This window comes from Cavia porcellus, unplaced genomic scaffold, assembly GCF_034190915.1.
Source record: "Cavia porcellus strain 051 isolate PalLab524CR breed Dunkin Hartley unplaced genomic scaffold, mCavPor4.1 scaffold_30, whole genome shotgun sequence".
Lineage (NCBI taxonomy): Eukaryota > Metazoa > Chordata > Mammalia > Rodentia > Caviidae > Cavia > Cavia porcellus.
The window spans coordinates 16373519-16445607 of NW_026947513.1; positions in this window are offsets into that span (position 1 = coordinate 16373519).

The window sequence follows — 72089 nt, forward strand, 5'->3', positions numbered from 1 at the left end:
TTTAGATAAGGTCTCAACTGTTTTGAAAGTGAGCATTTTGAGAGAGAAGGGAAATTTCTGTCCCCTTAAACATGTAATTGTCATAATGACCCATTCTTTAGTTTGTTGCATGAGATGAATAACAAGTCATCTCAGATTCAAACTGCAGAAGGATTTATTATATACAGGCAAAACTCTCACAAGTATGAGTGTCTTTCATTAGGTGTCTTTTTGAAAATGGTGTACTGCACTTATACCATATTTATCTCTCTGTATTTCTGTCTCTATCTGTCTGGCTGCATCTCTATCTCTCTGCCACTCTGCATGACAAATGAATCCAAGACCTCTGCATCGAGCTACATTCCCAGGCTTTTAAAAATAGTTTTATTTCAAGACAGGTTCTTGGTAAATATCCCTGGATGGGCTTCGACTTGAGACTTTCCTTCCTCCTTCTTCCAGAATGCAGGGATTACAGATGCAGCCTGTGCCATATCTTACTTCCGTTTTCCTTTCTATTTTCACTCGGTACATTTTAAACCATATTTGCATCTTCAATCACTGCTAAAGAAATATTTCATCATTTATCCAACATTGTATGGCTTGTGTAATTGTTTTGTCGACTAATTTTACCCACTCAAGTTCCTGCCTCCAGAAGCCAAATCAGGTTATTTTCCTTACATTAAAATAGTCTTTTAAAATAGTAACTGGTAGATATCATCAAAGCCCACTTCAATTCATCATCAGAATTCCCAATGAAAACTCCATAATTACACTCTTTATACAAGAATGTTCTTATATATCTAATTATTGAGAATCTACTTCCCAGATTATAAAACAAAACTGTTGACCAAATTCAAAAATTAGCTTAGAAATATTAGCAAGAATTTGTTTTCATTACCAGATATACTGTTACCTCTGCTCATTTACAGACATACAAAATTTATAAATTTCATTTTCTTTTGCTAAAGTTCTGCCTTCTGCCAAGTCAGTTGAGCAAAGTATCCATGGCATTACATCAAGCAGAAAGGCAGCTTGCTTTGCTTTACAATGGAAAATAATTAGGATTTACAGTGTTTACCAATGGTAACTGTATATTGTCCTGTTGTGTGTCTGAAGGGTGAATTGTGACCTTCTTGTGGTTACAGAAAATCAGTAGCATACAATCAAATTTTATACCAAAGTGACCTCTGCTGAACTACTCCATCTTATTGTGGTGTGTCTCAAATATATGATGGAATAGATATTTTAGTGAAGTTGTTTTGTGTCTCTCAGATATAATATTGCAACCAAGCTCATTAGAAAACTGTTATATGCCTCTCAAAGGAAATATATATATATATATATATATATATATATATATATATATTCACTTATATCAGGTTGCTCTTGAAGCTTTTAACTCCGGAGGAATATTAGATTTCCATAGTAAAATCCAATCTATACTTATGTGCACAACAGTTACTTTCAAAACTTTTATATTCTTATCAGTGTTGTTTGGTTTCAGGCTGCTGTGTGTCTGTATGTGCTCTGGACTATATTTTAAAATGTATCTTTATTAAGAAAAAAGTTATGAACGCATATATCTACAATGTTAAAGACACAATAAAACCATATGCATTCAAATGAAAACTAAAACATTATTGATTTTTCTTATCCCTTAGGCTGCAAATGGGAAAGATAAGTTTTGAAAGTTTGATACGTGAGTTAATCTTTCAATTTTCTTCATTATTTTAAAAAACTAGTACTGAAAGATGAAATATTATAATGCATATAAACTATTTTGTACTTCATTGAGAAAAAATAAAACTATAACTCAAAGTAGAATTATCATATAATTCCTTTAAGATAAAAAATTTAGTAGCACACTAGTTAATGACACCCACAGTTACACACAAACTTGAAAGAAAGAGGGGGGCAGGAATGAAAGGAAGTATTCATGATATAACCTTCTTATGTAGTTTGGAAAAGTCATGGATTGACTGAAACGAACCCTCCTCTCCCACAAATGCCCACTGACTGAATTGTAACCCAGCAGACTGTATAGAACCTGGGTTGTTTGTTTAATTGATTTTTAACTTTCAGGTTCCCCACATGTGAAAGTGGATCAGATGATAAGCATGTATTTCATGACATTATGTTGCATATAATTGAGAAAATGGATTAATTTTAAATAATCATCTGAAAAGTCATAAACATTTCTTCAACTTTCACCTTAAAATGTTAATCAATTTTCTCATTATTTTTACTCAGTTTTTGAAAACAGATCTCTCTGTAGTTCCTTGGCATATCTGTATCATTGCCCAAAAACTCAGAAAATTTCAATAAGAATACTTATACCTCTGGTCAAAATAGTTTATGAAAGTATTTCTGTTTCATTAATCTTTGCTTTTTTCCACGGAAAGGAAGCAAGGCCTTTTCTTGATATTCATGTACATACAAGAATTTATTAATCCAATTGGTAGAGATAAGCCAGGAAGCAACTGTATTAACTAAAAAATAATGTATAAGACAAGTTGGGAATTTGAAAACTAGAAACAATGAATAATTTTTCCTTGGTTTATGATTTTTTCAAGTATGCTCTGATTGAGGTAGACATACTTAAATAACAAAGAATTACTCTGAACAATTTCCACATATTATAAACTCCCAAAATGTCACTCCAAGCAGAAATATCATTTTAATTTCTGCTAAATAATTTTTTCCTGAGTTTTATGATGTGTTCTGTCACTCTAAGTGTTGGTTGTATCTTATTTTACAAATTATTTTATTTTGACGATGACTATTTTGTATTATTATTTATTTGTCCCATCCAAACTCACAATGTCTTAGCACATCCTATTTTTTAGAGAGATTAGCATCATCAGATGAAGGATACTACATCCTAGCACTAAAAATCAACCTTGTTCTGAGGGGGCATCATTTCTTTATTCCTCTGAAGAGAACAATATGTTATGTACAATGAAGTGTAAATCCCAGTTGAGTCATAGTTTCAGATATAAAGAGATGTGAAGAAAGAAAAAGTAAGACTAACAACAGGAAGTCCTTGTGTATCTTTTTATCTCCTAACCTGTCAAAACCATTGAAGGTTGTTCTGAACACAATGTCTATAATTACAGTTCAAGTTGCCAAGAAGAGTTACTGTGACTGTTAAAAAGATAATTACAGCTACTTTACAATTCAAATCTATGTTCAGTTACCTTGTGAAATCCAAATGAATGCTAATCTGACCTTATGTTTCCAAAAGGCACTCTACTCTGTAGCAGTTTTTTAAAGTTTCTATTACTAGGGTGACAGTTACTTTCACATCTTCAAAATAGTTACACATAAAACAAGCATTTCAACTACCATCTACAACATCCTGAAGCATGTTAACAACCATAAAATTCATCTCTCTGAAATACCTAACATTTCACCTACTTTAGATGATTATTTACAGAAAGTTGCATGGAAGTGTCAGTGAGGATCTAGATGGTATACCAAAACTGGGTAATTCAAGGTAATTTAACAAAGGTGGCATTTACTAGAATAAATCAGAGAAACTAATAACGATAGTGAAGTTCACTGGGCTGGTGAAATCTGGAAGCCTTTGCTACCTGTTAAGTTTTAGGAAGCAGCTTAACCATGCACTGGTTAAAAAATTATCTCAGTCTAGTGAGACACGGCACCTATGCACCCAAGACACATGAAGTGTACGCATTATTAACATCTATGCAACAAGGGAAAATAGAAACCTAGGACTCTTGAGGAGCTAATTGCCACAGGATCAAGAAAATTGTCCTGAGAATTTGGAGCCTCGTCTGCATGCATCCTGTTTGTACCTTAGCCAAGGGACTCTGGAAAGCAGCCTACATGTCATTCTAGGGCTGTGCAACCTACTGGGATAAAGCATTGTCAGACCCTGAAGCCCTAGAAGGGATTAGAACAGAGTCCAGGCTCTTCTAACCAGTAATTCCTCATCTCAGAATGTTGCATGCCCAGTATGGTCTGCGGCTGTTCCTCAGGTTTCACAGGTGTTCACTGTGAAAGAAGTAGCAACAGTGGGTCAGTCTGAGACAGAAGAAGCAGGTTTCAAGACCAAGACACTAAGGCCTGTTTGTAGAGGGCTATGCCCTTCAGTCCACAAATAACACACACAGGCTCTGTGGCCTGGCAGAGACTGACAGCAGTTAGACAATACACAGGATGAGTTCCTTCACCTTTGATTTTTTAAATGATGCTTGGGTTAGGAGCTAGGGCCATACACATACTAGGCAAACACTCTACTCAAGGTAACTCTCAGCTGACCCTTGAAAGACTTTCAGTGTTCAACAGATGTCAATTGTTTATGCCGAACTCAGCAGGAAGCTCAGGACAGGGGTACAGACTGATGTACTCTGTAGATACCAGCTTTCTCAGGCACACAGCAGAATCAGAAAAAGAATGAACTTGGAGGAGGAAAATTATATGCACAGGGCAATCTGTAGTCATTTTAAGACAACTTTTAAAATGGTTTCGCAATGTATGATTTCCCACAGCATCATAATCCCCCAGAGTTTTGAAAATCAACTTGAAAACTATTGATGATCATTATATAAGAAACACTTTTCTATATCATTTTGAAGCATAATTTAAAATATTTCCTTATTTAATACACAAACCAGCTGGACGGTAGTAGACATTTATTAGCGCTCAGAAAATTTAGCTCAGAAAATTTAAATACGTTGTTCTAGACTGCATACCTCAGAAATGAAGAAAAGTAGTAAATAAAGGATGAAGGAGATAACTAGAATATTTTTTATATTACTCTTGCTACAAGCTAGATAAGTTTCCATTGTTCTAAATATGTTAAAGGTGTGAACTCCTTCATACCAGGCCATACCATATGAACTGAGCATTATTGCTATTATCTCTTTACTTCATTGGTAAGTAAACTAGAAAGACAGTAAGCACTTTATTCAAGATCATACTATTGGATTCATCCTCCAAATATATGATGTCAAAGTTGGTGTATCTCAGTTTTCATCAGTCATATATATATATATATATATGCTGATTTTTGAATGAGGAAGTAAATAACATCTCAAAATAAATATTACATTGGATTCCAATGATGCCTATAAAACTAATACAACAATAGATGTACGTCAGTATGAAATAATGGAATGGAATTTTTCTAAATTGAGTGTATATTAAATTTTATATACCCCATCAAGGAAACATTTAGAGATAATGTCAATAAAAGAGTGTTGTCACAAGACAATCATCTCCTGCTGTTACATAACCGTGAATGTGAAGCCAAGTTGGTTATTTTCAAAGTAGGGAAAAAATCAACCCCAGTATTATGCTCCATAACAGTGATTTTAGTTTTGTTATACAAAATGATGCATGTTGATTTAATAATTTTGCTTGATGGATGTTTGAGACGAAAAATGATAGATATTCCTTACATCTTACAAGTAAGAAACACTCTGATGAACTTCAAAAATATATCTATAGTATATCTGGACTAGTCAGAAACAGTTACTGCTCTTGTAATATGCATTTTGTGAGTGGGATGACCTTTGGATTATTAGGGGTGTTATATTTTTATCTTTGATCAGGGAACAGGGATAAACCACATAACTATAAGGTCTAAAAGAACAGGATGTGAACTGACAACAAAATAACTTCAGAAAGGTCTATTGTACTTAGTAATGATGATCATGACTCAATTTCCGTTTTAACCCCATATGAAACTACATAACAATTATTTACTTGTACTTGAAATAAAAAAGCATTTTAATTTTGTATAGCCTAAGGAACACTCAAAATCCCCACCCCAAAATGCAGTAACACATATTCATGATTACACATTAAATAATATCCTGTATTTAGATGTTAATTGTTTTTAAAGTAGTTTCAGGCATTTCTTCATTTTTCATTCCATGTTTGTAACTCCCTAGAGAGTAAGTTCTGCACTCATAAGTTGAGTAAAATGGAAATGAAAAAAGACAAAAAAAGTAAAACAATAAGAATTTTAGGTATCTTGCTACTATTCACCTTTTTCAATTAAATTATGAAGCCTTTCATCTTTGAAATTGTATTTATTTCATAATAATATATGAATCATCATGGTTTGCTCTTTTAAGAAACATTTGGAAAGTTAGTGTGACTTCAAATACATTCCAAAGATAAGGTATAAAATTAATGTATACAAGCAGATATCTTTTCAAATATATGAACAACAGAGTTTTATAAAACAAATCTCTTTTTACAATAAGTAATGAATCAGAAAGTTAAATGCTTTTAAAACTAACTTTAAGACACTGTTTTCAGATCCTGAATTAGCAGGATTGTTTTTCAGTGGTGATCCCTCTGCAGCGTGCCTCTCTACTACTGAGAAAGTGAACAGGAGAAACTGACCACCCGAGGAACTGAACAAGAGAATTGATGTATGAAAACCAAGTATGAGGCTAATGGTAGAATATGATCTTTATATCTAATAAAGTTCTCTTCTTCATATCAAATCATGGACTTTGGCAGTTGTACCCACTCAACTGTAGCCGAATAAGTGCCGTAGAGGTCACACCAGGTGGAGATTGTCCACTGTACACGTAAGAGGTCAGTGGACACAGGAGAACATGTTCTTCCTCAGGTTCATTCCCAAGAGGAATGAAAATGAAAATTGCACTGCAAACATTGTTTCTCCTTTCCAGCTCACTCCAGATATAATTCAGTTTATCTCCCCTGAGGCGCAGTATTCTGTGCCTCAGGAAGACAAGTATTCGGGTGTTATTTGAATCTCTTTCACAGAAGAAAACATTCTTTTCAGGTAATCTTCATTATTCCAGCCATCTACACATCCTTAAATATTCTCTGTGTCAGAAAGGAGATCTTCATATGCCTCCAGTTCAGTATAAAACATCTGCAGTGGTACACAACAAATGTTTCTAAATATTAGTGACATAAAACAATAAAATATTAATATATTGTTTCTCATCATTGATGTATTGATTAGACATGGTACTATGTGAACTCAAGAAAGTTGGATCGGCTTGGCTAGAAGATCCGAGGAAGCCTCTTACATGTCTGGGGCCTTGGTATCAAAGTATGAAATGGTGCCTTTGTATTCTACTTGGTCTCTCTTTGATTCTGTAATGCCCTAGCCTTCAGATCCTTCCAACATTTCTTTTTACAATAAAAAAAAAATGTAGATTTATTTGCAATACACAATGAGGGTGTAAGATAACAAAGTAGAAAGTTTGAGACTTTCTTAAGAGCTAACCTCAGAATTGCTTGCATAAACTCACTTCTACCACATTCTACTGATCTAGACAAATCACAAATCCCAATATAGGGCAAAGAAATTTCACCTCTTAATTAGAAAATACACAGAAATGTCAGGAATGACCGGCAATCAAACTCGCAAACAAGTTATGGCAAACCCTGAAGGAATTTTTTTCCATAATTTCTTTCTGTGACCAATTCTCATCCCATCCCAGCAAAAAGAGTTCACCCTAACAAACAATACATTGCGTCTGATCCTTCTGCATCCAGGCTGTTCCGTTCCCTCCTTTGCACTATCTAATATTTTAAATTAATTCTACTTGACCTGTGGAACTAGAAAACAGATGAGAGTTTATAATGTGCATGGAATTTCTTTTCTGGAAAAATCCTTTTGCCCCATTCTTTCACCTAATGCATGTGGCATTCCATCCCCAATTTTAATGAGCTAATCATTTTCAGCTGATTATAACTTACTAGTCTCAACAGAATGAGACACAAATAGAAATTATGCTCTTGAATTTATTACATAATATTATTATAATAGAAGCAAATATGTTTATGTTTTTAGAAATACATTTACAGAGATACAGTTCAAAACCCTAAAATTTCAATATTTTGTATTGTTTAAATTATTACCTTTTTAAGACACACAGCTATTCTTCAGTATTTTGTAAATAGATTCAAATTGAAAGCCATTATGTAAACAGAACTCTGAGGCTTAGAACCCACATCAAAACCAACTTGAAAACTATGCCAGTGTGTGCTATACATATTGGCATGTTCTGTGGAATACCTGACATCCACATTTAGTCTTTATGGCAGGAATTGTTTTTCAGTCTCAATAGTTCTGAAGACAACAATTACTATTTCTCAGCAAAATTAAGAGATAACAACAAAATGAGTAGAGCCCCTAAAGGCAAAATAGTAAAAACTGTGATGTTAACAGATGAGTGTTCAGGACTCCAATAGTTAAGCTTTTCTTCAGTATGAAATTAATAATAGATTGCATGCTAAATCGGATACACAGCTTAACAGTAATACTCCTCTTACTCCTAGAAAAGTCAGAGAATTCTAAAGGAAAGAAAATGCTGAAGTGGACAGTTTCTAATTCCACAAGTTTCCTCCTATGATACCTTACCAGATACTTGGCGTTAAATAAGTTTTTTGTATTTAATGATTTCAATAGCTGTCCATAACCTCTATGTTAGCACTTGTCACCAATATCAGTGACCTATGCAAAAAAAAAAAAAAAAAAAAAAAAAAAAAAAAAAATCAGGAGATAGTAACCTCTGTTTTACGAGCCTTATTAATTTCCTAGGATTTCCATAACAAAGTCCTACCAGCTGAGTGGCTGAAAAAGCAAGATTTACTGCCTCACAACTCCGGGATCTAAAAGTCAAAATTCAAGATGTCAGCAGGGAGTGTTTCTTCTGAAATCTGGGAGGGAGACTCCATGTCATAACTATCTCTGGGCACCCTCAGGTATTCCTTGGCTTGGAGCTGGCTTTCTTTTTCCTTGTGTTTACATCATTTCACTGCAATGCTTACTTCTTTTTGTGTTTACATTTTCCTGTGTATAAATCTACCATTCCTATGAATTAGGGTCCACCCTAATGATGCCTTGTTATCTTAATCATAGGCAAAAGCCCTACTTTTAAATCAGATCATATCTAAACATTCTGGAAGTTGGGCCCTAATCACTTGGGCCCATAAAATTAATTCAGGGAACTGGGATGATAAAATTCAATCATAATCATAACTCTGAAGAGAGTCTGTACTTCTAGGTACAGTGGAGGTGAGGGTACTGCTATGATCAACTTAGGAATAATTTTCAGGTCAATCTATTAGTAATACAAAAATTTCTCTTGTTCCTCTTGTGATTTCGCTCTGTATGAAATATGTTTTGAACCTGACACAATATTGTGCCTTCTCAGAACAGCCACTTAATAGAAATTCTCCATCTTTCCCAGAAACACTTGTACGCTGACACCCTGTTTCACATGGTTGCTGTAGGTAAGGTCATTTTGTAGATGTTCCAATTTCTCCCGCTTCTAATCAGGTAGAATTTTTAATCAGGGATATTAGAGGTATTTTTGATCTAAGTTGTAATATACAAATCTCCTGAGCTGGCACCTGCTGTATTTTGTGTAAAATAGAATAGGAATTATTGAACTTTGGTCCACAGGCCAAATTAGGCCTACCATCTATCTTTATATAACCCATGCACTAGAATAGTTTGCGTATGTTTAAGTTGTTGCTAGCAATTAAAAGAAAAAAATACTTCATGTGAAGGAACAATTACACAAAATTAAATTTTCATAGTTTCATTATAGTACAGCAAAGAATATATTCAACTATGTATTTTCCATGATTGTTTTTATCCTAGTACAGTGAAGTCAAGTTGTTAAAACATTGATTCTATGACCCACAAAACTTCGCCATTTGTCCTTTTATAAAAATATTTTGCTGACCCCTTATATAGTGATAAGATAAACTGGGATGAGAGAAATTTGAGGGAAAAGGAAGAGCAAAACTAAGGGACAGAGCAAGAGAGACAGACAGACAAAGAGACAGACACAGTGAGACAGAGGGACAGAGAGACACAGAGACAGACATAGATACAGAGAGAGAGTCACCGTGGGCAGCAGAGAAAGCACAGATGCAGGAAAGAGTCTAGAAATACTGAGTAATAACAATATCTGATTCAAATTGCTCCTAAGGTACAACAATTTATCTTGAATTCCATGAGACATTTTGAATTAAGTATAGAGATTAAATGTGCTGATAACTTTTAATGGCCACTTTAGCAGTACACACATTAATATTCTTCTTTTTCCCCTACAGTTAGTGTAAGTTCCTTATACTTATTACCATGCTATTTCATTTTTTAATTACCTCCCGTATTGTATTAACTCACTAAATATCTGCTTATTAAATTAATAAATACACAAAGATTTTTCTTGTTTTTAAAATGTTATATTTCAATTTAAAGTTTCTCAAAAATAGTACACATTAATGCGGTGATGTGATATTTTGCAATTTGTATACATTATACTTTGTTTAAATGAAGTCAAATGTATCTATCTCAAAGATTTACCATTTCTTAAGGTGAAAAAATCTGATTACCTTTTTCTGCAGTGTAACCCATGTTACCATTCTGAGAAACTTGGTCTTACTGAATTGTAACCAATCACTACTCTTCAGCCCTTCCCACTAACGTCTCCTCTCTCTCTTCTCCTTGGCCGCTTGTGTCACATTCCACCATCAACTACTATGAGACAAGTATTGTAGTTTCCACCTACGACAGAGATTATGTGGTAATTATGCTTCTGAATCTCCCTTATTTCACTTAACTTGATCAACTTTAATTCCATGATTCATGTTGCAACAAATGACAGAATTTCATCTTTTTCAAGTTGAATGTATTTCAATTGTGTATATGTGCTACATTTTCTTTTTCCGTTCATCAGTCAATGAATACTTCAATTATTTCCATTTCTTGGCTATTATGAATTATGCTGAAATGAACATAGACGTGCAGATGGTATTTCTACATATTGACTTAATTTAATTTGGGTCATACCCAGTACTAGAACTGCTGTATTATGTGGGCTGTTCTTATTTTAAAACAGTTCAGGAACCTCCATAATATTTTCTGCTATGTTGCATTAGCTTACATTTCTACCAACAGTGCTGAAGTGTTTCCTTTTTCTTGCATACTTGCCAGCACTTGTTACCTTTATACTTTTTGATAATCCATCATTCTTTCTGGGACAAGGCAATATATGACTGTAATTTTGATTTGCATTTCATGGGCAATTATTGATAGTATTTACTCACATGCTGATGAGCCCTTTGTCCACCATTTTTAAGAAATACTTTTTTAATATTGTTGCTCACTCTTAAATCATTTTTTTGCTATTGTGTTTTGGCATTTTTATAAATTTTGAATAGTTGACACTATGCCAGCCATATCATTTTCAAAAATTGAAAAGGTGAATGGTCATTGTTTTTAGATGACATGATCTGATATACAGAAAAGACTAAAAAGCCTATAAAAAATATTAGAATAACTGCATTCAGCAACATTTTGGAATATAAAATCAAGATATAAATTCAATACTTTTATATATTGGAAGAAAATAAATAAAAAAGAAGAAAGAAATTTGATTTCTTATAGCCACAAAACAACTAGTTGTAAATATAATCAAACGTATACAAGATCTTTCCAATAAAAGTTGCAAAAATTAAAGGAAAAAAATGGAAGAGAACAAAAAATAATAGAAAGCCATTGTACATTTATGAAGTGGAATAATACATCTTGTTAGAATGTCTGTACTACACAAAGCAATCAACACATTCAGTGCAGTTTGTACCAAAATACCAATGATTCTCTGTATACCTTTCAAAAAATAATTCCCTAATTTATACTTAACCATAAAAAAGTCTCCAAAGAAATAAAATCATCTTGAGGAAAAATACCACCAGGCCTTTCAAAATACACTACAAAAATAGAGTAATCAGAACTATATGGTTTGTCCTAAATATGGACTCATAGACAGGGATGAGAAGAGACTACTCAGACACAGGCCTATGTATCAATAGCCAATTAATTTTCCACAAAGGCAGTAAGAACTTGGAGTAGAGAAAGAAAGTTCTTTCTAACAGATGTTGCCAGGAAAATCTTATATCCATATGCAGTAGGATGAAATTAAATCCCTCACCCATTACAAAAGTTATTTCAAAATAGATTAAGGTCTTCAATGTAAGATCTGAAAGAATAAAACTGACTGAAGGAAACGGGAAATCCTTCAGGACATTGTTCAGGGCAAGTTGTTCGTTTTTTAACAAGATAGAAAATCACAGTGATCATAAACAACAATACACGAATTAAATTACATTGTGTTAAAAAGCTTTGGAGGGGCCTGGGGATTTAGCTCAGCGGCATATGCACCTGCCTTGCAAGCTCGTGGTTGTGAGTTCGATCCCCGGTACCAAAAAGAGGAAAAAAAAAAAAAAAAAAAACTATCGTAAAGCAATAGAAACAACCATCAGAGTTAATAAAATATGTACAGGATAAAATACTCATAATCTATGGATTGTTGAAACTGGATTAAAATGAGGAGCAGAGGTAAAGGAACTAAACTGGTTGGGCTTCATTTTTTCTGAATCACTACTTTCTCTAAAATGTTCTGTGTAATGTTCCAGATGGTCCTTCACATGGATTTTTAAAACAGGTAAAGCCCCCAATAAAGCAAAATCAATACAGACAATTTTGATTATTGTTAAAAAAATTGCAATGAATTTCTGGCGCCATACTCTCATGGTGATGAGCCCTGATACAGCCTAATTCGTGTCCTAAATTTATGTACAGACTGTGTCTCATTTCGGCTGTATTCTGCATGAAATCTAAGTCACTCTTCCTCAGACTCTCCTACATCAGACCCTCTATTTTAAAGAGTGTGTCATAAATACTCTGAATAAGACAGAGGTCATGGACTATTGACACCATCACTTCAAGTTTGTGGTTGTTAACAAAAGACTGCAAGTGTTAGTAGGTCTGTGTTTGAGAAAAAACTATAAACTAAGAGTCAAATTATCCCCATAGGCAATGAGAGCTGTAAGTGCTTAAAAAGAGCCTTTTAAACTCATTTACCAAACTACGGAATTCTATGGGGTTCTAACACATAACTTCAACTCAACTGCAAAGCGTAATGTTACTAACATAAAACTTGGCGTACTAATAGCAAGTTATATGAGGTAGTACAAACAAATCAGGCATTGTCTAAAACATACAGATGATTACAGACTCAGCCCCTGCACCAATGAAGTAAAGAACAGTACCTACTGAGAGCAGTGACTGAACTTTACATGATTTAACCAGTCTCCTGTTGCTTTGTACAAACATTACTGGCATGGAGAAAAGAAAATTGGTGTTTGAAATTTGGTTTGTGCGTTAGCCACACAAATGTGAAAAAGCTAGTCAACTTTACTTAGCCTTTATTTTCTCATCTTCAAAATAGAGATGACAATACCAAACATATAGAATTGATTGTAAATATAGATAAGACATTCAACACATTCATTTGTATATAATTAAATCTGACACACAAACAAGAACAGAATTGAGTACTTCAAATTGCTTATTTCAAATGTCCCTATGTATCTTATTACCATATCACATTTTTTAACTCAAAATGTGGTTACAGAAACCATGATGAAATTAATATGCTTTTATGGCTTTATTATCCTGCAAAGCTCGTATTAAAAATTATAATTCAATAGACGGATAAACGTGTGATGGTTTAAAGAAAGAAATGGAGATACCACCATGTATGACAAGAATAGTTTGGAAAATTTGAGTAATATAGAGCTTGATGAAAAGAAATGGTTCCTAGAAGATCATTTCAATAACCTCAAATAACAACTCTGAATGATTTTGGGTTATAGGACAAATAAGTTGATAGTTAAAGGACACACGTGAGAACCAGTATACTATTCCATGTCATCAGTGAATTGGGTATATTTTCTCAGTAAGCAAGTGAGATCCCTGGCAATGTAGGTGAAAGCAATCTCTTGATTAAGCCATTATAAAAGGGGTTTAATCAAACATCAGAGTGCTGATTGGACTATTTGTCCTTCCAATTATATTTCAGTCCTGAAATTTGATTTTTGTGTCATAAGATGTGTTACTAGAGAGCTATTCTAATTTATGTCTCTCTCTTCTGTTACTCAGTCTCTGTCTCTGTGTGTCTCTCTCTTACACACACACACACGCACACACACACACAGTTACAGTTTACTATAGAAAATTCAAGAGAAAGAAAGAAATTCAACTTATTCCCAAATGGATCCTTTGCTAAACATAACTAGGCAAAAACTTCATCTCCAAAAACTTTTGTACAAACTTTTATGCAAAAACTTTTGTCATAGGGATTTCTGATTTAAATTCAGTCTTACTAACTTCTTATAGAATGAAATCAGTTGAATATAAGGCTGTGGCTCCAGAATTTGGAGAATTCTTTGTCACCTCACATGAGTCTCTGCTCAGTGATTGCTCTCTTCTTATATGATTTTATTACAAAAAATGTACTGTGTCTCTGTAGGTTGCACAAGGTAATAGTAATAATGGTCAACTCATTTCCTAAATCTGGCTTATTCATATATTGAGTTCTCTTCCAATGAACTTTGGCACTACAGTCACAGTTTCTCTTTGAGCCTCTACATCACCACTGAGAGAATAATCTGGCCCCTCAGCTCTACAGCCTGGTCCTGCCCTCAGCTTCTATAGACAAACAAACACAAGTGGACTAGACAACATAAGCATTCTTTAGAGTAGTAACTAATAATACAAGAACAGAAGACACTTGTAATAGTTGAAATCAGTCAGTGCACTCATTGAAACTTCTTAATATTTCTCAAAAAATATGTGGAATATTAGCCTTGCCTAAGGATTTCTAAAAGAAAATCATCTACCAACTTTTTTTTTCTTTTAGATACAGAAATATTTTTGCAATATTAAGGGACTATTTTCCAATCACCAAAAAACCTACCAGATCCAAATATGAAATGTTTTTATTCCTTCCTGGATTTAATTGTGTCCTCAATTATCAGTAAAAAAAAAAAAAAAAAAAAAAGCATGTGAATAAAGAGAAACTCAAAATGTGGTTGTTAATGTATAAGAAACATTTGGAAACACTTAAAAACACACTGTTGATAGGTTTAAAGCCAATGCATACCAGTGTCTGTGCCTTCTTCCTTACAATTGAGAATTAAGTTCATGTGGCACTGCATACATTTTTTTCAGAGCCATTTACTGTCTTGCAATAGCTCTACTCCTGTGCTCTTTTCTCCTCGTGTACCATCTGTCTCTTCAGTTTTGTCTCACTTTCTTTCAACATTTTAAGCTACTATGACAAGAGTTAAAGATCATAGAAGCCATAAAATCTGGCTTGCAACCTTAGCTGACATATAGGCTTTGAGGTCCCCATAAGGAAAGAGTCTTGCAGGACCTCAGTGAAGAAGGAATTGAAAAACAGCATTCCTGGAACTTTTACAACCAAGAAAAGTAAAGACAAACTTTTCTTTTGTGAAATAGCTGAAAAGTAAAGTTTTAGTCGAGAAAATATATTATTAGAGATTAACACAGTATGCTGAACATATTTGGAAGCAAGTGTTATAAGTAAAAAAATATTTAAATGTTAATAATTATTATGTATACTTCATTATTATACAACATTTTGAACAACAAAAACTGGTTAAACATAAGGAAAGCTGGCTTTGTCCTGAAATGTCTTTTATTTTCATAGATTTACTAGTATATATATAATATTACAGATTTTAATTTTATATTTAAAAAGTAATCTAAATTAAATGACAGAATTCAAGTCTAATTTAAAAGACAGAACACATAGCAGATATGCTATTGCTGGCATGTTGTTTTGGCAATGTAAAAAAAAAGTAAAAATTCAATAAAATTAAAAACAACTGATAGAGACAGAAAGACAGAGAGAGATTAAATGATTAATGATTAACATTAAATGATTAAACATTAAATATGTTTGACTCAAGATGTCACTGTGTACTGAATTTGAACATAATATAGGTCTAGAGCAGTGGTTACAAACCAATAGCATGGGTGTTAGCTGCTTTTATTTTAAGAAAAAGATTTAAAGTATGAGACTGTTTTTTCTAAACTAAAATCTCAGTACTCAGGTTTCCCTGCAGTTGGCATTAGTAAGACTTGGGTTGCAGTTTGGGCACGTGTCTCTAAAGATTCACCATCGCTGCTTTGGAGTATTGAAAGTATATCTTTCAATGTATAATTTTTATTATATACATTCAACAGATTAAAAATATATATGTGCCTAATATTAGTTTACTAAAAGTAATACTTTATAGTATCTATCAATATTTTTTGTTTTCTTCCATAACTCACTTAATGGAGCATTGTAAAATACTTAAACTCAGTATCAGAATTATTTCTTAGTATTATCAAATGCTAGGCTCTATGTTTAAAGACTTGGGACAGAGAAGGATGCAGTATACTGTTGCCAAATGTCAGCTCAGAGTTTGTATCCTCAGTCATTGAGGATTTTCCTTACAGCTTACCTAATAATTGTTATGAAAATCCTCTGCAACTTTGGGGAAAGTGTAAATATCCTCTGTAATTGACTCTTTATAGGAGTTTCAAGTAGCCAATCTGAGAGAGCTACTCAGTTTTCCTTTGTGCTGATTGGCTGCTGCTCTGTAACCCAGATAGAGCAGAAGACCTGCATCTCTGCATCCCTGGCAATAAGTTGCCATAATGCATGTAGTTATCTTCACTGTTGTTGACTTTCTTCTTCTTAAAGCCCTAAGTTTCTCAAAATGCCCTGCAACTTCTAAGGAGTTTTTTTTTTAATATACTGTATTTTTAAATTAAATTATATACCTGTGAGAGACATAACATACATAAGGTTTAAATTATAAAAATAGACATTTTTATGACCATATCTGAAATTTGCGGTTTTTCACAATTCAGAATTTTCACAAAATTCCTACAAATTTTATGGGTTTAGAATTCTCCTGTTATTGATATTATGTCTAGCATGGCAAAATACTCTGTCTAAATAATATAAACATGATAAAGTTTTAAAAATTGTATATCTGTAAAAGCAGCTTATGTAAACTGGATTTTCCAAAGGATATATAATTTAAGCTGAGACATAAAGGATGGGAATAAGTGGACCATATAAGAATTCAGAGAACACAATTCCTATCAGAAGAAAAGCCAGTATCAAAGCATTAAAGATAGAATGATTAACTCAAAAGAAAACATGACTGTGGCTAGACTTAGCCAGAAAGGCAAGTTAGAAATATGGGAACTAAAGAGAAGTAGAAATATGAGTTTCAAGGCTTTATGAGTCGATGTCCCAGTCCACAGGCATTATAAGGCTGTGTTGCCTTCTTCCTTGCAAATAGAACACTGATTTTGTTGAAATAAATACTCCCTTATGAATTCAAGCAAGTTATTCCCCTCTCCTATCCAAGGAGCAAATGTTGTTTGAAATAAGGTAATTGTAGACCCATCATTTCTCTTGCCAATGATTAAGATTAGGCAAATTATTAAATTATAGTTAATTGGACACAAAAGAATTTCTACTAGATGGATTGTATGGGCTAAATTATCTTCCCTTAATATTCATATGCTGAAATCCTACTCCCAAAGTAACTGTACTGGAAAATGCAGCCTCTAAAATAAAACTAAATTAGGACATAAAAGTGTGATTCTATCCATCAGGAAAAGCAGCTTCATCAGAAAAAGTACACTGGGGTGTCAAGTGCACACAGAAATGTCCATATGGTCACATGATGAGCTAGCAACTATCTATAAGCCAGGAAGGGAGCCTTTGGGCTAGAAGGGGAAATCAGCTGATGCTTTGATCTTTGATTTCCGTCCTCGAAAACTATGAGACTACTTTCTGTTGTCTAAACTTTCCAGTCTGCAATATTTTTTATGGCAGCTTGAGCAGATGACCTCAGGAGTCCTGGAAGTAGATTACCTCACTAAGGAAGAAAGAGACACAAATGTGGGTGTTCCTTTTTCTTTTCATTTGCTTCCCTTCTTGTAGTCTCTGTCTCTGTGTCTGTCTCTGTCTCTCTCTCTCTCTCTCTCTCTCTCTCCTCTCTCTCTCTCTCTCCTCTCTCTCTCTCTCTCTGTATCTCTGTCTCTCTCTGTGTCTTTCTGTCTCTCTCTCCCTTTCTGTTTCTCTGTGCTTTGTCAGACTATACTGTACCTACATAGTCATTCCCATGAATGCAGATATTACCTTCTATATGCATCTCTTACATCTGCTGTTACACAGTACCACAAACAATGTCACTTACCAGAACAGAAATTTATTGTCTCAATTGCAGTGCATAAATGTTAGAAGTACCATGCAGTTAGTATAATCTTTTCTTTTTAAAATGCTTTTATGATCCAGCTCTGAGGCTTTTCTTAAGGATGTATCAGTTCTCCTTTTTAAGCATTAAGACTGTAACCCAATTATTTCAATATTGAACTGCTCCACTTGGCAAATGCACAACTATCCTAATCACCATAGGTGCCAGGAACCAGAAAATAGGAGAGTCTGTATGCTCCAAAGCCTGGAAAATAATTCAAATGCAACAACACATAGGAATCTTAGAAAACCCAGCTATATATGGAAGGTGTAAACCTAGATACCCATTTCTATAGAACACATTTCCCTGTAGCTCCATCTGATACTCTCTGCTATATGTAACCACATGTATCTCATATCTCATACAGAGTTATAACAGAATTCTCTCTTCCTTTTATCTATCCAATTGTCATTGTGCTGTGTTGTGATATCAAAGGCATCTTCAAATCTTACAGAATGTATTTTCTGTCTGAAAACTCACAGAGAGTATGTGTCCATTTCTCTTCCTATTTACTGGAGGTTACTAGCAACCTTTGTCATTGTTTGATTTTCAGCTGTGTAATTCCAACCTTCCCTCTATGGTTGCCACAGGATATTCTCCCCTTTTTTGTGCATTTGCACATTTATTAGTCAGCTTCTTATTACTGGAACCAAATATGCAACCCTTGCAATATACAAAGGAGATGTATATTTCAGCTCCGTTCCCAAGAGGTCTGTCCCTGATTGGCCAACTTCAAGGTAAAAGCAGCATAGTAGAAAAGCCTGGTGAAGGAGAACTGCTTACATGGTGTTACCAGAAAGGAAAAAGAGAGGAGAGGAATGAGGGAGGGGATCAACTCTCCAAAGTCATGGTCCCAGTCACACACTTTTTGCTACAAGGCTCCACTTCCTAAGATCACTTTTAATTGTGAACACATGAATGGTCAATTCACTAATTAGTACTTCATGATTCAATCACCTTTAAAAGTCTCACCTCTAAACACAAGAATTTTCAGGGACTTTTTAAAACTAAATCAATGTAGCTATCTCATTAGAGTAAATATACAACTCACAAATTCCATCCCAAAACTGTTCATAAGTCAGATTCATTTGTAAACCAACAAAGTGAATCTTCTACAGTAAACCTGTGAAACTTTGCAACTTGAATGATTGTGAGTTTGAGATTTAATGTATACAATATGCATTTTTATTCTATCTCTAAGATGTACCAAACTCTTAATAGTTCCAACATAACTGAAAAGCTTAAAGCCTCCCATGAGTCTCAAGCCAACTCTTAGCTGTGAATCCCTGTAAAAATCAAAAGAATATCAAATTTTGCCAGTGTACCAAGGAGCAACGTAAATATTCCTATTCCAAAAGAAATGAGCAGAGAGGATAGAAATGAATCAAACCAAACAAGAGAAAAACCAGAAGGCCAAACATAAATTGCATATGTGCATGTTGAGCACCTGCACTGATTTTGGTGGAATATGAACCTCACAAATCTATGATCCTGACATTTCCATCCCACAAGGCCTCTATCACGGGAAGTCACCACTCACTGTCTGATGTTATCCTCAGTATATGTTCTTCATTCCTGAAATCTCCACTTCCTGGGGTCTTCACTAAACCTTCTTCTACACTCTCACAGTTTCACAGTACATTCTCAGGGACACATGGAAAGGGGGATGTCTTCCAGGGCTTTCTCTGAAATCTGGCTGGAAACCTCCAAGAACACTTGCATTTTGCATGCCTGGAAACTAGCAACACTTGTACTACATCAAGGTTTGCCACCAACTCAAGCAATAGGCTTGTTCAATCTTGGCTAAAACAACTTCTTAGTGGCTAGATCACTAAACTTTGGGAAAAATTTTGCACCTCTAGTTGAGCATGTTTCCACTGGACTATCTTTTCAAAGCAAAGGATTTTTTAGGAGTTTTTTTTGGGGGGGGGTGGAGCTTATATTCTTAGAAGCTGATCAATTTCTGAGATACCCTCAAAGCATCTGTTATATAGTCTTGATGCAAAGTAATTGACTTATTTTTATTGATAATTTTTTTTCAGATATCATATTCTCCCTTGAATTAACTTTATGAATACTTCTTTTCTGGCCAAGTTTCACCTAACTTGACCCTGCTTTTTGTTCCTAATCCTTATCATAAACCTGGCTAAAACCAGACAGAAATACCTATGCTACAGCTTCAAAATAGGGCTTCCTTGAATATTCCTCCACTTGATTAATTATCTGCTCCCCTAATCTCAGTCTCCCACAAAGTTTTAGGGCATAGGCAAAAATGTAGACAAATTTTATGTAGAAGGGTAATACATCTTACTTACTATCCACTTGCTTTGGAATACTCGGTACTAAAGGAAACGTTCCAAGGTTGGCTTTTACTCTTTATATACCTCTCCGCATTCTTATCTTCTGAATTCTGACTGAAAATTCACATCAAATATGGCTCACAGAAGTCTAGACCTTCTCTAACCTACTTCTTCAAACTTTCCCAAATTCTTCACATGAACAAATTCCAGTGCTTTCTGAACCACGTGGTCAGGTAGTCACAGAAGTGACTCCATTCACAGCATGCATTTTCTGTATCATTCAACTTTCCTGTCCCTGGAACAAAATTCCCAATACTTGCAACCTAAAGGTAGAGAAGTTTATTTTGAATTAGTTTCAGTGGATTTGGTCCATCATTGGCCATTTCAGAGGCAATAAACGAAATGAAACATAGTGGAAAGGCCAGGCTGATGATAGATACTCAAGTAGTGACGGTCAAAAGAAGAGAGAGAGAGAGAGAGAGAGAGAGAGAGAGAGAGAGAGGAATAAGAGGAAGGAGGAGGAGGAGTAAGAGGATAAGGAGGAGGAGGAGAAATTAAAGAGAAGGAAGACAGGAAGGCAGGAAGGCAGGAAGGAAGGAAGGAAAGAAGGAAGGAGAGGAAAACAAAAAGAAAAAAGAGGAATAAACCAGGGAGAGAGAGACACCCTCTTAATCCATGCTTTCAGCGACGTACTTCTTTCCAGCAGGCCCCACTTTTTAAAAGCACATTTAACTGTGAATTAATCAGTGGATCAACCCACTGGTTAACATAAAATCCAGATGAGCCAATCACCTTTTAAAAAGTCCATCTCTGTGAACTTTACACTTTGGGGAACATTTTCAATCCAAGTCATAACAATATCATCAGATGATGTTCCCTCTTTGTGTCTCTTCTCATAAAACAAGAATGCTATTGATATTAAATAAAAGTCTAAACGAATTCATTATGGCCTTAGTTTAACTTATTTTTATTTATATGATCTTATTTCCAAATAAAGTCAAATTCAAAAGTAGAAGAGCTAGAATTTTTGGAACACTATAATTCTTAACTGTGGAATGTGGCAGATAACAAGATTTAATAATGCTGAAAGATGTCACAGGTACACTAGAAAAATCAATGCTGGACATGCCCTCTATTCTTAATTTTTAACAATATAAGCTGATTATCATATGGCTACATTTATATATGAATGATTGTATTTGAAACAATATTTTAATTGCATTAAGAATATGAAACATCATATTCAGGATATTATGAAGTCATTAAAAGAATTTAAGCATATGAGTAACATAACTGAATATTTATATTATAAAACTGCAAAATAAATTTGACCCTGTCTTCTAAAATTTCTCATTTTTTCTTAATTTACAGTTGCCTCTATTAAGCTTTTTTATCACTTCCTTCATATATAAGATACCAGCTTTAAAAGAGCTCTTTGCCTCTCCACTATGACCTATCAAGAACATCAAAATAATCTTCCTAAAATAGTACCTAACAATCCATACTTCCTATCAAAAGCCTTCCATAAGTCCCCTATGACTTAAAGATAAAGTTCTTAGAGCCTTCTTAAATCCTGAGCTCAAACTACATTTTAAGAAATCAATCTAAGAAAGTTTGTTTTATGTTAAATACCATAGATCATAATTGAGTAGTGGTTTATAATTTTAATTTTGAGTAAACTGTAAAGCAGTTATATTAATAGTAATTTATCAGAGCAAATGCACAGGGACAAAGATTTAAAATTAGGCATATTATACACATCTGGTTACTGCTTTCCTAAACTATTAAAGAAAAGCAACAACAAAGAAATACTTTTCACATTTCCAGAATTCCTGCATAACATTCCTTTTTATAAATTAACAGTTGACTAAGGGCTAGTCAGTTGCAACTAGCATAATTACCACAGATGCTGTTTTAGAAACCAACTTGTACAGACACTTTGTAGAGCAATTTATACATTCTCTCATTTAACCTAACAATAAATATATGCCAGATTATTACTCTATATGCTATTAATTAAGAAATTTGGACTTTGAGTGATTAAGTTACTTGCTCATGATCTTGAATTTGAAAGGACAGCAACAGTAGTCAACAAATCTTTTCAGTACAAATTATAACTCTCTGTTTCATTCTCCCCAAAACCTCTTCTCTTAAAAAGCCCATGTCATTATTGATGCCTTTAGCTTTATCCAAAGGTCCAACTGCTAAGAATCTGAATACATTCAAGTAATTATAATTGTCACTCCACTACTAGTACTGGTAGATACAGTGGCACTTCCATAAGACTCACTATTCATTGGTTACAGGAGAAACAGTGAGTACCAAAAATGACAAGCACCAAATAGATTGTTTCAGATGGGAGGGGTAGGGCAACCAAAAGCCAACACTACTGAGAAGTTCTAGCTTGAGCACTGAATATCGAATAGTGAGCACTTGCAAAAAATTGGCATCAAAATGCATTGAATATCAAATTCAAGAAATTTCAAAACTATCAATTACTAAGGCGCACATAGTGTGACTTTTTTTTTTTTTTGTCTTTTTCCTTTTTATCGGTACCAGGGATCAAACTCACGACTGCCTGCTTGCAAGGCAGGTGCTTATGCCGCTGAGCTAAATCCTCAGTCCCCATAGTGTGACTTTAAATAAAGAATTTTGCTCTTCCTCTGTGTTAACACCTGACATTCCATAACTTCAACAAACATATTCTCAGGACTGCTTGACTGTAAGCACTGAGCCTTTGCACTAGAAGAAGAAATAGAAGGAGGAGGAGAGGGGAATAAAGCAAAGCAACAGAGAGGCACTGAGCAAACACTTTCCTATTTTAGATTTACGGGAGCTGATACTGATGGCAAAGCCAGAAGGGATGCCACGGTACAGAGATCACACACCCTACCTGAATGCAGCAATGAAATGACAATATTATTTTCCATTACATTCCCAAGTGATAGAATTTTGAGGTTTGAAATTGAAAATGAAAATTAATGAAGCAGAGACTCTGGCTGTTCCTCTTGTAAGTCATCATCCTTACATTAATCGTTTATTTTAAAAAGAATTCTCTCTCTTTCCCAAAACAACCAAAGTATTTAATATCTTTAACTGAATTTTGAAGAGAATAAACTTTCAAAAAGAAAAATGAACAACATGACTCATTTACAGAGGAAATTACAGGCATGTGATAATGCTGTATTTGGAATGAAAGTCTTCGGTGGGGGGGGGGGCAATGAAAAAAGAAATCCGAAGCAAACGAGGAACTATTTCTTCTCAGTTATGTATTTGGTCATGAAGAGCAATATAGGGCAGCTCACTGTCGTGGTTGTTGTTTGCTAGGAAGGTAATGAGCTAGAGAAAGGTTAGATTGCACCACCACATCAGACCACTAAAAACAATCACAGACAAGGAGCAGTGCTCCAAAGAGCATTATAATCAATTTAGAAGCAAATTTAACAACACAAAAGTCTTTCTGATTTCTGTATATATGGAAATGACTACTCCTGAAGTCACTGTGAGTTGCTGAGTGAAAAAAATTCTCAAGAGATTTCACTGAATATGCTTTTGAGTAGAGGCATGCTGCAAACAATGCATATTTTGCAAAATAAGCATTTGTGGGAACCCTATGCTGAGTAAGACTGTTTCCCAATTACCTAAGCCCGTTCTGTTTCTGAGTCATTTTTTGGTAATACTCATATTTGAAACAGTTAGCATTGTTTTTATACCTATTATGGTATAAAAATTTAGGGATTTGTCACTGAACTATATCCCCATTCATTTTTATTTTGTATTTTGAGTCATATGGTTGCTAAGTTGTCCCATTTAGATTGGAACTTGCCCCCTGCCTCAACCTTGGAGGGTGCTGGGACTACAGGAGTTTGCAACTGTGTCCAAGTTTCTTGATAATTTCAGATTTTAACTTAAAGTGAGAGATCTGCATTTCTTCTTTTCATTTTAACACTGAGAGGCCATTCTAGAGTTATTAACTGGCCTGATTTCTACATTGTTATTGAAAGCAAATAAGCCACAGATTCCCTTAAATCAAAATCTAATCATCAGCAAATCCATAACTTGGTAAAGCCTGAGAGACATAAAGAAGTTGTGAAAGAAAAGTATCAAGATAGCAGAGATCATTTTATGGAGTTTAAGGAAAGAAGCCGTCTCCCCAACACGAAAGGACAAGGTGAGGCCATGATAAAGAAGCCACAAAAAGATGTCCAGATGATCTAGTTTGGATCACTAGTGAAAGTGGCTAATATTTATATTGTAAATGAAATAGATTTATATTAAAAGATGTTATCTAGTGCTTTTACAGAAGAGAAGTTAACATATACCTTGAAAGCCTCAAAAGACAGTCTGACTCCAGGAAGAAGCTAATGACCCCGAAGACTGAACATGGAAGCAGTCATCATTTACCATTCTGAAAATCCTGGGCCCTTAAGAATTACACAGTACATTTTACTGTCCTCTAGTCATGGAGAAACAAAGCTGGGTTGACAGCCCATCTGTTTACAACTGTGGTTACTGATTATTTTAAGTCCCATGTTGTGTCTGCTCATGGGAAAAAAAAGATTCCTAAAAATATCAATGCTAGTTAACAGTGAATATGGTCACCCCACAGCTGATGGAAACATATGAGATTAATGTTGTTTTTGTACCTGACTATACAACATGCATTTAGCAGCCCATGCATCAAGGACTAATTTTTTTTTAATTTTATTTAAGGAGGAAAAAAAAGCAAAAGAGAAAAAAGGGTGGTAATAATACCGAATTAAAAAAAAATAAACACTAAGAAATCACTAGTTGATTAATTGCATACTGTCATCTTAGAAATAGTTGTTCAAGTTACAAAATTAAAGCATACAAAGTGGACAAACAGTGAGACTGCAAATAGTTCTGCTCAACGATCCAACAACAACTTAGTAATGTGGTTATCTATCTTATACACTTAAGCATACCTGCAGTTAAATCATTTAGAGCACTTTCTTTTCCTCTCTTTTTTACAATAGCAATTCCACATTTTTGGGTTTTATTACCCCTACAGTTCTTATTACTTTTTACACTAGAGACACAATGTGATACTTATAAATTTGATTCTTATTTATCCCATTTATGAGGATAGTCTCAAGTTGCCTCCATTTACCTATGAAGGGACCAAGGACTAATTTTGACTGTTAAGTGTATTTATTTATAGACTACATGCTGTAAAGTTATGGGTGCATAGATAATGATTCTTTTGCTGGATTTGGTCAAAGAAAAATAAAAATCTGGAAAGGATTTGCTATTCCACGTACCATTAAAAACACTCATGATTCATAAAAGGAGGTCTAATATCAACAATAATAGAAGTTTGAAGATGTCAGTTCCAACCTTCATGATTGACTTTGAGAATCTGAAGACTTCAATGGAAGGAACAACTATAGGTTGAGTAGAAATATCAAGACAACTAGAGTTCAAAGAAGTACCATAACATAAGAATATTGACTCAACTTTGAAATAAAGTCTATGTGATCAATAATATTCCATGGTGGGTAGAAATCTTCTGTAAGAAGAATCAACCCAGTAGCAAATTTCACTGTTGTCTTATTTTAAGAAATTGCCCCAGCCAAGCTAACTTGCAGCTAGCACTGTCTTAATAAGCCAGCAACCACCAGCACCAACTGAGCATCCTCATCATTTTTCATTAACAAAATACTTTTAATTAAGCAAAGTATATTTTAGACATACATTCTACACTTAATTGTTATGTTTAATGGTGGACATATTATCCTGTATAATGACAATTTAGTAATAGCAATGTATGTGATGCAAGACTGCACTATATTTCTAAATTGTCCAGGTTGTGCAGTTTCCAAATGAATTGATAAAGTCGTTGTGTATGTGTGCATGTGTGAGAGGGTAAGAGAGTGAGAGAAAGAGAGCATGCTAGACCTGTGAGGTGAGGAATTAAACAAGAACCATGCACTGCCCTAGCAAAAAATGATAACTGAGTGGGACCTGTGTCATTAGCATAAAACATCAGTTGTTGGATTTCTGTAAGTTCTCTTTCTCTCCTTCTTCACATACAACATATTTAAGTATACAAATCATGTTATTTTTCTTTTCTTTTTTTTTGTACTGGCGGTTGAACCCAGAGAGTGGTAAACTCCCCCTTTGTATTTTTAAGCTTGAGACACAGTTTCTCTAAATTTCCCCAAAATGGCCTTGAATTTAGAATCCTCCTTACTCAACCATCCAAGAAGGTGAAATTATAGGCATGCACCACCGTATATAGTCACGATGGCCATATTTGAAATACCTCCAACACTGAATGTCAATATTGCACAATATTGCTTGACAGACATGTGACATATATTTATATAGCCTTTATTTGCTTTCAAGAGAGTAAAACTGATGTTTTGACAAGGAATCAAGGAAAGTCAATGATAATAAACTATTCCTTTCGCTTGGTTTCTGAGCCTGTTGACTTGCTTTCTTTGCTAAAATTTCATATCAAAGAATTATAGTAATAAACAGAGCAATTTTATCAAAATTGTCCTAGTTACTTCCAAATATTTTGCTTTCCAAGAGAGAAGACCTTCATACATCTTCGTGTTGATTAAGTTTCTGTTCCTTGAAAGGAAAGGAAATAAAACTGGGCTTTTTATTCTACATATGTTTCTTACATATGTGGTTCATTAAATATGAAGGCAGGCATTATTTTCATTCAGTGGAAAAGATGCATAATTCATATGCAATATATTGAGTCTATAATATTTGAATCTGAGAAATACGAATTTAGATAAGGATACCTAATTTCCAGTTTTGTGGATTGGTTTATGTAATACAAAACCAATTCATTTATTTTCACATTGACCCACTTGCTTTTCACACTGTGCCAAATAGGACTTTTTGTGCAGTGCACACTGAAACATGAAATAATGATTTATTGATACAAAGGAAAAATTAAATGGCACCATTTTCCTGTCTCTGTAAAACCTCACCCCCTGTGCCAGGTAAGAAAGTGTTATGACATGACTTTAAAGGCATGTTTTTCTTTGTGTAATACTGAGAATTGAATCCAGGACCTTCACTGAGCTGAATTTCCAGCTGGGTTTCCTTTCCTTTCCTTCCTTTCTTTTCCTCTCCTTCTCTCTCTCTCTTTCTCTTTCTTTCTTTCTTTCTTTCTTTCTTTCTTTCTTTCTTTCTTTCTTTCTTTCTTTCTTTCATTACAGGGTCACACTAAATCACTAAGTTGCCCGCTCTGGGCTCCACCTTGACAGTCTTCTTGCGTCAGTCTCTCAGAGTACTGGAATTATAGGTGTACACAGACACACCAGTTAGAATACATCTTGACATATTTAAAAACAAATAAAATTCATCACTAATTTAGACTACAACTAGAGCTTGCTACATTCCTGTTTTTTCTGCTTTGTTTGGGTTTTAACTTGTTCTGTGAAAGAAATTCTATTGAATTATGTCACAACAGATCAGGTGGATAAATTTTTTAATAATACTTGAAAGAAATAACTCTTTTCTCATTGGTTTATTTAGTTCTACATCAGTCACGTATATGAGAATTTAATTTAATGGGATCAAATGCTCAATATTTCATAGTTAGGTTAAGATGTGAAAATATAATCATGATGCTAGTTTAAAAATATGAATACTCTTAATAACACTGAATTGTAATCATAAAGTTTATTACAGTGGTGAACTTTATATTATGTATATATAACACAATAAAATGCATACTGTTGTGAATAAGTTATGCTGTTTATTTTAAAATGATCTTGGATCCACAACACATTTTAATTCCAAGTGGAATGACACTGTAATCATTTATCTTATAAATGACTTTCAATGATAGTTCCTAAGAAGAAAAAAACACAACAATATTTGAAAAGTAAAATTCTTATATTTAGATTGGTATATTCTCTAGAATTTTTACCTTTCATAAAATGATATCATATAGGCTTTTTCTACCTGCTGTATCTAATTATTAGGTTTGCCTCAACAAGAAACCGAGCTAAGTCTGTTTTAAAAATATTTATTGACTCAGAGTTCTAAGACTGACTTCTGAGATGAACATGTTGGTAGGGATGTTTTTTTCTGAGGTTTCTGAAGGTAAAATTTATTTTTCTATGTTCGATTTCTGACAATTATCAGCATTCCTTGGTTTATGGATTCATCATCCACATCACTGTATCCACCTTTATATAGCAGCCTCCTTCTCTTCCTAGGCTTCCTTTGTATCTACCTAGTTCAGCCATTTCCCATTTTTAAAAGTACATCAGCCAGATCCGGGACCCTCCTGCAACCCTCGTGGTCTGAGCTGACCACCTCGCTGGACCTAGGAACTCCAGCCAGCAGTGCACGTTGGCTGGGCCAAACCTGGACCACTCCCGCAACCCCATCATCCAGGTCAACCATCACACGGGACCCAGGAACACCAGCAAGTGGTGCTTACCTGGGCCAGACCTGAGACTCTCCCACTACTCCCACTATCCAGGCCAACCACATCGCGGGACCCAGGAACTCCAGCCAGTGGTGCATATAGGGCCTCTTCCCTGCCCCTGCCATCCTAGCTGCCCACCACAGGACCCAGAACTCCAGTCAGCTGTGCACATCCCCGCAGTCCCACTGCTGCCATTGGGGGCCCTCCTCAACTCCTGGACAGTCTAGTATTGCTGTTGGTCTTTGGCTCCCACACCTCCCCCAAGACCCTTGAAGTGCAGTGGATTAACCATACTGTATGGAGGTAAGACTTAGTAACCCCTTATCCAAAGAGAAGAACTCAATAGGCTTCCATCAGTGAGGTAAGTTTGCCGCTAAAATTGGAGTAGAGTTTGCCACCCTCAGTGAGTAAAAAAGGAGCAATAGTGAAGCCCCCTCCAGAAGTAGGCCATTGGTGAGCTGAGCATAGGGTAGGTGAGTCCTTCCCCCACACAAACAATATCAGGTAGGAGGAGGAGGGTGACAATAAAGCCTCCCCCAACCTGGAGGAAATTAAAAGGGCCTATGAGACACCCAGAGACACTGTAGGTTCCCAGCCGAGAAAAACACTATAAACAGGGAGATCTGGTGACTCTGAACAACCTGAAGACATAATAATAGCAGGAACTAGGGGCTGATTTCCGTCAGTACTCCTAGGCTTGTCAGTCTAGGAAGAATATAGGACTCACCCAACAGGCCTTGCAGGGCAAATTCAGGTGACTGGCCCACTTCTTCACTGTGGGACACAGCGATTGGCCAAACATCAGCCTTACAGCAGGACCCTAAGGTACACACTACCAATAGTTGACGCTAGTGTGACTGAAGGACTAAATATTAACCTAAAAGGGGAAAATGGCAAAACAAAAAAGCAAAATGCAATCTCAAACATCAAGTCCATTAGGAGCAATTACAGGAGATGTTGAAATAGAGAATTTCAAAAGTAACACACTAGAAATCTCTAAAAAGATACCTGATTATAGTGCCCTGAAGTTGGAAATTAATGGCAAAAGAAATTGCAAAACTTGCATAAATACATGGAACTTAAATAACAACCTTCTGAACAACCAGTGGGCTACAGAAGAAAGTAAAGAGGAAATAAAGCAATGCATACAATTCCCTGAAAATGCAAAACAACATACTACAATCTGTGGGATGCAATGAAAGCAATCTTAAGAGGGAAATATATAGCAATAAATTGTCATATCAAGAAAACAGAACAAGCACAAATAAACAAGCTAATGCTTCATCTCAAGCTTCTAGAAAAAGAAACAGTTAAACCCTAAGCTCAAAGAAGAGGAAAATGTAAAAATCAGAGCAGAAATCAATGCAATTGAAACTAAAAACAATACAAAGAATTAATGAATAAAAAAGCTTCTTTTTTGAGAGAATAAACAAAATTGACAAACTTCTAGATAACCTCATGAAGAAAAAAGAAAGAAAAAAACAAATTCACACAATAAGGACTGAAAAGAAGGAAATTACTACAGATCTCATAGAAATTCAAAAGATCATGAATACCTACTTTGAAAATCTCTACTCACATAGAATGAAAAACACAGAGGAAATGGACAGATTTCTAGAAACATATGAACTACCAAAGCTCAACCAAGAAGATATAGCAATTTTGAATAACCCAATGTCAGCTATTGAATCGAAAATGTAATGAAAAGCTTACCAACAAAGAAATTCCCAGGTCCCGATGGATTCATGGCTGAATTCTACAAGAAATTTAGAGAAGATTTGATGTCAATACTCCTTAAACACTTCAATGAAACTGAAAGAGAAGCAATCCTCCCTAAAGCATTCCTGGAGGCAAGTATTACTCTGATACCAAAACCAGAGAAAAATACCCAACCTAAAAGGAGAACTATAGGCCAGTCTCACTAATGAACATTGATGCAAAGAGTCTCAATAAAATACTGGCAAACAGAATGCAGCAAATCATCAAGATTGTACACCACGACCAAGTGGGATTTATTCCAGGAATGCAGGAATGGTTTAACATATGCAAATCAATAAATGTAATACACCACATCAACAGAGCCAAAAACAAAAACCACATGGTCATCTCAATAGATATAGAAATAGCTTTTGAAAAATGCAACACATATTCATGATAAAAACCCTCTAAACTTGGAATACATGGTGTCTACCTCAATCTCATAAAGGCCATCTATGACAAACCAACAGCCAACATTATACTAAATAGACAAAAACTGAAAGCTTTCACTATAAGATCAGGAACAAGACAAAGATGTCCACTATCACCACCCCTATTCAATATAGTTCTGGAAATACTAGCCAGGGCAGTCAGACAAGAGAGAGAAATAAAAGGAATAAAGATAGGAAAGGAAGGAGTTAAATTATCACTATTTGTAGATGACATGATATTCTATATAAGACCCAAAAAACTCCATTAAAAGACTACTAGAGGTAATAAACAAATTCAGCAGTGTAACTGGATACAAAGTCAATGCTCAAAAATCGATAGCATTCCTGTACAAAAACAAAAACTCACTGAGAGAGAAATTATGGAAATATTACCTTTCACAATAGCATCTAAAAATGAAATACTTAGGAATCAACCTAAGAATGTAAAAGACCTATGTGCTGAAAATTATGCTACCCTAAAAAAGGAGATTGAGCATATTAGAAAATGGAAGAATATTCCTTGCTGTTGGCTAGGAAGAATCAATATTGTGAAAATGGCTATACTCCCAAAATTGTTAAACAGATTTAATGCAATCCCAATCAAGATACCAGTAACATAACTTACAAATCTAGAGAAAACACTCCTAAAATTCACTTGGAAACAGAAGAAATCTAGAATAGCCAAGGCAATTCTGGGCAACAAAGGCAAGGCAGGAGGCATATCCGTTCCTGACTTGAAATTCTTACTACAAAGCTGCAATGATAAAAGCAACATGAGACTGGAAAAAAAAATAGACCTGAGGATCAATAGAACAGATGAGAAGATGCAAACACAACTACAAAGACACTCAGCCACCTGGTGCTTGACACAGTGGCTAAATGTGTTTACTGGAATGTGTTGAACAAATGGTGTTGGAAAAATTGGCTTTCCACATGCCAAAGACTGAAAGTAGACCCATGGCTATAACGATGCACTAAAATTAGTCAAAGATCTAAATATTTAAACAGAAACACTAAATTTACTGAAAGACAAGGTAGGTAGAAGTCTTGGAGACATAGAGGTAGGCAGAGTATTCATGAGCAAAACACAAACTGCATGGGACATACTTCAAAGAATCAACACCTGGGATCTCATATTACTGAAAAGTTTTTGCCCCTCAAAAGAAATCATCAACAGAGTGAAAAGAAAACCCACAGAATGGGAAAGAGTTTTAGCCAGCAACCACTATAACAAAGAACTTATACACAGAACATATAAAGAATTAAAAACATCAAGCCCCCCAATTCAAAGACCTTCTCCAGAAATTGGCATCTGAGATGAACACACATATCTCAGATGAAGATATACAGTTGGCAAATAAACACATGAAGAAATGTTCACTATTACTGGTCATTCGAGAAATGCAAATTGAAACAGCACTGAGATTTCATCTCACTCCAGAAAGAATAGCTGCCATCAAGAAATCAACTGATAACAAGTGTTGGCGAGGCCTCGAGGAAAAAAGAATACTGCTCCACTGTTGGTGGGTTTGTAGGCTGGTGCAGCCACTATAGAAATCAGTATGGAGATTTCTCAGAAGACTAGAATTGGAGGTTCCATTCAAGCTATTCCTTTCTTGGGTATTTTCCCTCCTGGGTATTTTCCTAGAAAAACTTAAAAGGTCATGTCACATTGACATATGTGCACCCATGTTCATAGCAGCACAATTTGTAATAGCTAAATCTTGGAAACAGTCAAAATACCCATCAATCACAAAGTGGATGAAAAAGATGTGGTATATTTATACCATGGACTATTACTCAGGAATAAAAAAGGATGATATTGAGGCCTTTATAGGTAAATGGAGGCAACTTGAGACTATCCTTGAAGGTCAATAAACAAGAATAATATTTATACATATCCCATTGTATCTGTAGTGTAAAAAGTAATAAGAATTGTAAGAGTAATAAAACCCAAAATGTGTAATTGCTTTTGTAAAAAAGATAGGGAAAGAAAGTGCTCTAAAAGTTGTAAATGCATGTATGCTTAAGTGTGTAAGGTAGATAACCATTTTACTAAGTTCGTGTTGGATCATTAACAGAACCATTTGCACCCTCACTGTTTGAATGTCTACTTTTTATGCTTTAATTTTGTAACTTGAACAACTATTGCTAAGATGACAATTTGTAATTTATCAACTAGTGATTTCTTAGTGTTTTTTTGAAATTCTGTATTATTTTGGCCCTTTTTTCTGTTTTGTTTTTTTCTCTTTAAATAAAATTTTTCCATTAGTTGGCTCTGAATACCCTGTAATACTTTCATTCTCTTGAATGGTTTTGCACTGTCTTTTTACCTTTGATACGATAGTATATGAAGATATGCTCAAATATTTCAAGGAAAGAGACACTATGGTAGCTACTGTTATGTCAGATTGTCTTGTGGTGAAACACTATGTTGCTTTAATTGTTCTATTCTGACCTGTGTTGTTATGTTCTCTTTTATCTTAATCTTTTTTTTAGATAAAAAGTAAAATAAAATTTTTAAAAAAGGAAAAAAAAAGTACATCAGTCATACTGAATTGGAGCTCACTTTGATGCCTCATTTTTAACTTTATTACATTATAAAGACCCTAGTTCCAAATAAGTCACATTCTAAGACACTGGGTATGAACATAGCTGTCTCACATGAGGCCTAGACTTAACGTCTATAGCCTGGGTCCACATTACCTGAAACCAAGTGTTGAAGTGTAACGCTTCACAGGCACCCTAAGAGTTCTGAGACCCCCAAAAGTAAAGAAAGTAAAAAATAATATTCATGAAAATGCACATATATGTATGTATATGAGCATATATATTTTTATATATGTATAATTTCATAGTAAAAAAATTAAGCACCTCTTGCCATCTTTATATGAGGTTCTTAAGCTGGATGAGCTAATATATTTTATGCATAAGATATGGAGTCGTTCAACAGATACAAAGGCACAGATGGAGCAGCTGTTTGTCAGTTTAAAATATTGCAGATGCTTCTAAACTTATGACGAAATTACACTTTATAAGCCTGTCATAAGATGAAATTTTCCTTCAGTTGAAACATTCTTAATACACCTAACCTACTGCACACTGCTGCTCAGTAACAATACGCTGTGCCCTATCACTTGGTTACTCTGTTACAGCGGCTGCCAGGGGTTTATGACTCATTGAGGCTGCCCAGCACCCCACGGGTACCATGTCACATACTGCTATCCCAGCAAGAGGCAAAGTGAAAGCAGTTTCTACTGCATTCATGTCGTTTTGCACAATCTGAAATTTTTAAAAATTCAATTCAAATCACCTTAAAATGTACATTATCTATACGTATTTTGATTTTTAATTTTACAATATTTTGCATCCACATAAGTTTAACAAAGGTTTCTTGAATGTGTATGTAACTATAGATACAACTGGAAGACAATGAAGGAAAAACATAAAAATGCCAACAAATATTTTTCCAGATTTGGAGAAAATTGTCAACTTGTGTACTCAAATACTAAATGAACCTCAATGAAAATATATACTAAGTAAAGAAAACATAAACACATTAAAGTCAATTTTAGAAAACTAAAGTAGTAACAAAACCAGCAAAAACCCTAGAGAAAAATAAAGTCACATCAGATAAAAGAAAGCAATGCAAACAATCACATACTTATTTTGAGAAAAAACAGAAGCCCCTAGTGGTGAATACCTGTAGTTCCAGCACTCAGGGGGCTAAGGCAGGAGGATTGTGAGTTGTGGACCAGCCTACTGTGGGCTACTAGCAAGACTATCTCAAAAAACAAAAATCAATAAAAACGTGGGGTAGGAAATAGAGGTCAAAGACAATGAGAATATATCTTTAGATAACTTCAGGAAGGTTGTCAATTTAGCATTGTGCATCTAGAAAAAAATCGTTTTAAATAAAGATATTAAGACATTTCTGTACTAATAAATTCTGAAAAAAATCTTTTAACTATGAAAATGTTAGGAGAGATGTTTAATCTGTAAACAAATGATACTAGATGGAAATTCAAATTTATTGAAAGAAATAAAAGACATTATATATGGAAAATGTGTGAGTAACCACAAATAATTTATTTTAATTTTTCTGTAGACATTATTTAAATATAAATAATACTTTAGAAGTGCAGTGCTGGTGTAGCTGTATAATCAGGAACAACATGGACTGGGAAGGAGAAAATAGAACCCTGTTATTGTAGTGTTCGTATATTTTACATAACGTGTGATTAAAAATATTGTAATATCTTTATCTTTAGTATATTATAATCCTAAAGTAACTATGAAAACATGCAGAGTTATATCTAAAAATCCAATAAGTGATTTAAAGTAGAATATTAGATAATCTAATCCAGAAAATCAAACAAGGAACTAGAAAAGAAATTATAAATCGTACATTAAAAATCTCAAAATTATATGAAATATAAATGAAGTCAACAACTCAATACTTCAATTAAATTAAAGAAAAAATTTCAGACTAGTCCACATAAAAGACTAGATGCTATTAACAAATGGCAACATTTAAATCCAAAGAGCGTTCAAAAGTAAAATTATCAGAATATTCTGTCATATACTTCAGCAAACGTATATATGGCTGTAGTAGTATCACTGCTACTTTTCACTTCTTGCTGAGACAAAACATCCAAAACTCAAAGTTAAGGAGGGGAGCTTACTCAGCTCATAGTTTGTGGAGACTTCAGTGGATGGTCGGCTGGCTCCCACACAGCGTAGCACATGGCAGAAGGACATCAGAAAATAGCCCAAGTAACAATAGAAACAGGGGAGACACGCCTCTTTGTGTCCCTTACACTGCAGCCAGTCTACCTGAACTAGAGAAGTGATAACCCAATACGGGGACTAATCCAGCAATCACCCACCTTGAGTGTCAGAACCCTTAATCTTAGTATTGAACCATGAATCAGTCACACACTTGATTCAGCTACCTCTGAAAAAGTTCCATCTAAAACTGCCTGAGTCTTTGGAGACACAAACCAAAACACTTGCATCATACAGGACTGGTGAAGTATGTATTTAATACCTTTTCTATAAGATTTTGAAAAAGGCAGAGAAATACTTACTTTACACTCTATCTGACTCATCCTTTTTATCACATTTTCCATGTTTATTTCCATTCAACCTTATCATAGAAAACAAAGAGTTCTGGCCCCATTGTCATTTCCACATTATATACAAGCATGATTGGAAATGCATTGTCTTTGCTAAGAACTCTAAGGATACATTTATTCGTTACAGAACTACTTTCAAATATGTTTTATTACATTATTATAGCTATTCTGCTATTCTTGATGTTGGTCTATTATACCTAATTTAGAAATTAAACTTTAGCATGGCTATGCATATCTAAAAAGTATAGTATGTACACAGTTTAATACTGTCTGTGATTTAAGCCATACACTGTGGATCTTTGGAATATTTACCCCCAAAGACATGGAGTGATTATTACCATACGTGATTACTTAGTGACCATCTCTACTAGCTGATTTCATAAAAGACTCAGTTTTTCCACTGGTAATATGTAAATATGTCGCACTAAATTCATCGATGTCAGTATTAGATAAGAAATTCCTCTGAAGATATTACCATAATATCTACTGCATTATAAGAGTTCAAAAGTTATTAGGTTTATCGCTGTTACATGATAATAATAAGTATAATGATTATTTTAAAGAGAGATTAAAGATGCTTAAGGCAGGAAGGAAATACAGAGGTCTGCCATACTTCAGAAAATGACTGTAACAAATTTAAAATCTATTTCTCTCACAATGGAAGCCCTATGGTCTCTCATTCTTTTCATGGTATAATATACATAAGTCAAAACCTTTAGGAAATCATTTATAATGAAGGACACTTTAGATGTATTTCTTAAATATCTTGTTGCTTTTCCAAATTTCATCAAGTAATTTACTAGGATATAGAAGGATGAGTTGAAAACAAAAGCTTTAAGATGACAGTGAAGGACTTCCTAGGAAACTGTTGTAGTTGGTTGTGGATCATCCCTCAGTAGGCCATGTGTTACGAGATTGGACTCAGCTTTCAGGCTTAATGGTGGTGATTCAGCCTTGAAGGTGTAGTGTTTAGGTGACAGTCATAAGTCACTGGAAGCGTGCCTGTGGAGAGGATCACACCACCCTGATCTCTTCGTCTCTCTTAACCCTGAAGGAGAATAGTGTTACAATGCACTGCTCTCATCATGATCTGCCTTTCCAGGCATCTAGAAGGAATGTGGCCATCTTAGCATGGACTGAATTGTCAAAAATGGTGAACTAAAAGTAACCTTTTCGCCTTTTAAGATGATTTTATCAGGTGTTTGCTACAATTGCAGAAAAATGACATACACAGAAATTTAATGGAAAATATCAAAATGTTATGAGTTCCAACAAATACAAAAAATAAACTTTAAAAGACAAAATCCAAACACTGACCCTTACTATCTTACTGGATTGAGTACTTTCTTAGAAGTATCTCCACAATTGTCCAGAGACTACCTTATCCCCAGTTCAAAGAACAGAAGCAAGCTGATGTGAAAGATGCTTTGTGTTCAAAATAAATAAGTGATTAACACTTGTCAAAGACAAGATTTCAATTTTTAATCATTAATATTAACAACAATTCTTACCATTAGAGACTCCAATTATATTCTTTAAGTATCTGAAGAGAATAGAAAGTGAACACTATTTTAAAAAAACCTTAAAAAAGTATATTTACTCCAGAAATTGATATGTCAAAATTGTATTTTTATAGCTTATTAAATACCTCTGGCAAACAACATTTGAAAGAAACCAAGATCGGAAAGAAATCAATACTTGAAAAACATTATTGATCCTAAAGATTTAATTAAGATAGGGTACCAAGATAATAAAAGTTTCATTAAGATGATTCTACAACTTCACACGTATGTGAAACACGTGAACAAAGCCTAGGGTCATTTCCAAAATAATTCAGGAGCAAGTTCGTATGGGTCATCTAAATTTATAAGGTGGTAAATTATAAAAGAATAAAACATGTCTGTCAGCATCAGTCTGATTGCAAAGGTCCTTATTTTGCAAATAGTGTCACTTACTTGAAAAGTGATTTCACAGTGATTCAGCTCTGAGACACACTTTTCCAGAGCATTGCTTTCCAACGGTTTTGAAAATGATTCCTGAACCAGTCACTATATATTAAAACAATCTGTCAATTTGTGGTTGTAGGAGTCAGATCTCTATTCCATTTAATACTTATAAGCCCACAGAATTAAAAGTGTAACTATAGTTACAAAGTCATGTTTTGTGGCAGTTTAAATCTATTAAAAGATCAAGAGGGGACACTGAAATATGTGCTTTTATCCTAGGTCAGCTCACCCATTAGGAGTTTTCTGTTTGGATCTAATTCAGCGTTGTGAACCCTTAGCATTACCGACACACTCCACTTTACTACTCTACTGTTTAACCCTTAAATTGTGCTTGTCCTATTTATTCTTGCCAGTTTTCTATGGAAGTGATCATTTCATTATATTAAAATGTTAAGAGTGCTTTGCACTGTACACTGTCTAAATGGTGTTCACATTTCAAATGATCCAGGCTTCTACGGTCCTATGGACAGCTAAAAGGAGGAGCTGTCACAGAGTTTTAAGAAGATGTGTACTGCCAAGAGCCAAGGAGAGGAAAACAGTCCAATACCCACTCCAGTTTCACATGTGAAGTTGAGAACTCAAGCTCAGGGCACTCAGTGAAGATAAAAGTGACCCCTTCTCTTAACCGCGCAAGAAGTTTGGGAAGAGAATGTTTGCACATGGTTTAATGGTGTGAACAAAAGTAAATTGGCATTGTGCAGGTGGCTAGTAGTATTTGATCTCTATTAAAATGAGTTTAAAACTTCCCTAACAGTAAAGGTTAAGGGATGAATCTGATGCTATGGAGAGAAACCAACCACAGAAAGCTTCCTATTAACAGGTAAATGCAATGCAAATGTACCCTTGAGTTGCAGAATATACAGGTGAGAATAAGAACAATGGTATCAGTCAATAAAGACTTGTGCTGAAAACAATACTAGGCTTTGGGGCACAATAAGGTCATTTATCTATATCCAAACCTCTACACACATTTGCCAAACCTTTACAGATTTAAAAGGGAAGCAAATAAAACTACTCCCAAAAACAGCTTACGGCAGAGAATGCATATATTTAAATTCATGTGTACATTCATGTGTATATTTAAATTAAGAGTTAAATATCCAAATCGGGCATGATGGCACATGCCTGTAAATCTCAGCACTCAGGAGGCTAAGGCAGAAGGATTGCTGTGAATATGAGGCAAGCCTGGGTTACAAAGTGAATTCAAGGCCAGCCTGAACTGCATGAGGAGACTCTGTCTCAAAAAGGAAAAAAAAAAAAAAAGAATTAAACATCCAGATTCTACAGAGTCACATCTGGACTCAACACCAAGAAGGTAATTGTCATGTGTTTTTCTCTAATATAGAGAATTTAGGGAAAAGATGGACAGTAGAAGAAAAACTCTGAAAGATACTAGGAGAAGAAAAGAGGAAAAGTAATTGGGGATGGATAAATCAAAATATGTTATATGCAAGCCCAGGCATGCTAGTGCATCCCTATAATACAAAAAGAGGTTAAAACAGGGTGATAAAATATTCAAATCCTACCTGAGCAACTTAGAGAGACCCTGTTTCAAAGTAAAAAAAAAAAATATATATATATATATAAAGGACTGCGGATACAGGTCAATGTGCAGGCTCAAGGTATGACCAAATCCCTAGTATGACCAAAAGAAAATTTATATGCACATGTAAAATGGCATAATGCAACCCACTATTCTGTAAAATTAATTCACACAAGCCTGTGTGCTCACAGACACACGTTAAAAAAAAAAAGAAGAGAATTGGATATGAGGGTGATAAAAGTTCTTAGTTCCCAAAGATACTTTGAAGAAAGAATTGGAAGCCTGTTGAAGGAAAGAAAAAAAAAATACTGCAGATCCTGATCAAAGAATAAAAATAATGAATTATATCAAAAGCAAATCTTAACCACCAAAAGATTTAAAGCCTGAGTACTTTAAATCCACATTCTTTTGTCACTAAATAGTACGTTTGTGAGTTAAGCAACTTCTATGAAAACTATGAAGATTTCTTACCATAGCTGTATAGAAATACAGATATGAAGTAAGAAGTTCTGATATAACAAAAAGGCAAGCAACATCCCTACCAAAATGTTTATAAACTGTCACATAAAGAAAATGGAAAATATGAATCCATAAACTTAAGTCCTTTAAAAAACAGTGGAAAAAAAACAAGGCAAATGAAAATGTGATTTGGCACCCAAACTTGAGAAGAAATATTGTTAAGAAGCGATTTTGACATGAAGGAGTATCTTTATTAAGAGGTATCAAAGCTTAGAAAACAGTAAAAGCAGGAATTGTAAAATGTTGGACACACTCAAGAAGGAAACTTTTTTTTACTACAAATAGGCAGCACATAATGCTTACATTCCTTGTGAGAAGCTGGCAGTGTATACAACGCATCTTAATTCCTTTTTCCATCCCATCGCTCTGCTCGATTCTCTTTCCCTCTATCTCTTCTCTCCCTTCCCCTTTGGAAACAATCTATCTCCCCACTTCCTGTTATCTTTGATTTTGCTCTTCATTTATTCTTTGGATTATTCACATAAAAGAAACTATGTAATATTCAAACTTTTATGTCTGGTTTACTTCACTTAAAATTATGGTCTTCAAATTGCATCTACTTTCCCACATATGGCACTTTATGACAGAATAGTACTCCATTGTGTAAATCCACTTTATTCATTCATTTGTCGATGGGCATAAAGGGCACTTCCAAGCTTTAGCTATCATGGGTTGTGTATCTTTGTTAAAAGTTGCCTTTAACTCTTTGAGCAAATGCCAACAAGGGTAATAGCTCAGTCAAATGAAATTTCTAGTTTCAAGTTTTTGAGGACTTCCCATACTGATGTCCACAATGGCTATATTATTTTACATTTCAACAACAGTGCAAAAGTGTTCTTTTTATCCCCACAACCTCTCCACCGTTTGCCATTATTTGATTTCTTGATGACGGCCATTCTTTAAGAGGTAAGATGAAATCTCCATGTGGTTTTAATTTGCAGTTCTCTATTGGCCAGGAATGTTAATTTTTTTTCATGAACTTATTGGCCATTTGTGCTTCTGCTGTAAAGTGTCTAATCATTTCACTTGCGCATTTTTTGATTGGGTCTTTTATTTTTGGAACTCTAACTTCGTTGACTTCTTTATATATTTTAGATATGACTCCTATATCTAAAGAACCAATGGCAAAAATTTTTCCCACTCTTTAGATTGTCTTTTCACTTAGTTGCTTATTTCTTTTGCTGTGCAGAAACTTCTAAATTTGACATGATCTCCTTTGTTGATTCTGGGGACTATTTCCTGAATGACCAGGGTTCTGTTCAGAAAATCCCTACCTACTCCTTTAAAGAGTTTTACCTATTTAGTAGGAAGAAAATGATTTTAAAGATCGTGATAACTGTGAACTAGTAGTAAGATAGCCAATGGAGAAGTGTTTAACTGAAACATTTATCCGAAAATATAATATGACATTGAGAAAGAATTGAAACACTTAAATGAAATAGAATATATCAAAGAATCTAACCTAAAGAAATATATACAAAACAGGCAAAAATTAATCAATAAACATTTAGAACTAAACAGTCTGACAAAGAAAGACAATAAACATTTAGAACTGACAATAAACATTTAGAACTAAACAGTCTGCTAAAACTCTGGAACCAGCTAATGAAACTGGAACTTAAGAAAACTTAATAGCATTTCATCCTCAACACGTTGACAATGACAGGCAAAGCATACTTGTTTTATTTGATCAATTGTTTAATTATAGTAGTTTTTAAAATGCAATGCACAGTCTGGAACCAAAAAAAGCCAAAATCTTGACAAAACTGTGTGACCCATGTGATCTCAGCTCACTCGTCAACCAAATATTTGGCCTCTTCCTAAAAAGAAAAAAGGAAAAGAAAAGAAAAAATCCTGACCCCCATGTTTGGTATTCTATCAAAGTCCAATAATGCATCTGTCTCCATTGCAAAACAAGTGTATTATGATGTTAAATGTAAGTATATATGCACATTTTAAATACTTTAAATTTTATTAAGCTATGTTCTTTATTGTGATTTTCAATTACTTTTAAATTTAATATTATATTACAGAGATTCCTTTATTGCATGTCACGCTAGTTTGCTTTGATAGTTATGTGATATTTACCCTCCTTTTTATAGACACAGTTTTTTTTCAAATGCTCATTAATTCCGTGGTGCTGCTGTGAATCTAGTTAATACTGGAAATTTGTAGATGCCATAAAGCACTGAAACCCTAAAGAGCAAAAATGTAGGACAGTCCTTTAGTGTCAAACCAAATGTGGAAAAGAACAGGCAACCTTCTGCAAAAGAATGAAGCTGGATCCAAAATTGGACTGAATTTTTAGAAACATATCAGTGAATTGAAACTTAATGATCTACTGAAAACAAAACAAAACTAAAAAAAAAAAAAAAAAAAAAAAATGAAAGGGTTTTGATGAAAGATGAAAGGGTTTTGGCCCAGACTGGACACTAGCCAGAAAAAGCTTCAGCCAGAATCAGGGAGCCCCTACCTCCCCCACCCCTAGAGATTTACCTGTAACTATCTCTCCCACTCTTAGGGATCTACCCCTGGTGCCACACGTGTGCCATTGAAATACCTGTGCATCCCTAATGGCCCTAGGGCACTACCCTAAGCTTAGGCTACTTATAGACCTCCCACACCACTTGTCCGCTGGAGAGATAGCAGACTCCAGCAGCCGAGGGGCGGGGGTCGGTCATCTCTCTCCATGTTCTCAGAATAAAGCCCTCTTTTGTCTTATACTTAATTTACATCTTTTGGAAATAATCCTATCATTTGGAATCCTATCACTAGACTCATACAGCATAGAAAGATTTCCATTTCTCCATAACAAATGTTGGGTCTCCAAGGAGCGTTTGCAAAAAAGATGCAGGTTTTCTTCATTCCATTGTCTTTTATCACCCTTTCTAAGTCATAACAAATATCAAAGAGCAACTTAGTGAGTGCATGAACTGATAAACCTATCCATGTGTATTTTTCAAACAGAAAGGTAGTATTTCTACATTTTCAGATTCTTATTCATTAGTTAATCTTAAAAATTTTAAATTAAGATTCAAACATAAAATATTCTTTTAAAAGTAACACTTTATTATCAAATAACCTACACTGTTAACTTCGCCTGTGATTAATAACTCTTTAACTTTTTATGCTAATTAGTTTGATGTACTTCTTAACATGTATACACACACACACACACACACACACACACACTTTCCACTTTCCGAAATATTCCAAATTTTTCCATATGTTCTCATATTTACCTCAAACTGAAAGACCACTATATTTCTCCCAGAATATTTGAGCAAGAATATTTCACCTTAGCTAACTCTTTGAATAGGATTTCTTTCTTAAAATTCTTACAGTTAAAATCATATTTGTGTATGTTACAAACTAAGGCAGAAAATATGTATGTAAATTGTCCAGGAATTTTTATTTGTGTAGAGTAAAAGGAATAATTTGCCAAAGACAATAAACTTAAAAGGGACAGAATGGTGGATTATTTACATTATATATTATTGAATTATTAGAAATTGAATTATTACATTGAAATGTAATAAACTAAAAAAGCAAAATAAATCACAAATAAGAGATTTATTGTTAAAAACAACAAAAACACATACATATTAAACTGGATGAAGATGTGGAAAGTCTAGCAGAATTATAAACAGACATGGCATAATAAATCACCAACTATAAGAAAGCACACACATTGAGTAATAATGACCATTTGGGTTTCGGAATTTCACATTAAATCCATCTAATATACATGGAATATATTGAGAATTTTGGAATTCATATTTTGGATTACTTAGCACAAATTGAAGACTATTTAGTTTACTAAATTATTTCTGTCTTTTGATTGTAAAAATGTGCTGCTTTTGAAATTAAAAAAAGTAGTCTATTCTGACTGTGTTCAAAGAACATCAGTTATACCATGTCTGAAATCTACCATGTCGAAATACCTTCTTTTTAGAAGGTGTGATTTAATGGGTACTTCACTACAGGATCAGTCAGTTCGCAGTCGAGATCCTGGGCCCAGCACCATCTACACAGAAAGGCCACTCTACGGTCAGCTTCCAGCTCTCCAGTTCTTTTACCTTGAACAACATCAGAAGTGTTGCAAAGAGGTAAATAAACATTAGGAATGATTTTCACATATAAAATTAGCCGCTAGTGTGTGAGCATCATGCGTGTTTTTAAAGGTTCTCCTTAATGACATTTTTGAAAAGTGGGTGCTTTAATAATGTCAGAGATTCTCCCTAAATTTCATCAGATTCTTTATCCTGTACCCTTGAAGGAGGCATCAGGTACTCTGTTCCACTTTTGGCTCTGAGGATTCTTTTTTTCTCTTTTGGTCTTTTTGAGACAGGGTTTCACTAAGCACTTTAGCTGGCCTTGAACTCTGTAGCCCAGGTTGGGCTTGAACTCAGAGTGATCTTTCTGCCTCAGCTTTCCAAGTGCTGTGATTACACATGTGTACAAGTACACCATTCAAAGAATTCTTGATTGACTTAAAATCAACTTATTTTGCTAAATAATTAAATAAATACAGATTAGAAAAGTATTGCACCTACTTTTGAAAAGTCCTTTTATTAAAAGTCAATTTGCACACCTCCAAAGACTACAATGTAGGATTTATTAAAGTATATAGTATAATCTGTGAGGATCTTAACTGCCTGGTTTTTATCATCTATCTGAATAGGTGAATATACTTAGGGGTGCTTTCTTGTTGATCACATAGTAAGTTTCCAGAAAAGTAAGTAACCCTCACCAACAGTGGATTATAGATTGCTACCTCTGATTGCTTGCTTAACAATCATGTTTGAAAAATTCACACTGATTTTTAGCAGAAAGCGATGTGAAGACACGAAATGTATTGATCCTGTTCTTTGCTTTTAATAATAAAAACTTCTTTAAAAGGATTTCTGCAGATAATATAAGGTTATCTTGAAATTAGTATCCCACAAAATCACTTAGTCAATACTTAAATATGCTGTTTCTTTAACCCTGTAATCTCACACATTTTTGTTACTATTTGATTCAAAGTAAAAAATTAAGATGGATAATTATTTTATAGTTTCATGACATGTAATAATCCAATCATTCTATTAAAAGCTCTATTTATTACCAGAGATTCACTTTACCAGGGAAAGAAATTCACTTAAGGGATTTACTTTTCATGAATTTTTCTATGCATAACAATAAAACAGGTGAAACCAATTAAAATAGTGTGGGGATTGTCCTAACACTCAATTTAATAACTAAATGTTGTAAGACAAAAATATGATTAACTTGACTTATGATGCTCAGTTGTATTAAACTGCCTTTATTTCTTAGATTAGAGAGCCAATTTAACTTATTTCATCACTCTGAATATGAAGTAGAGGTTTTCAAGATAAAAAAAAAGTTCCAAGGTGAGATGTAGACACATTTGATTATTGCAAGACGGAGAATCATTTAAACATTTTAAATTAAGTAATTAGATAACACATTCAGGGTAATAGAGTGAAAGGGATAAATTCAATATTCGGTGAATGAGCAATAATCTTCAATAAACTGTACATACTCAATACAAACAGGAAAGTTTAAGCATATTTTATGTGCACAAATGAAAACGAGAATGTTTATGGAAAAACAAATAAAAATCTTATTTCTGCTCCTCCCATGCAACAAGATCAATTTTATATTTAAAAGAGACAAGTATTATTCTTGTAAATAACCTCACAATTACTTATATTAATTGAAATTTATCATTTTAAAGGCATTAATTTAACATAATAATTGTAAAAATAGCAATGATTAAATGTAGGTTTTAAAAATTCCAATTGAAACTTTGAATTTAATGCTATCAGGCATGACAAGACTTCTTTGACTTTTTAAACTTTCTCTGAGAGATAAAATCAGTCCTCAAAAGAATTAAAAATAAACCTATCAATTGGACTCCATGGCAGTAATAATATGGAATTACATTAATTGTGTTTCACATGTTTTGTGTGTGTTTCACATTCATTAAGTATGTCTAATTATATTTACAAATTCTAGGAGTGTTGTACTGATGTGAACTGGGGGATATAAACAAATCTTAAATAAAAATGATTGATTAAAAAGGTGAAAAAATAGAAGTGATATGCATATAAATGGGAAGCTAAAGGAACATTAGTTTACAAAGTAAAAAATGGTACTAAAATAGCCACATTTGCTTAGTAATATGTATGTATATGTTTTTGACATAGACAAAATATATGAAATATAATATCTCAACTATTACTTCTAATTCCCACATTAGTCACACAAAGTTATTCATTTTTACCCCACTTATACAAATTCTGAGATAAATGCCTATCATATTTTATGAGTCAAGTTTATGCCTCAGAAGCTGCACCTTCCTTAAAGTTGTTTACATGATGTTTCACTGTTGTGATAAAATATTCCATATGGGAGTGTACAATGTCACCTTCCAGCTTTCACAGGAAGACTGTAAGCACATAACAATATCAGCCTGTGGCTGCCAAACAAACTTGCTTCCAATGAGAAATATTCTACACATTCCTCCTTGGGTTAGAAAAACAAGTAGTTCTTGTAGAAAACACTAGATTGTGTAATAATTTCACAAGCAATATTATTCACGCACCAAATATTCATTCTGCCAAGAGAGGTCATTCCATGAAGGTGTGGCCCAGAAGGAAGCCATTCATTACACAGGTTGTTGGCTTCAGTAATAGGAGCACAGCCAGAAAGTGATCCATGGAAGCAGGTCCTCTGGTGAGCCATAGAGCTTTCACTTAATTCATTATAATCTCTAGCATCTCTGTTTAAAGTGAGCCCATTTCTCTGAGGGCAGAATTCTAAGACAAGTGGGATATAAATGTAGAAAGGAAAGTCATACAAATAATGACAGACACACAGAGCCTCATTTTCTTCAAGACTATGCAACATCACTTCAGTCTTAAAGTGAAACAAAGATATGAATTAGAGTTTTTTTAGGTTCATAGTTTAACCCCCCAGAAACTGGAAATTGAATACAATCTGGATTACCTCCTGAGGATACAAAGTAATTTCTTTTTCTTTTTTTTTTTTTTTTTTTTTTTTTTTTTTTTTTTTTTGTCTTTTTCCTTTTTATCGGTACCGGGGATCGAACCCACGACTGCTGGCTTGCAAGGCAGGTGTTTATGCCACTGAGCTAAATCCCCAGCCCCACAAAGTAATTTCTTATATGAAACCTCTTCAGTCCAAACATAGAAATAATTCACGTGCTCACGTTTGTCTGTGTCTGCCTAACAGATGCATGGTTGTATGTATTGTGTCGGTAAATTATTTAAAGACTTGACATATTTAGAGAAATAAGCAAAATTTAAGGCCACCAAGACATACTGTACTTCAGGAAAAAAACATATTTTGATGAATATCTCAAAATATTATATTGAAATCCCTTTGGTTGAGATTATATCTTTCAAATTTTCATAACATCTAGCTCTGATGTGTCTTTTCTGAATAATTTAAGACATTTGGAGAGCATCCAAAGCATAGAAATTTAAATGATTAGTGAAGTCAATACAATGTCTTCAGTGAAAAAAGTAGAGAGCTAAATAGGTATAACTTTGGCAAAGAAAAACATTTAAATATTTAAAAAGTGTAAAAAGGTAGAAAGAAAAAAATACTTAACATAGCTCATAGAAATATGATATAATAAGAAAAATAAAATATGAAAGAAAAAATAATTTCTATGACTCTGCAAACCTATTTTCAGGAAAAATGAGAGAAAGTCAAAGATGATTTCTATTTAGTAGCTTTTATCTCATTAGAATAATTGGTGAAATCTCTAAATGATCAACAAAATAACGTTCATTGAGTAAAAGGCTTGACGACTTATGACAACTACAGGGAAAACCATAATGACTACAACAATCTGGCAAACACTGTTCTAATGCATTTAGCTTTTATAATAATTATGAGGTACTTTCATTGTCCTCATTATATATGTATAAAACTGAGGTAATAAATGTTAAGTAATAATGCTTAATGACTTTTCTTAGTGTCTTATTAAATGCCTCTAATACTAATGGGTTAGATGTGACTAATAGTTTACAATTTACATCAACTATACACTGTCAGTCATAAAATAAGTGTGTTTGCTCACTTCAAATAAAAATATTTTCATTCAGCAGATTTATTTGCAATTAGATTATCTACATATGTTCACACATAATTGGTGTCATAATTCACACCAAGAACGCATGCTAATAAGACAATCGCTTCCATTATTTTTTCTTTAAGTATCCTTCAGATTAGTATCTATGGGCCAAATAATTAATTAAAACATTCAATCAACAAGATTTATTACCATACATAATTTTATAGTAAAATACTCATGCTAAATCCTGGGAATACAACAAAGAAAAAGCCTATTGAGGCCTCTGCTCTTATAAAATGGCCAAAAAAAACAAGACTACATGAACTCATTTGTAATTGGAAGATGGAAAAGTTCCAATACAAGTCAAAAGTAGAAGAGTGGATACTGGAGGGTGTGGAGGTAAGAGAGCGGAAAAGAAGTCAATCAAAGAGTGCCATGTTATGATTTCACAGAAGGAATAAGTTTTGGCATCTTGTGCCACAGGAGAGTAGATATTACCAACATTATTGTATTATATCTCTCAACCTAGACACAAGAGAGGAATTTGTGCCTTCAAATCGGTGCCATCGGTGGACCACTGGGGGGAGAGTCAGATGCCAGCATTTTCCAGTGAGTCAGTGCTATACATGGACTGTGGGGAAAGGGAACAAAAAGTCAACAAGAAGCAAGCCCTCCTTGTGAATTGCCACCTTGTGCATGCCGCTGAGGAATAGCCAGACGCCAGCCTTTTCCTGTGTCAGTAGCATTTGTGAACTGTGGGGGAAGAGAAAAGGAAGTCAACAAGATGGGAGCACTTCTTATGAATCAGTGCCATGCATGGGCCACTGTGGAGAAAGCCAGATATCAGCCCCTTCTGGCACATGGACTGGGAAACAAGAGCCACTCCCCCACCAAGAGCAACCAGCTGATCCAGAGAAACACAGGCTGCAACAACAAGGGTTATTGAGGTAAGATACAATTGAATGCTTGTAGTGTTTAGTGTTTCACTGACTTTGCAGGCCTACAGCCAGTGACATCTACTCTGAAGATGTCAATAGGCAATGTAGCATCTATGGGGGATCTCCTTCAAAGGGTGGTGGCCATTGTTGATTTCCTATTGTCTTGTTTTGAAGTCCTGTATCATTTTCATTGTTTTGTTGGGTTGGGTTTTATTCTGTTTTGTTTTGCTTGATTTTATTTTATTTGATGGCATGGGCAGTTATCTCAAAGATAAGATAACCATTTTTGATTTACTATTATCGTAGTTTGAAATCTGTTACATTCATTATTTTGTTTTCATTGGTTCTATTCTATTCTATTCTGTTTTGTTTTCTTTGTCTAAAGGTATCTGCAGCTATTTTGAAGACAACAGGAGGCATTATAATAATCATTGTTGATTTCCTATTGTTTGGAAATCCTGTATCGCACTGGTTTGTTTTGATTGGCTTTGTTCTGTTCTGTTTTGCTTTGCTTTATTCTATTTAAAATAAAAATAAAAATGCATTTAAAAGAAAAAAGAGGAATTTGTTTTACCCAATGTGAAAATGATTAAAAGTGATGAATTTTTAATACCTTGAGTTAACCACTGTACAATGCATAACAAATTGAAATATCATATTGAATTTCAAAGATATATACAAATATGTCATTTTTTTATTTAAAGAGAAGGAAAAGTTAATAAATAATCAGTATGTATTAGTAAAACTTTTCCAGAGAAACAAACCAATAGAATAGACAGATTAAATGTTTTCAAAGGAAACAGTGCATGAAATTCTGGAGGCTGCCAAATTGCAAATCGGTAGGGGGGCCTGGGAAGCTGGAGACAAGCAGGGGCTGTAATCACAGTTCCAGTGCAAAGGTAAGTACATGGAAGGGTCAGTTTTCAAGTTTGAGTCTGAGGAAGGATGGAGGTGGGAAGGTACAGCCAGTTTTTTGAGGCTCTGCAGTTCATTGGATGAGGATCAGCTACATTAACAAGGCCAGTCTGCTTCATTCAAAGTTTACTTGTGAAAATATTAATTTCATCCTAAAATGCTCTCACAGAAACGAGAAAAAGAATTTTTAACCAAAAATGTGCACCCCACAGGGTTAACTATATTGCCATAAAAGTAAAGCCTACTTACTAAAATACAATCTAGAATTTCAGGATTTTAACAGTCAAGAAATTTTTCTTTTAGAGTTGCTGTTAAATTTGACATACGGATGACAAAAAGTGAATAACCACATGACAGCTGGTGAGATAAGAAATGCTTAGTGAAGAGACTGAAATGGTCAAACAGTGGACAGAACAAATGTCTGTTTGAGTCAAATTCTGGAGACGAGGAAAACAAAAGGTGGTACATGAAAAAATCAGAGGAAGATTATGTAGAGTATGACCCAGCTCTAAATTTAATTTTGAATGGGATAGAAAGACTACGTGATCTCCAGTTGGAGATAATTGATATACCCATGAAATCTGCATTGGTCCCTGCAGGATTCTCCCTCAAAAGTTATTTGCATTGTTTGAAATAGTATACCAATATACATGATCAGTAACTAGTAGCCCAGAGACATTTGTTGAGCATGGCACATATACTGACTTTTTAGACACTGGGGAATCAGAGAATCGTGAGACATCATCCTTATTCTCAGTACATTTCAGTACCAAGCTTGGAGAAAAATGCCAGAACATAATTTTACTTTATAAGGAATACTTACAAGTGAATATCTTATAGGGAAAGCTTCTGAGCACTGCATGAGATCACCAATTTTAGAGAATGCTTACTGCATTTACACATGCATAAGATAAAATTGTTAAGTACATAAATATATTTTTGCTATTTATTGATGATAATTTGAGTGTCTTTTGTACAGTTATGGATTTTACTTTAAGATTTATGAATATCTGAATAAGTCAATATCTATTCAGATATTCATAAGACAATAGAACACTTTCTCTGAGTGTAAACTATGTGGTACCCATAATGATTTAAGTAAAGATAGCAAGATAACCTGAAAATTCAAATAAATCCTGCCTTTGTTACACAGTTACCTGATCACAATTTTAAAATTCTCCATGTAGTATCATATTAATAAGAACATACTCAAGTGATTTCAGCTATTTTTTTTAGTTTTTTAAGTGTATGTTTTATCTATCTTATAAAAAATTATTCTTTTGTAAAAAATTATTCAAATAGATAAACAGAGAAGATATGAATGTTTTGTACTGGCCCTACTATAATGTAAATACCTCATTTTGTTTGTTTACGGTTATTGAATCAGCATTTCCATCTTTCTGTGTGTTATATACCCAAATTCCAAATCATTATACAACTAGGGCTTAAACTTTATATTCATAATGTCTCCTGAATATTCATACAAATTTCCCTTGAAAGTAGTCTCATTAAAAAGACCTGAGTAATAGTCCTTGTAAAGCACTTTAAAAATATGAACCTTGTGTAAATGCTAAGTAGCATTTTTATTAGTGTTAAACATTCAACAATAGCAGTGGGAGTAATAAATTTAGATTTATGATGGCCAAGGAAGAAAATATTTTCATAAGGAGCATCAAAGGACAATAAAAGGAGAGTCATGGAAGAAAACTCTATGATGCAACAGCACAGAAAAACAGCCGAGACTATACGACACTGTATTCTAAGAATCTGCCTGGTATGAAATGTTAATGCCAATGATAACGATTAAAGTGATGGAGATCAGGAGAAAGAACATTTAAGCTATTTGAAAATGGAGGCCCAGTAAATGGCAACTTCAATGAGATCATCAGTCGCCTAGTTTTCATAATGAGAAAGGGAAAGAGCAGAGGGGAGGAGAGAAAAGATAAGGGGAGGGGATGGGGAAAAGAGGACCAAAGGAAAGGAGGAATGCAATACTAAAGAAAGGGATACAGCAAGGATAAGACAGACAAGCAAAGTATGATGTTAGAAATAATTAGAGTTCTGTGCCTGAAAACTATGCACCAAACATTTTATCATCCAAATGCAGAATATGCACAAAACTCAGTCAAACTTCTATTATTAGAGACTTTGTAGAAGAATGCAAGACATCTGTCTCCATACTGGAGATGAGAAGGATTCTGTCCAGGGCTTGGAAACCAGGGCAATGTCCCACCGCAAGTCCTTATCAGGAGGCCAAGGGATCCCGCTTGGGGGACCAAAGGATCTGTTCCAGAAGGTCCAAGACCTGGTGCTGGAAGTGAAGGGACTTTACAGAAAGGCTGAAGAGCTGAGCCAGAAGGCTGGGGGATCCGCGTAGGAAGGCAGGAGAGGCTGTCCAAGATGAAGAGGAGGATTAAAGCTCATCTGAAGAAAAACCTTGAAAGTCCCCCAGAGAGAAGCAGTTACAACCAAGCTTTTCCAAGGAAGATCCGCTAAAATCCTTCCCTCCTGCTTTCCTTTAATATTATTCTCACTGACTCAAATCAGCCAGGTGTTCCCACCCAAACTGATAGTTATTTAATTAATTAATCACCACAATGCTCTTTACCATAAAGAAAATCACAACAAATGTTGTAATAGCCACTTATTTGAACTATGTTTCTCAATAACACATAGTCATATTTTTAAACTAACTTAACTATTTGGAATTCAATATATGCATCCTTTCAAAGTTGAGTCGGAAAAGATACCAAAATGAATATAAACATTTAGAACGGAAATTTGTGGAAAATTTATCTGCTACAATTCTTAGAAGAATATTTGTGTTTTTCACTAAAGAATTCAATGTTAGATACACAGAGTTCTATTGCCTTAGACAGCAGTCATTATTTTCCCCATTCTTATTTTTTGACTTTAGAACCATTATTTTTGGAGAGGTAAAACTGTAACTGCAAGAAATACATTATGAAAGTCCAAAATGAGTGAAAATGAACCCATCACAATTTACAGTAAGGCATATCATCTAGCATTGGCACATGAAAATGTCTGGAAAATATATACTTGCAAAAATATGAAAAAAAGTTTAATTCTAATAATCAACTTTTATATGAAAAAGTGAATATATTTTCTTTTTTAGGCTAACTCCCTTTTTCCTTAGATGATATAATACTGGGAACCATAACAGTTTCAAAGAAACAGAGGGAATAAATAATAAAGAAAATAACAATTTTTTACCAAAATTGGAGAAATAAAAATATTAATATATCCAGGATATTCTATCAATGAAATCTACATTTACTCAGAATTAATATAAATTTTCATCCATTTTTATGAACAATAGTACACTGTAAAACATAACTATGTTTAATATAAGAATTGTAAAATATTCTTAGATATATAATGTTGACCAAAAATAGTATTAAATAATAGAATTACAAAAATATATATATAAAGATTGTTCATAAAACACTGTTCAAATATTTTCAAAAGAAGTAAAGGGAAAAAAATAAGAATTTGTTATTTTCTCATATACAAATTGCTTCAAATTCACAAGGATGCTGTCTCCACCAACTCAAAACCGAGCCCATCGAAATATAAAATAAAAGGATTGCCTTTAGAACGTGAAAACTAATTCATAGCCCATAAAGAAAAATCAAGTTCCAAGAAGTGGGTTGTATTTTAAAATATAGCCAGAAGTGTTATTTCTAAAAATTCATACTTTTCAGTTGTGATCAAGGTTGCTTTACAAATATATATGATTATAATTCATTATAAATATGTGTCATTTTGGTTTAAGATTATTCAGAAGAACATGTTGCATAAAGAACTTGTTTATCATTTACATAAAATTGTCCTGTGACAAAGTGAGCCATTGTTAAGGACTGAGTCCATCTCCAGACTCAGTGCCTGGAGCAAGATGTCCTTTAGAGTCAGTGTGCAACAGAACTACAAGGAACACATTATTCCAGAATCTCCTTGTAAACATTGTTCAGCCAAGGGAATTCTGATGGGGAATAAGTGAACAGCTTTGACTAACAATATACCAAGATTTCATCTAAAAAAGTAAATAAGACAACTGGTTTCAGCCCAGTTATGCATAGGACAGCTAATGGAATTCCACCGACCTCTAGAAACACGTCTGCATATAGATGAGCGTGATCACTCCACCTATGTAGGAGATAAATTTACAATCGGGATAAAAAATGGAATCAATAACTGGCACTAAAATTACTAGCATCCTACTTTTAAAAATAACTGTTTCCGTATAGTGGATTTAAAATCCATTTGGGAGATATAATGACCTACCACTTTATTCTATAACACTTTATCACAAACACTGAAGAAGCTCTTATTATCTATGTTCATAGGACCACAATTTGTAATAGGTGAATTTTTGAAGTGGCCTCTATGCCCGTTTACAGATTAAATGATTAGCATGTTGCTATAGAAGAATAAATTCATGTCATTTATAGGAAAATGGATGCCCCTTGAAACCATGTTAAATAAAATAAATTAACTACATAAGCTTAGTATCACATGGTTCCTCTCATTGAAAAGACTAAAGTTTAAATAAACAGCAAAATGAGAGATAGATAATAGGAAATTGGAAGATAGATATTTTGCAAAAGAGAAGGGGGAGAGAAGGAAGGGGAGAGTTTAAAAAATTAAGATGTCATACTTACATATAATAACTCCTCGCAAGAAATATTACCATGCAGCACTGCAAACATGTATTAGTAAATAGAAATATTTTTAAAAGGAAATATCCATGCTAGAATTTTGTAAATGTGTGCATTTTAGACATGTAAGAATTGTGTATAATAACATTCTAGATAAAGAAAGAACACCAGGGCCTGAGATTTTGCTAAACAGCATAATTGTTGGCCTAGCAAGCTCGAGGTAGTGAGTTTGACCCCTGATACGAAAAAAAAAAAAAAAAAAGAAGAAGAAGATAATACAAAAGTGGGATTTTTTTCCTTAGTAATCCCACAGGTTATAATCTTTCCAACGTTTAAACCAATTTTAGAGGCAGTAATTCACTTAAGACAGGTTCTGTGCTGCAATAGTCTGTATGTAGTTCATTTCTTCATATATTTCATTTATTCACATGAATCCAGCAGATAAGGCCTCTTGTTTGATGAAGATTTCATTCTTATACATACATAGTGAGGAGCAAAAAAAAAACTTAAAATTTAATTGATGGCATCAGATTCCATATCATGATTGAAGAATTTCTGGAATAATGTAGAAAAAGTCACAGGATAATGTCCTTGAGAATCACTGGATTACAGTGTACTGAGTAGCCACACAAGGCTCCACTGAGGTGACATTTAAGCTGCTGGTTTAACATGTACCTCTAAGCTCTTATTGTGCTGTGACAGCTTATTATGTTAGTAGCTGCTAGATAATTGTGTGGTAGGCTTAATTGAATATTTATGCAATCATTTTAAATCCTAATAGCTCCTTGTAGCTTCCTGCCTCTAAAGTAGGTCAGGAAATAAAGAGATATCTCTAATAGTAAAACAACATTTCACTAGTCATTAAAACTGTAATCAAAGGGAGAAGAATGCCAACTTGACCTACCTTCCAATTTCCTATCTTATAAAATATAACAATGACCCACAATTTGCTCCCAGGCATTTAGCAAAATGTTCCTTAACCACAGTTGTTAGTTTTATGAAGTATACCCTTAAAACTCTAATTTATCCTATGTAACTTCCTAATAAAGAACACACATCCAATCTCATTTATTGAGTATTTTGTGTATCTTTGTCTAACATACAAATAAATGTCTTTTCACGCCAGCAAACATGACTGACAGAGGTAAAACAAATGAAAACAATTAAAAGCTGTTCTGTAGCTCATTGTAGAGACATATTCCTTGTGTTAGTTTTTCGTGTGGTGTAACAAAAGACAACAAATTTAATGTCTTCTAACAGCACACATTTAATCTCTTGCTTTCTATCGGGAGAAAGTGAAAATATGGCTTACCAGTGTTCCCACAGTCGAGATGAGGCGCTGTCTGGTCCTGCTCTGGAGGCTTCGTTTGGGATGGGAACAGGTTTAGGTCCACTCTGGTTGTAGTGCACATGCAGGGGCCTGAATGCAAACTCCACTCACAAAGTGATTAAGCCTACTTGACCCATCGCAGGTGAATGAACAGTAAGTTGCTTCTTCACAGCCAGCGGTGGAGAGGGGATTCTCAACCTATTAGCTAGGTCGTGTTTGATGTAACATGATCAGGGAAGTGACATCTTGCCATTTTAGTGACAAACATGTCCATTACTGACAAACAGGTCACAAGAGCCATCAGCTTTGAAGAGAGTGGATTAAAAAACAGGGAGTGACAACTGGAAGCCACCTTGAAGTCTCTCTACAACCACAATAACTTTTTCTAAGCTGTCTGCTTTGATATATGTTTTTCATATATTTTGAATTTTGTGACAAAGATTTCCTTAATACTTTGTCTTTAATAATTATAGCAGTTATGAGAGAGCCAACATTTATGTCATTCTCGTATTTCACCTAATGGAAAGTTTTAAACAGTACAACAAAGTAAGTTGCGACAGTAGCTGTATGGTATCTATTTTATGCCTGTTTTATGCTAGAGTAGTTATCTCTACTCAAAATTTCATAATCAACAAGGAGCAGAACTAATGTTCTAATAATAATTTCAGAGCTCTGTTTTACAATGTTGCTTCTTTGAGAAGTTCACTTCTGAAAACTGGCTTCCTCAAAAACTGCTATAACAAGGTATAGCATCATAAGATACAGAAAGCCATTTGCCACATCCACAATTCAGTGCATCTTTTTAACATTTAATATCAGAGGAACCTTAATAAAACTTTATTATAGACAAAAATAAAACATAATTATCATCAGCACTTTTGTACTTCTTGCTTATATATTTTTCTCCTTTTGTGGTCTGTCTTATTCAGTTGTGTTTTATTTCTTGTTTCCAAGGGGCTGAGTGAATTTTCTAACACACACACACACACACACACACACACACACACACGCACGCACACACACCTCCATGACAACAGGTAACTTAATCATCAGATCTGTTTTCCATTGTACATCTATATTTTAAAAATACCTCTTCTTTTGAAGACTTGAATTTAATAAACAGAATGAATGACTATGTTTCAAAACAGTTTGCATGATCTTCACAAACAAGTCACAAAGATGATCTCTGCACAAATAAATTTTTAAAATTTTACTAGCAGTAGAGAGTACATGCATTCCTTATCTGATATTAAGTTCTAATAATTTTGGCCTACATTTCCCACCGGGTTTTCACTCTCTAGCAGTAGTTCTGGTATTAATTCATATGTGTTTAATGTTTTGCTTAGAATATTGTTATGTTTCTTTAACTTACAGATCTCATTGCAGTTGTACATAGGACGAAGTTTCAGTTTAGAGACCACAAAATGACTGAGCACTAGGACTCGAAGATGATCTTGCAGAAACCCTAGAGAGTTTTAGAGAATGTGGACTAAAACACTCTGTGAAGTGGAAACATGTCATAAGGAGAAAAGGAAAAGAGAGAATGAATCACAAAGGTTTTGCCAAAGTTACACTTTCCACTTTTGAATGGGCTCTGTATTATTAAACAAGGACTAGATTTAAACAATATGCTTCTGAAATGCTTGAAATGACTGATACCATTTAAATTTTTCATAAGTCCAAAAGGATTTAGAATGAACTATTTTGGATGTTATTAGGTTTATTTAATGAAATCATAATTCACAAAGGTCTGAGAAACAAAAGTTAAATTTATTTCTAACTTGAACAAAGAAGATTTGCAAGCAAATGCAGTTTCTTGCTAAAGAAACAAGAAGCAGCACAGAATGTTATGAACTGAATGTTAATGTGCTCTGAAAATTCATGTATTGGAGTCCTACACCTCAATATGATCAAATGTAGATAGAAGCATTCAAAATGGAGAAATGATTTTTAGTAACTGTTTTTAATAAATCATAGTAGAATAAAATAACACTGGCACTACTTCAAAAACATAAAACATAAATTAGAGGTGCTATATATTTAAATATTTAATGAATAAAATACAGGAAAAATTTATAGGCAATTACAAAAAATTAAGCATAGCATTTGTATCATAAATATATTTTGTTTTGAAATTATTTGACATGACATAACATATACAAGATTACATGCATATGAGTTTGAGGAAATTATTTGACAGTAGGAATAAAGAATATTATCTATAATGTAAAAGAGCAGCTTTAAAGTGATTTTTAAAAAAGCAAGATAATTAATGAAAATGGGCATAAACATAAATATATATATATCATCCAAGGGCCAAGCCAATAAATGAATGAAAACATAAAAACCAGTACTGTTTAGATGAACACAAAACAAAAATAATAAAGCACTCATCTATCTGAAAAAAAATTAAAACCAGTAATGATAAGATCCTAGGAAATGATATGGAAAAAACCCAGGAAAGATTGTTAAATTATGAAAAAATAAGGAGTAAATACCAAGAAAGCAACCTTCTACATGTGTGAAAAGAATTATATTCTCAAAATAAATGATACAAACATGTCACATACAATCATATTCATAAAATTATGAGAAGCAAATTTTTAAAAAATTTATTGTGGTTTATATCAGAGTGATAGGATATATTCTGATTTTTAGATTTTCTTTTATTCTTTTGTACCTTATAAATGTTTCATAGTGAAAGTAACAAAAGATAAAGAAATAAAGTTTCTGTGAGACATAGTTACAGTTCAGGAAATGTGTAGACTCCATATATAAGAGGATGCACAATCTTCCCAGGCACTTAACATTTTATGCAGCGTTTCTTCCTGCAAGAAAACGTCTTCAAATGCCAGGTCTTTATTTTCTGTACAAACCATTGGCTTCTTGAGTTTTCTTCTCCTCTTACAAGGCAAGAAGCAAGTTTGTCTTCTTCAGGGCTACAAGCCAGCAGATCAGCAGAAAGCCTGTAGCTATGTTTGCTTACACTTTTTGATCTTACATCTCAGTTTACCTCTGATACCAAATGCCCATGGAAAAGAATTTTCTGTTTTTCATAAATTATGAAATATCTTTTGTGTAAAAGCTGAAATATCTTTTGTGTAAACAGCTCTCCAACTGATATACACTCACATAGACATATTGTTTCCTTTTGTTGTATGTTCAGAATTAAAGCTCTTGAAGGCCAAAGTTAAACTTTTGTTCTAACCTAACAGTTACAAAAAATACAAAATAATAAAGAGTCTTTGCTTTTAAAAGCAAAGACATGTAAAGCAAACACTGGCACATGCATTGTCTCTGTTTTAGTTTTCTTTCATTTGAATGAACTGATTAACATTTTATAAAGAATGAGCCACCAGAATACATAATATGTAGTTAGTACACAGTAAATTATTTTGCCTTGTAAAAACTGTCATCTTTAGTCTAAATTATTGAATTAGGCCAAAAATAACATTTTAACGACTTTTATTTCTCTTCAATAATGTATTATTATTATTATTTTAGACGCTTGTGTTCTTTAGACAGAGTCTTTTTTTTCTCTTGAAAAGTAAGACTCCTAGAAAAAAAGCAAAAACTTTTAATTTATTCTAAAACTAAATATTATTATCCCTATCTATTATCAAAGTAATTAATGGTAACAACTGTGCATAATCTCTTGCTAATAAACGTTATGCCTTGTAAGCCCCAGAGGAGTAAAACCTAACATGTTCCAAGGTTAAGGCAGAAACGGGGAATGAGGAGCGGAAGGAGGAATTTACTGCTCAACTCGGAGGCAGCACCCTGGGCATCAATCCTCTTTCCCCTCCCTACTTGGAACTCAGAGTAATTGCTGGTGGTTTGCATTTTTTATTCCATCAAGTTTTCTTTTATAGGAAATGTAAATATAATCAAGGAAGATAAGCACATGTGTCACAAACGGTTTGGGCTGCTCGCTGAGAGGCTCATTCCACATTTAAAAGCATGTAAATTAGACAAGCTTTTCAACTCTGTCGATTATTTTAAAACATAAGAGTCATATATTGGAACAACCTCTCTGATCGCTGTCATATAAGCCTGAATTAGAGTCATCAAAAGAGTGACTCAAACTTAGTAACTTTGAAACCCATATTAAAATGTAACTAGAGTCCATTTTGCATAAATGTTTTAGAGTGGATCTCTCTCTCTCTCTCTCTCTCTCTCTCTCTCTCTCTCTCTCTCTCTCCCTAACACACACAAGTAAATGCACATGTCTGCCTACAGGCACAGATTGTTCTCTACAATTGTTGTTGCTTACAGAAACTCAATCCCCAAATTTCTAAGGCCACTATCACTCTTTCAAACATGGAATACTCTGCTCAGTATCAAGGCCCAAGGTCTCTCAAACCACAGATTTTCAAATGTTCAAATTTATACCTTTCTTTTCTCCTTCCCCCATCCCAGTTGTGATTTCCTTTTGAGCACTTTCTTTCCCTTTCATTTCCACAATATCTATTGTACATTGAAGGGAACATTGTACATATGCACACATATAAGTGCGTGTGAATATATACAAGATAGGTAACTATACTACTGATCTCTGTTCATCAAAAAAGAGTAGTTTGTGTTTCCATTGTCTGATTGTTTGATCAATTTTATGCCTAAATTTTGTAATCTGAACAGCTTTCAAGATAACAATATGCAATATATTAACTAGTGTCAATTTCCTTTTTTTTTAATATTCTGTATCCTTTTTAATCCTTTTTTGTTATTTTATTTAAAACAAACAAACAAAAAAACTTCCGAGCATGCCCTTAGCCGTTGCTGTGTTTGATACACTGTGTCAATTGGAGAAGTTTAGAAGTTTAACTGAGAGACTCAACAGGGCGCCTGGGTCCTTACTTAGTGAACATTCCCAGCCTGTGCAAGAGGAGGGCACAGAGATGGTGTGATTGCTGTACCTGCCCTGGAGTGTGGGAGTGGGGTAGCCTGCTTACAGTTTAAGGGAGAAGAGGCTTGTTCTCCCCACCTCTTTCTCTTGTTGCTTTTGCTGTTTTCTGACTTTGAAATGTTGCCCCTGTACCATGCCATGCCACCTAGGACGCAGCTGGTTATGGACTTAAAACTCTGCAAACTTGAGTCAAATAAACTCTTCCTTTCTTCCAATTTTGGGTGTTGGGTATTTTTTCTCAGCAATGGGAGAAAAATAACCGAGACAGTTATATAGTCCCAAACCAGAAATAACTGCTTCTTTTTCATTCTGTTTCATTTAACTTTGCAATATGGCCTATGCTTTGTGATTGGTGTTACAAATATTTGTTTGCACTGAGATCATCCCATAAGGATCAGTTTCTTATATTAATCATCCATGTATCCCCAGTAAATGAATCCAACAAGACCTTCCACAAAGAAATCTGTGAATAAATACTTGTTGCCTTTTGTTGAGGTCCAATATCTGAATACACAAGAAGAAAAGGATATCAAAGCCTTTCTGTACACTTTTCATATTCCCACATTAATAAAATTTTGAAATATATGAAGCGTTCATTATATAACAATGCTTGTTATAAATGATGTCTTGGTTCCCTCTTTTCTTTATTTCTCTGAATGATTTCTTTGTTTCTATGATTTCTCTGTTAATACATAGAAATAATTTTGATGAACTTAAGATGTTTGCCTCTTTGAGCATCATTTATGAAGTACATCTTTAAGCAAAAGTGAACACTTATCCAAAGGAATTGCTTTAAATTTCTGTACACTAAATCAAGAAGAGTTCCTTAATCCTTTTCCTGACAGAATGACAGTTATGCTAAATACTGTGTTTTAGGAAGATATTTTTTTCACTTTCCTAATCAGGAAGATCTTGAAGCTAAACATATATGCACTGAGATTAATTTTTAACAAATTCCAGGAAAATTCATCATGATTTATGATGCAGTCGTTGAACATGACATCTCAGAGATTGCCGAGTGCTGTGACTGCTTTAGAAACACTTTGAGCTTTCTTTCTCCATCAAAAAAGTTTTAATGAAAACCAATTTGCACTGAAGAACCCACACAGTGAACTTGATACTGGCTTAGTCCAGTAAATATTTACAGGAAAATTATTCTAGATACAGCAGTCAATGGAAATTCAGATTAGAGCGGGTCTTATCTGTGCCTTCATAGAATTTAAGCACAAAGAGAGAGGGTGAGACCATAAATGCAGGAATTTTGTCACATATTTTTAATAAATGTTAGTTTCTCACAACAATATGAAGGACAGAGAGTATCTGGTGGGAAATAACATGTTTAATAGGTTTGATGGAGAATTTCTTGAACATGGGTACTTTTAATAAGACTAGAATTTGAAATTTATGAAGAAGAACTGCCAACCCAGGAGATGACGATGTAGATACTTAGGAAGAAGTTTCAATGGTTAAGCTTGCCAGTTTGATTGGCTTGGAAGCTGCAGTTAAGGAGATAGTAGCACATCCTTGTGAGTGTGCCTGAGTGAATCATGGAGATGTGAGTTCGTGTCCTGGGGCCCTTCTTCTCTGGCACTATGCCTCTGCTCCGCTTCCTGGCCATCACAAACTAAGCAACTTTTCTTCACAAAACTCTTCAGCCTGCTATTCCTACCATAGTCAACCAATCATAGATTAAATGTTCCAACACTGTGAGCCAAATAAACCTTTCCTCCTTTAATTTGTTAAAGTCATGTACTTATCCCAGAAATGGGACAGATAATATAGAGATAAATAGTTTCACAATGCAAGAATTTCAAGTTTAATAGTTTTTATATATCTAACAGCGTATTCATTTCAGCACTTAATAAAAACTCAAGAATTACTATATCTTTCATGAAACTCAAGAATTACCGTATCTTTCATGAAAGAATTACCATATCTTTCAAAGAAAGAGAAAAATGCTAACCTAGTCAGGAAAAGGGGGTTGATTAGAACAAACCTAGACAAAACCAGAAGCAGAAGAATCCTCAAAAATAACAAATGGTATTCTCAATAAGTTTAAAGAAAAGATACATTCAAAAGACACATATAAATATTTTAGCATTATGTGTGTATAAACTATGTGCTTCATTAACAAAATAATACAATAATTAAGAAATTACTTTGAATAATATACTAATAAGCAAGTGGTCTTGACCCCTCAGAAAGAGCAAGCATATGTATTTTTTAATAGTGCTTTGTGTCAGAAAGAAGAGGATATAGTAAGAAAGTAGAACAATAGAGTTATTCCAACAGTAATTGGAGGAACACTATATAGCTGTTTTAATTAGCAATTTCTCTAACTTATCAACTTAAGTATTAGTGCCTCTAAGTAACAGAAAAATGCATACTAGCATAATAAGGGAACTTTCTGAGGTTTTTTTAGTCACATGGTTCTTGTTTCTTTGCACTAGAACTACCTTGACTGTCCTCTGCTGTTTGTGTTTCTTTCTTCTATAAACTCTTATCTTCATGAGAAAAATGACAGAAATATTTCCTGTCTTGATATTCGTACTTCACAGGATCCATAAGAAAAGAGTTCTGGACACTCTCTTATAAGGATGTGAAAGCCATAAATAACTGCATAAAGTCCCAGAAAATTTGTGTAAATGATTCCATTGTTTGGGAGACGATAAGCACATTACTAAAACTTCTTGGAAGGCAGATGGAACTGCACTTACATCACTTACCATCTAGAACTGAGGGTAGAATCTATTCTCCCTGACTGACAAGAGTTCACAACAAAGATGCAATGAATAATCAACTATGGCAAGCCATTAAAGCCTGCTCCTCACACCATAACAATCTTTGGACTACAAAGCATTTCAAATATATTTATTATCATCCCTAGTGAAAAGTAATATGTATATGTGTGTGAAAAATGGCAATAGAAGGAAACAACATTCTACAATTGTATAGAACAATGGAGTCTTAAAGCAGGAGACATTCATAATTATAGAGACTTTATGCATCCATAGGATGCAACCCTTGATTTTTAAACCTGAAGATAAACTATATGACATTCGGGAAAGAACTACAAATGGAAAAATTTCTGGTGATACCCATTTACACTGCTTTATTTAAATAACTATTTTTTGTTGTTTCAAGTTAATGTTACATATTATAAAGCTAGAAGACATCTTCTTAAAAGCGTCTCTAACTCTCTGAAAGGGAGTTAAAATCAAAGAGGGCTTTTACTGTCCTTGTTGTTACGATCTTTCCTAAGTTGAATTTTCTACATCATAAGATAAGATTAACAAGAAGTGAACTCTAATTCAGATGGCTAGTCATGTGGAAGCCTGTTGTGTTTTATTTGGATTTCCAGTGTTTTTATGACATTTAAAGCACCTTTGCTTTGCTGATGGATATTGAACACCAGTAATTGTGTTACCTAAGCTAATTAGGAAACAAGAACATGTTTACCATGCCTATTAATTTTCTGTCCAGCAGAATATCTTAAAACTAGTTAACAAGGAAGAGCAGTGTGACATGCTTGCTAAATTGTGCATGCAGTGTTCTTTAAAGTAACCAGTAACCTCAATTAAGAAATGGAGGTTAGCACTGTTCATTGAACTCTTGGTTAGTGGGCTTCTGCAATGGCTTTCCACAGAAGCTAACCTTTACCTGGTAGAAAAGCTTTATTGTGTTTGCAATAAGCAGAGGAAAAATTGCCAAATCATGGAGGAAATTATGCAGACTTGGTTTCACTTAAATCTGAAAAGAGCAACAAAGAACAAAACAATTCTAGCATGTCATTTTTCATTAAGAACGCTTTAAGAATGTATGAGTAGGGAAAACAGAATATTATATCTTCACATCATGAATTTCTTTAGGGAATGTAGTAGAATCTTAATAAAATGCTAGGTATTATACATATAATTTCTCTGTGACAGGAGTGCTCTGCATTTGCAAGCATTAAATAAGGCATGTCATTTTATTCTACATTAGAACAGTAACTTAAAATACCTTTTGTACATAGCTTAAATAATTCCAATGGTTAGAACCTATCTTATTAAAGATGGAATAGATTGAACTGAAACCTTTTTTATCTGACATAATTTTTATTTGTGGAAAGCTACACAGATATTCTCACAGTGTTTTTTTTTTCATCATTCTTTTTGTAAAATCTATTTTTTAAGACCATATGAAGGAAAAGGCAGAATTAAAGGAAGGAGAAAATAACATATCAAATAAATTATAAAGCATATTTTTAAAAATTGAATGCAGAATATCTTTAACATTAAGAAGTAAACAAGGCAGGCTTTTCTCACAAAATATTTTATAATCCTACACAAGATATTCAGTTCTGTTGTACTGTACAAGCTCCTTCCAATGCTGGTGATAATGAGAAAATATAGAGGTACCTCAAAAGTACTTTAGAAAAGAGATGAAAATATCCTGCTATCATTACTGCAACTCTGAACAAGCCCAGCATCATTTTATTACTTCTTTCAATATGCCAGAATGCTTTAAAAATTACAGTTAAATCATGGTGAAATTCTTTCATTCATTTACAGAAAACAAAATATTCTATAGAAAGTTTTAAATATGAGAATTATGGGGGGGAAAAGGAAAATGTTACATACCTGTTTATTTCTTATGAGAAAAGGAAGAGACGAAATTTTTCTAAATATTTGCCACAATTGTTTTACATATCACCTGGCAGTTTGAAATAGGAAGTTGAAAACATCAATCTTTGTGTTGATTCAGATTATCTATTTTCTTATGATTCTGCCAGGATTCATTAAAATTCTGTTTTATTTCTGCTATTTTCTGCATCAAATATACATTGGTTGGTGTACTAAATGCATCTACGTATTAGCTGGCTTTAACATGGCACTGCTAAAAATAATTTTACTCATTATTTATAACACCTCTCCATCCAACCTAACTCCTAATGAGGAGAGAAATATGAAAAATAACTTGGAATATGCATTTATAGCCAAACAGACACTGACTGGAATACAACATTGTCTGATTTTTAGCTATACAATTTTATGTGTTACTTTTCTAAGCTTCCATTTACTCATTGAAAATCAGATTAATTAAAACTTTATCTTAGTCATACTTTTTTGAGATATTGTTTCTGAGAACAGCGTTTATTTCCTTGTATGAACATGCTATAAGCTATTATTTTGTTTTTATTGTTAGCATCATCATTCTTGTGAGTTCAAAATGAATACTAAAACCAAGTATCAATAGTACCCAACAAGATCTTACGTCATAATAAAAGGAAAATAAAATCAATGATGAAAAAAGATCTGAGATACCTAGCTATATAGATGTATTTCTTAATCCCAAAGGCATTGAATAATAAAATCATGACCTGCTATCATTATTGGTTGTATCTAGATGCTCCACGAAGTCTTGTGGGTCATAGGGGGGACTTTTTGGAGTTTTCTGCGTGTAGGGTATGTGAATATGTATTAAGATTGTGTGATAACTAAATTAGTCAATAACTTTATATAGCATAGCTCTCAGTGTGAATAATGGGAAGGCCCACCTTGGTGAGGGTGATACCAACTAGTAGGCTTAGCCTGAATGAGGTAAAGGGGATAAGATTCTCTGCTTGCTGCCTCCTGCCTGCCATGCCATGGACTGTTGCTCCCCTGACACGCCCCTCATCTTTGCTACATCGCAATGGAGCCAGTCAACCATGCACTGAAACTTCTACAAACTGTGAATTGAAATAATTCTTTCCTATTTCAACTTGTGAGTGTTGGATATATGATCTCCACAATGAGAAAACAAATAAACATATTTATAGCCCTGAGTGAGCTTAAATTTATTATGTAGCCCAGGCTGGCTTCAATCCTAAAACTTCCAATTCAAACTCCAGGATGGCTGGATTAGAGGCTTGTCCCACTAAATCACACAAAAAAAGTCTTCATAAGATCAGTAGATATCTACAGTGCAGATGTTCTCATATTATCCATCTACAATTCCTGTATACAACTGATGCCCTACATAAAGATTTCAAAATTCATAGGTTTGCTGTATTTATTATCTCTGTGATGAAAAAACAATTTCCCTAATGTTGTTTGCTCTATTTTAAGAAGTTATTTTAATTACTATCTCCAAAGAATGGTAGTTCTTATTCAACAGATCCACTGCAATAGATCTACAACTATAAACCCATGGATTAAATGGAAATTATTGGACACTAAATTAGGCTACATTGTGTTCCAGGATCACATGTGAGCTTCCCTCATTCATTTTTTAAATTTTTCACTGATAGCAGAGCAATTTTTCAATGAACAATTTACTAGTTCAGCAATACTACCAATGCACATTAAATAGTATCAGCTCTCTCTTAGTTGTTAGACTGAATATTAATATCCTTAACTTTAAATTGAAGATTCTACACAATTTATACTTAGCTATAAAAACAGTCACATTTGTTTCCTTAAAATATATCTTCTCCCCCTCCCCTGCTAAGAGTCCCACCCCAGTGCTAACAAGCGTTATACCTGCTGGATTTTTACCAAAATGCTGACTCCTGTCTTCCTAAATACATATAGGTCATCACTCAGGTCATTAATATATCATCCTTTCTTAACCTCCTTAAATAAAGAGTCTTCCATCATATCTTCTACATCACCATGTATCTTTCATAGTAGCTTTTATTAAAATTTAACTTAAAATTTACTACATAAATATTAAGCTGATTAATTCCTGCCTCTTATACCATACTTCAGTTTCCTTTTTGGGAAATATTTGATCTGTATCAATTCATCTTTGAATAGTTACTATTTTGTAGAATGTCTAGCAGAATAGATAAATAATTTTTAAATAAGCAAATGAAAATGGAAATGAAGAAGAAAGTTAAAAACTATATTTCATTATTCTATGTTCTCTGTGAAAGCAGAATATTGGGACTGGAGATGTAACTCAGAGACGGAGTACTTGTTTAGTAAATGTGTGTTCCTGCACTTTAAAAATTTGTGTTCCAGCACTTTAAAAAGACAGATATTTTCTGATGAATTTTGAAGTGAGTTGTCTTCTTTCATCTCTACCACACAAAAATGAATCAATAACTTTTTGCTCAATAAAGGCATAAATACAGTCTAGCACAATGCTGACAACAGAGTAAACTCAGCAATCAGAGCTGGGATTGATATTTCTCTCATTGTTATTTATATTATTACTCACATCCTTGAGATAAACCTTTATGCCGCTGTACAAACATTTTATATAAGTCCTAGTCAGCTTTCAGTGTGTCAAGACAAAATACCTGACACCTACAATTTAAAAGAAGAGAATTTTATTTTGGCTCTAAGTTTCAGCCGTTTCAGCCTATTGTCGGATGGCTCAAAAGCAGAGACATCACCAGGGAGCAAAACAGCTCAACTCACAGTCAAGAAGTAGGAGAGTACAAAAGAGAAAGGGACCACGGAAGCCGAAGTTCCAGCTCACTTCGTTGAGCCACCTGGAACCTTCAGGAGTGCAGCTCACTAACCTAGCCATCTTTCAAGCCAATCAAATGGACAGTCAAGAGTAATTTTCACAATATGTGAAAACACTAGGAAATGTCATAGCTCACTCTTTGCTTTAAGAATTTTTAAATATCTTTAAATATTTTTAGTTTAGAATTTTAGCATTTGATGATATTTTCCACCATTTTAAGTCAAGTTTAATATATTTAAGTGAATTGATTCCATCAAAATACATACATATTAATATTTCTTTGCCTACTTAAAAAAAGCTATTCAAAGGCACATATGAAAGGACTGCCTTACAAACTATGTGATAAAGTATCATTTTTAGTCTTCTATATCACAGATTGATATTATAATGTATCTTAGGTATAAACTTCCAATTTGTTGTTAACATTTCCCCAATGCATAAATACTATCAGAGAATAATTGGAAAAGTTTATCAAACTCTATAACAGTTTTAAAACACCCACAGTAGCTAATAGAGTTGTTGGATTAAAAAAAAATCTAGTACCTTATTATGAGGGTCTGGGAAAATACACAGACATAACTGTTCAGCCAAAAGAATTAAGAATTGAAGTAAGAAACTAAATGAAGTCTATAAGTAACTTTAGTATTATGCAGTGATGCATATGAAAAACTGACTAAGAATACTTGGGGGAAAAACAATGCTAGCAATTGATGCAATTAAAATCTACTTATTTTGAAAATCTTATTTCTTATTGTTTTGCTTGATCAACTCTTCTGCCTACCTTTTTTCCCTTAAGAAACAAAAAGCTCAAGTTTTGACAGGAAGCCCAATTGAACAGTTTAACACCAACATTATTAAAGTAAAATAAATAAATAATTTCCTGTAAAAGTTATTTCATCCTTGAGTGACTTGAGTGATTTCTATAGTTTTTGTAAGAGTTCCCATAATTCAGCTCATGGCGGCTCTAATCTCATACTCTTTTCAGATTTTTACAGAATAATCAGAAGACCAATTTTGTCTCTTCCCATTGTTAACTGTTGACTTGTGTTGGGAGTGAAGCTGTCTGAATCCCAGGTGTCCAGGACAAGGCCACTGCCTTTCAGGAGCTTAGCAGGGCCCCATGGGAAACATGCACAGCTCAGGGAGCAGATGCACCTAGTGACTTGACCTTGGCCTGAGATAACACAGACGGTTTTCTCCTAACCTCATGACTTGCTGTTCTGCTACTAGATTGGATATTCTTCCTGCCCTAGATGCTCCCCTCCCCTAAACTCCCCATGAACTCATTCATAGGCTAATTGCATAAATAAAGGAGCCACAGGTGCTGGGCTGCTGCTTTCTCTCATCAGGAGAGAGGGCGCCACCTGACCTCAGCGTTGTGCACCTTCCCTCTTGTTTTCTTCATCCCCCAGTGACCTCCCTCCAGACTGCCAAGAGCTGTGCTGGACATGGCAGATTGGTGTTTAGAAAATTATGAAATCATAATATACTGAGATGAAACTATCTCTGTACTAAAAATATTCTCTTAGTAACAGAAGGGTAAAGATGATCAATGTTTGATATGTGTATATACCAATTCCTCTAAATGAATGTAATTATTATAAAGCATAAACATATACTAATACAAAATAAATTACAAAGTGTTTTTGTATTCATATCTTACATATTATGCTCTGATATACATAATTAAAGAAAAACCATAACATGAAATTCTAAAAATGAAATTTAATACCAGTCTTATATAAAACAACAAACAAGAATCAAAATGACTTCCAAGCAGACCCATTCATTCAGTTGAGCTTTTCTTTGTTTTGAAACAGATTGAGACACTACTTGGCAATATGTTACAACTTTTCTCAAATCAAACTTTTAAAAAGTGCAAATGTATTGACTGAGTAATCAACATTCAATTCTATGGCACAAAAAGCAAGTTTTTAACAAATTCAACTCTCATGTGCAACTCAAATTAGGCAGGGATAATGGGATATTGTGTTCAAACACATTAACTGCCAGGGATCTGAGCTGTAAATTTTGTCGCATTGCCCTTATCACTCTCAGCTCCAACTCTTCCTCTGCACTCCTGGATTGTAATGCTGGGGCTCAAACTTGCTTCCCAAGTAACTGCTGTGTTCAGCTGGCTGCTGTTCAGCACCTGCCACGTGATCACCAGAAAAGCACTTCAAGCAAGAGGAAAGAGGAGAGACGTGCTTCTTCCTATTTGTTTCCTGTTCCTGCTTTTGCTTCCAGCTGCTCCTAACATCACCACAGCAACACTTTCACCGACAGTGACGTTTCACTTCAGCAGCAGCAGTTGATTTCAGTGTGCACTTCCCCAACAGTTTCAGAGCAGACCTCATCAGAGCCCCTCGCAACCTCAGTTTCAGCAGGGAGCAGCAGCTCCTCCCTGGACACCTGAGTTTTGGACACCTGGGTCTGAGTTGCAGATTTCCTGTTTTAGTAATTTTAACCTTTAATGCCCCCATTTGAAGGGAAAGCAAATTCCAGTAGTTACTATCCAGAAAATGTTAGTGCTTCATTTATATATCTGTAGAATTGAAATAATCGATATCAAATCTTTTTATTAAATAATCTTGGTTTAAAAAATGACAGCAGAAAAAAACAGAGAGAGAGAGAGAGAGAGAGAGAGAGAGAACAGCAGTGGCAGCAAAAGCAAATTGATGCATAGCTTCTACCTCCTAATTGGATCTGTCATTATTATAGATTAATAAATGGTTTCTGAAATCCCTCTGCCTGCGTATTTTTATTGATGCATGAAATTTATCTGTGATCATTTCAGATTCTCCCCATCATATAGGTCACTGATAAAGATTATATATAAATATTTTACATTCTAGGCATTATTAACTAAGTGAAAAGTAGTTCCAACAACATTTTAGTCATTACCAAAAAGGTCTGCAACAGTGATTTTCCTCTATTATTTATAGGAAGTCTAAATCGACACAAGGCAAGACTTCCGCTTTCAGTTCTTTATTTGACTGCATCCACTTAATCTCTCTTGCCATTAAATATGCTGCCATATGTCTTAAAGACACAGAGCCAAGAAAACCTAGGATTTCAAACTCATAGAGGTATGAACTTCCCAGAAATTCCTTTCTTTTAACCTAAGTTTAGGCCAAAAGTCTTCTTCTGTGCTTTGATACTATCTAGCATGTGCTACTGTCTTGTATTTCTGCCTAAGAAATTACACTCTTAGTGTCCTAAAGATTCAGACTTTTGTAGCTCAATCCCTATTTCTCAAAACACAATTAATATGTTATCTAGTTTGCTGCATGTTTCCACAAATGCCGGATGAATAAGTGAATAGTTTAGTCACAACAAATGTTGTTGTATTAAATAATAATCACTAACTATATTTACAGAGTTTTCTAAGCTGATCTTCATTATTATTAGACACCCTCCAATTAAAATATAATCAGTAATCTGGTTCTTACTCTACCCTTATATTGGTTTCATATTCCACAGCTGCTGAATCTC